The sequence below is a fragment of the Littorina saxatilis genome, linkage group LG9 (assembly GCF_037325665.1).
Source record: "Littorina saxatilis isolate snail1 linkage group LG9, US_GU_Lsax_2.0, whole genome shotgun sequence".
NCBI classification, from domain to species: Eukaryota; Metazoa; Mollusca; class Gastropoda; order Littorinimorpha; family Littorinidae; genus Littorina; species Littorina saxatilis.
Window position 1 is genome coordinate 47,671,408 of NC_090253.1, and position 65,903 is coordinate 47,737,310.

Below are 65,903 nucleotides of genomic sequence, written 5' to 3' on the forward strand. Positions count from 1 at the left end.
TATGTGTTCTAAAATATCTCAAGCGTTGAATTGCTTCTAGGGGTACTACAAGTGTTTCCTCAAGTCCACTAACGTGTTTTGGGGTGTTTTTGCATTTCATCATGAAGCCAACAGTTCAAAGGGTGGCATTCAAACTGAATACCCCTTCACCTATAATACACAATAGCATGAGTATTTCTCTGTTATGAATTTGTTGTTCCTTGTTTCAGCTGATGGACTTCAGCTGCAGCCCGTCTAAAAAAACAAGGTCTGTTGTCACACTGGATCACCCTTCACGAAATTATTGCAAATGGCATATTGCCAATGGATAATATTGCGCTCCTTCTCTTTCTAGATGTTGTGACTTTCTATTCTACAAAGGAAACATGTGCAAGTCAGACCAAAACGTTTTGGCAAACAGCTTACAAGCTTTTTGGTGGGAAGCTTCTCAGATTTATGGGTGGCCCAAAAGGATTAGGTCAAGTTGTTGAAGGGTCTGCTGAATCTTCAGGTAGATGCCTCTCATCTGAGGCAAAGGTAAATTTCATTGTACCGTCACTTAAATGCTTGGAAACACAGAATGTCGGAGAGGCAAACCCTGGGATTATGCAGCAGTGTATAGAAACCCTCTCACAAACAACCAGCACTGTGAAGATTTCGTTTGATTCCAAGAAGATCAATTCGTGTTTGAGCGACAGTCATGGAGACGAGGATCTCTTCGACAATGAACAAACGCCTACACTGAAAGAGACCAAGTTAAGATTGGACACTGAAAGCAAAACAGTGGACGAGCTGCAAGAGAAACTGGAAAACGGCAACCTATCACCTTCAGACCTTCACCATGCTGTAAATATCATAAGCTGCCGAATACGAGACTTGCGGCAGATGGCGGTACTCAAAACTGAAGGGCTCACAAAGTTCAAAGAACTTGGAAAGCCAGATTGGCGCGCTTCTAAATATGTGTATGTTATAAGCAGCATTCAATCTTCACTTTTCCAGATCAACGACACAGTCAACAACTGTCTTGAAATCAATGACAGGCTCTGCCAACACTCAGCAGCAATGCAAGGGTCTGTGTACAGGACAGGACAGTCTTTGCAGTTTGAGCAATTGGAATTGACAATGAAATCCACGCTATCGCAACCCTTGCCAAAAATGAACAAGGACGTTATCTTTTGTGCCTTGCTTGGCGAAAAAGACAAGGACGTTACCCATGAATACATAGGACAATGAATGGAGTGACTACTGACGTCTGAGCACGGAGCATGGACCTTCTGTTGATAAGAAAGGTGGGAAGAGCAGCTGACTTAATGCGTGAATGTGTTAGACTGTAAAATATGTATAGAAAACGGACGATAATGCTCCCGAAAGGTAAACATCAAGGACATTACCACATCAAATCTAAGAAGACCTGGGACGTTACCTCCCGATCGAAGATTTCATTGCAAGTTTGTGCCACAACGACAGCCTCAGACACCATACAACTTGGTGAGGTATTACCTGACATATGTCTACAACTGCATCGAAGGCTTACAGGGTGTAAAACAGAGTATACTTTGAGAAAAAAGCAGAAAACTTATCGCGTCGTGCCGCACCGGAAGTTTAGAAAAGGATCAAGGACCAGAACTCCAGTACCATAGCTAACAGGGTGTGTTTTATGAGAGCGCGGTTTCTGTTTCTGTTAAACAGTCTTGCTTTCAGTTGAATGTTCTTTGAGCAGTTTATGGCTAGATCGTATACATCGCCTGGATCAAATTCTTTGTCTGTTGCTGCCAGTTCTGCTGCAGTGGTTTCATCTGCTATCGGTGACGTCCCATCGCAACACACCTCTGACCTGACATTCTCGCGCGTGGCTGACCTTGTTGTGTCACAGTGGGCAGGCGTGTGCTGTGTTGGAGCGGCCAGGCTTCGTGTTTCACGTGTTTTTTCAACCCTGGAATGTTGTTTATCATAGTCTTTTCTTGGCGAGTAAAGAGGGTACGTGTGAAGATAAGCACTTGCCTGTGTTTGCTGCTCTTCTTCTTTTGATTTTGCGTAGACCGTAGCTCTCTCTGTGTCCCTTCGTATCTGACTCGGTGGCTTGCGACGATATCTCACTTCAGTGCTTGGTTGTGATGTTGGCGTTGTAATGGCGGCTGTCTCAAGGCTGGTCAGTCGCAAAACAACAACGGTCTTCCTTCCTTCTGCGGACACCTTCCACGAAGTGAGTTGGTTTTCGGTTAGCAGGGCCTCTAGTACGACTTTCACTGCAGACATGGTACTTGAATATTTGAAGATTTTGACTGAGCTGGTAAAATCGCAGCAGTCAAAAATCCGCCCTGTTCGGTCTCGTCGAGAGAGAGAGAGAGAGAGAGAAACGTAAGACGTTAGACGTAAGACATTTTATTGATTAAACACACAAGGTTCATTTCAACGGGGTGTGTGTGTGTGTGTGTGTGTGGGGGGGGGGGGTCAGTAATACATGCCGTGTGTTTGTATTTATGGACAATCAACCGGTTTTATCTCTTTCTCTCTAACATATACTCACACGAATGCACGCACGCTCTCACTCTCTCTCACTCACTCTTAAACCTAAAGACATATCCAGCGCATGAATTAACATACAGTGCTAACATACATTATCGGCTTTCAATCATTCTCTATCGTTCCACGGCACAAACGAGAGAGAGAGAAAGAGAGAGAGAGAGGGGGGGATGGATGGATGGATGGATGTTTTATTGTTCTAATCAATGAGTTGATTTTGACAATTTTCAGACAAATGAAATTGGTGCATAAAACGAAATTAATAAGGGTGTGATACATTGGGCTTTAAACATAGCCTACACATGCAAATAAGTGAGGCAAAATAAAGAAAGAGCCTGCCAAATGTTGAGACATAATCATGAAAACATAGCTTGGAAAGATGATATAACTTAAGCAAACATTGTCAAACGACACCAAGACACATACACAGATATACACGTACAGACACGGACACACACACACACACACACACACACACACACACACACACACACACACACACACACACACACACACACACACACACACACACCAATTAACGCACACATTTTCCGAGATGAAATGCATAATAAGAAGAGGTTGTAACATGCCAGGGAGTTCACGTTTACGGCACCTTCAAGTCAATCTCTTGTTACGGGGAATGCATCAATGATTCCAGAGCATGATATATGTTCGTACAGGGAACGCGAGAATCACGTGAGCGGTTCGTTTTCTGCAAGTCTTTTTTGTCGCATTCGTGAGGCCAAGAACAGGTACTTTGCAAAGGATACAAGCTGATCCTCCACCGTACAAGTGAGCAAATATCGTAAACAGTCTTCGTCTGAAAAATACTGTATTCTGTCAATATATCTCTGTCTGATGCCATCATACGTCGGGCAATAAAAAACAACATGGCTTTCGTCTTCAGCAGTATCCGGGCAGAAAGGACAGTCACGACTGGTGTCAGAGTGAGAGTAACGATGTCGATGGGCATTGAATGGGGAGACCCCCAGTCTAAATCTGGACAAAGCAACTTTATAAAGGCTCACATGAATCATATCCAGGTATTTTTCGTGCCCAATACAACTTTTGAAACTGTGGTAAAATTCAAGGCGTGTACTTTCTGACAGACGTATAAACCATTCCTGTGAAAACTGGTGCCTCATTGTCTCCTTCAGGGTTCGGACACCAAAAAGAGTCTGCACAAAGTTGACTCCGAGAAATAAATCTCTCGCCGAACGTGGGGATCGAACCCACCCTGATAGCGACCAACTGGCTACAAAGCCAGCGAGCTACCAACTGAGCTACGTCCCCGCCCTGTGTAAAATATGCCCTAAAACCCCCGAACTGGTAAGAGTTAGATATCAACGTTGAAACAGCTAGTCAGACATATCATTTGGAGGCTTTTTGTGTGTTGTAATTGTTGTTGTTTTGTGTGCGTTGAAAGTATGGCACATATCTGTGCTTTTGAAGTTGCAGGCAGAGTTGTTTGTAGAATATATTACTTTAGCAATGACAAAGGTTTTCCTTGTGGATGCTTACTGCTTCCATATGTCAGACGACTGTCGCCAGAAAAGCTCACGATTCATTTAATCTTGCCTGTAGAATTATTAGCAATCAAAATCCGAAGTCACCCCAATATTAAAGGATTTGCCTTACCAGATGTAGATTTTGCAGAACAAACATCGCGTATCCTGAAACTGGCTATGTACGCCGATGATATAACTGTTTTACTTCAAGATAAAAACGACATGGAAACGGTTTTGGAAATCATTGATGATTTCTCCAATATATCTCGCTTAAAATTAAATAAAAGTAAAACGGAAGCAATGTGGTTGGGATCGCGTAAAAACTGTCAAGAGAAATATTGCGATATTAAATGGAATTCACAGGTTAAAATCATGGGAATTATTTTTAAAAATGACATCCCGGCCTCTGAAATTATGGAAAATTGGTCCAAAAGACTTGAAAAAGTTGAACAAATCATTTGCAGATGGTCAAGAAGGAATTTAAGTATAAGCGGCAAATTGTGTATTATTAAGTCCTTCTTAGTTTCACAATTTGTTTACGCTATGCAGGCGCTTCTTGCCCCTGTTAAAGTTCTCGATAAGCTGAATACTATTTTGTTCAGATTTCTCTGGAAAAGGAAGTATTCAAATACAAAAGCCTTTGAAAAAGTTAAACGAAATGTATTGTGTAATGTGGTGGAAGAAGGTGGTATTAACATGATAAACGTCCACGATATGCAGACTTCTTTTTTACTCACATGGGCAGCAAAACTTCAACAACGAAAATATGAACCGTGGACAACGATTCCATTAAGTCTTTATCAGGTATTGGGAAGAAATTTACTTTGTTTTAAAGCCACAACACCACTAAAACTGTTTCAAGGTATTGAATGCATTCGATCAAACTTTTGGAAAGAAGTTCTCTTAAAATGGATCCATAATAAAGCATTGATTTATGAGAGAGAAGATCGCTTTGGTGATCAATGTTTATGGAACAATATAAATGTGATGTATACAAATAAAAGCTTATATTTTAAAAAATGGATAGAAGCACACTTAGATACGGTGAAAGATATTTGGGATAACGGAGATATGATTCCTTTTAACCAGCTGTGCACAAAGATAGGATACAGTCCCTCTAGATTTTTTGAGTACGGCGCAATGAAGACCGCTGTGCGAGCGCTTGCACTTCGCAAAAACACAGCCAGCCCGCGAGCAGGCGAACACAATAATGACCTTGACACGCGGAACCCTGTGATCACTAACCCTTCCGCGAGAAAGTTTCGCATACTGATAGTCCAGTCTAAAGCGAGCGAGCCTTGCGCTGTTACATTTTGGTTACATAAATATCAGGTTAAACTAGATCACAATTATTGGCTGTTAGCAAGCGAATGTACAAAAGAAGAAAGATTGAGATTGTTACAATGGAAAATTTTACATAATATTTATCCCACGAATATATTATTAAATAAAATGAAAATTAGAGAAACAAAATTATGTACATTTTGTAAACACATTGATTATGTTGAACACTTTTTTTGGCAGTGTGAGAAGTTGACGTGCTTTTGGGAAAATGTTGTCCATTATATTTTTAGAAATACAGGACTAAATGTGCACCTCTCAGAACACGATATCTTGTTTGGTTATCAACCTAATAATATATGCCAAAATAATAAGGTAATTAATCACATTATTTTGATTGCAAAAATGTGTATTAGTAAATATAAGTATGGTGATAGATACGATTTGAATAGTATATTGGAAAATGAAATGTACATTAGAAGATTGTGAGTACTGTATAAGTCGAGACGAGGTGAAGTTTGTTCATGGAACGTTTGATAATTTAAAGAAAAAAAAAAAAAAAAAAAAAAAAAAAAAAAAAAAAAAAAGAAAGTATGGCCCATATCTGTGCTTTTGAAGTTGCAGGCAGAGTTGTTTGTAGAATATATTACTTTAGCAATGACAAAGGTTTTCCTTGTGGATGCTTACTGCTTCCATATGTCAGACGACTGTCGCCAGAAAAGCTCACGATTCATTTAATCTTGCCTGTACTTCTCTGTGATATCCATAGATCAAAAAGCACATATTTAGTGTGTGTGTGTGTGTGTGTGTGTGTGTGTGTGTGTGTGTGTGTGTGTGTGTGTGTGTGTGTGTGTATGTGTGTGTGGGGGTGTGTGTACGTGTGTGTGTGTGTGTGTGTGCTTGAGTGTGTGTATGTGTGTGTATGTGTGTAAATATGTGTGTGTGTGTGTGTGTGTGTGTGTGTGTGTGTACGTGTGTATATGTGTGTGTGTACGTGTGTGTGTTTGTGTGTGTGTGTGTGTGTGTTTGTGTGTGTGTGTGTGTGTTGTCATCCCACCTCTCTCTCTCTCTCTCTCTCTGCGAGGGCGTGATTGAAGACTCGATCTATTCCCTCCAGCGTGTGTGAGTGGTGACTGCCACGTAATCCGTGTAATCTGCCCGCTTCGCCTGAACGGAGTTGTGTTTGTGTCAGGCTGACTGAGCTCGTTTGTTTAAAGTCGAGTGTTAGTGCAGAGGTCTGTGACGCTATTGTGAGACTTTACCATATTGTGTTGCAAGACTGCCAGCATAAATTTGTTGTTTGTGTTTATAGTTTGAACTGACTGTCGTGTTGCTTTTTTCGTGACGGTTGTTGTTTTGCTTTTTTCATAACAGTTTCTGTGTATGTGTTAGTTATCATTGTGTGTGTTTACTCCTTGTTTTATTATGCCCAGTGTTGGTCATTTAAATGTGTATCACCTCTATAATAAGGTCCATGATGTATGTGCCTTCCTTGAAAAAGCATCTCTGAATTATCATTTATTTGGTATTATTCTGAATCAAGATTAGATTCCAGGGTTTCCGATAATGATATCGCGATTGTTGATTATTGTGTTGAAAGGCGAGACCCAGAAATTCAAGGGCAGACCGGAATCGCGGTATATATTCATGACTCAATTAAACACATTACCCGTAGACGCATAGACCTGGAACCCAGCGCAGTAGAATGCATTTGGTTAGAACTCAAACCCAGAAAATCAATGGCCCCTCAATTCGTGTGTTTTCTTTACAGAAATCCTGCTGCAAATTTTGAGTGGTATGATCATTTTGTACAAATGTTAGACAATGTTTAGAATAAGAGCAAACACAATGCTGACGTTCTGTTGCTTGGCGATTTTAACATAGACATGTTAAAGTCCCATCCTAGCTGGGAATCAACTACTCAGTTATTTGGGCTTAAACAGCTTGTAAAGTCACCCACAAGGGTAACTTCAACGACGTCTACATTGCTGGATCATATTTACACGAATAATCCGGACACAGTCTTAGGTGCCTGTGTATCCGACCTAAGTGTAAGTGATCATAGTCCTGTAAGCTGTTCCAAATTGATGAAGTTACCCAAGGCAGAATCAAAAGGTCACACATATATTTCATACAGGTATTTTAAGCATTTTAATCAAGGTCTCTTCTTTAATGATTTGAATTGTACACCTTTTGCTTCTGTGCTTAATTTTACCGATCCTAACGAGGCACTTGAAGCCTGGTATTCCCTCTTTATCGATGTAGTAAATCGACCTGCACCTGTGAGGCGGAAACGAGTTAGACATCCTAAACTTCTTCCCTGGTTAACCATTGATATTGTCAAAGCAATGGCGTATCGCGACCAGTTAAAGACAAACACATTATTTGAAGATTATAAAAAAGCGCGTAACAGAGTAAAGCATCTTGTGAGAAACGCGAAGCGATCATATTTTAATAAACTTGTGGGTAACAGCAAAGACGTTTCAAAAGTCTGGCGCGCCCTGAACACGCTTTTAAAAGGCAACTCTTCAAAAAATAATTGTATTCCTCAGAATATAAAGGCCAACGATTTTAAGGCAGCAGATATTTCCGCCGCAAAGTGAAACTGATTCGAAAGAATACGTTATTCCTTTGATGAAACATATCCTGGATTGTTCAGCAAACACACACACACACACACACACACACACACACACACACACACACACACACACACACACACACACACACACACACACACACACACACACATATCACGGACAATTTGCAGTCACAGAATACCCAACACTGGTGCATTGCATGAAGACATTTTTTTTTATTATTTTCAAATGCTAAAACAGGTGTAATACTACCCTCAGCGAACTTCATGTCTGTTAGAATGATGCATCGACGTAGGTGGTACTGCCTGAAAGAGAAAGTATGATACGTATCTTGGTTAACATCATAAAAGGCGATACACTGGAAAACAGCAACATATCTGAACTTAGAGAAATAATCCTATGGAATAGTTGGCTACTGACGGATTTTTTTCAAGCCGTTCTTGTCATAACTGTGGCACACTCATAATAATTATCAAAAACAACCCAAATAAGCAAACACACGGAAATATAGTCAAAAACGATTATGACAAGGATGAGGAGGAAGAGGAACACAATGATACTGACGACGATGATGATTAATGATGATGACAAGATAGACAAAAACGATTATGACAAGGAGGAGAAAGAGGAACACAATGATAATGACGACGATGATGATAACTGATGATGACAAGATAGACAAAAACGATTATGACGAGGAGGAGAAAGAGGAACACAATGATAATGACGACGATGATGAATAATGATGATAAGATGATGATTATTGAAACTAACAAGATAGTCAAACACGAGTATGACGAGGAGGAGGAGGAAGAGGAGGAAGAGGAACACAATGATACTGACGACGACAATGATGATTAATGATGCTGACAAGCGCACCTGATACAGCGCGGCGTGGCTCTCACTCGGACGCTACCCACAGCAGAGCGATGGACATGAAGGTCTCCTTGCCCACGTAGCTCCCGAAGTCATTGACCATGAACAGCTTGTCGCCCTTGGTGAACTGGAAGACCCCGGCCTGGCCGCTCTTGGTGCGGTTTTTGTTGTACCAAGCGAACAGGTACGTCTTGTTGTTCTTGTAGAAAATTACCTTAATAACAATAATAATGATTAAGTAGAAGTGCAATGCCAAGGCACTGCATGCATACCCCCCGCGGAGGACAAATCGCCTCTCTCTCCCACACACTCACTCGCACATATCAGGCTTTTTGTGAAAGTTGAGGAGGTACTGTCACACCCCTATTTTTCAACCAAATTGATTGAAAGTTTGATAAAGCATTCTTCGACGAAGTCCGGACTATGGGATTGCATTTCAGCTTGAAAGCTTAACATTAGTTAACTAGTTTGCTCATTAAAGTTGTCGATTCCACCATCCGCCGCGTGCAGGACTGTGTCGACGACGTCAAGCGCTGGATGACCTGCAACAAACTAAAACTAAATGATGACAAAACGGAAGTCCTCCTCATCCACCCTAAAAACAAGCCTCTCCCTCCTTCTGTTCCTTCTTCTATCTCTGTGGGCAACTCTGACATCAAACTCTCATCCTCTGCTAGAAACCTTGGAGTGACCTTCACAGACACCCTCTCCATGGACAAGCACATCACGAACATCTGTAGATCTGCATACACTGAGATCAGAAAAATCAGCAGCATTAGACATCTTCTTTCCTTTGACGCCACCAAAACTCTTGTCTGCTCTCTCATTCTCTCCAAATTTGACTACTGCAACGCTCTACTCACAGGCATTCCCCAGCACCTCACAGACAAACTTCAGAAAGTCCAAAACACAGCAGCTAGACTCATCTTCAGGGCAAAGAAACACGACCACATACAACCACTTATGCAACAACTCCACTGGCTTCCTATATCTTCCCGCATCATACACAAAACCGCCAACATCTGCTTCAACTCTTTCACTGATCCTCACTTTCCTGTCTATCTTTCTGAACTCTTGCATCCTTACACTCCATCCAGACAGCTTCGCTCATCCACTGACAGCAGAATACTTTCCACCCCACGCACCAAAACCAAAACCACTGGCGACCGTTCTTTCTCCTTTTCCGCTCCCACTCTCTGGAATCAACTTCCCCACCCCATCCGTCACTGTAAATCCTCTTCCACTTTCAAAAAGTCCCTTAAAACCCACCTTTTCAAGTCTGCTTACAATACCTGAAGCACACGCCTGCCTCGTGATATGTTTTTATCTGCCAGCATTCCAATAAACTCACTAGTTAAATATTTTTATTGGGTAGTCTCACATTAGTAACACTATAATATGTACTACTGTTGTTTGTAAAATATGTTTTAAACGCTTACTTAATTCTTTTTATGTATTTAAATATTTGTTGAATTTATTGTGTGTGTGTGTGTGTGTGTGTGTGTGTGTGTGTGTGTGTGTGTGTGTGTGTGTGTGTGTGTGTGTGTGTAAGTGTGTATGTCTGCTTGTGTGAGGTTGGGTGTGTGTCAAAATGTGTTGTGCAATATGGCATGAAAATCTTTTTAGATTTGTTGTTAAAAATTACAGCTTTGTATACCATGTTTATTATCTTTTACGAAGTAATGATAGTTAAATAGTCTTTTATGTTTTTTATTTGATCGACCTTCTTAGGATTATGGAGTTTTATGCACTGCCTTTTATAGTTAACTAAATTTTTGTATTCGAAATAGTCCACTGTAGTCGGTGCAGGCCTTAAGCTTTTTTTTTAATCGTTTGTCCAGTATTTAATTTAATTCTCTATTTTTGTATGAACTCAAATGTTTAGTGTTCTTAGTATTGTCTTGTTAGCCTAAGTTCTATTTAATCAGAGTATGTTTGCGTGTGCTTATACCTAGTGATATTGTAAAGCGCATAGTGCTTTTAGTTATGCGCTATAGAAATCTCCTTAATAAATAAATAAATACATAAATTATAATCGAATTTTCAGAATAAGGTTAAAAAATAATCTTCTCCTGAATTAATAAAAATATAAATGTCATGTTTACCCTAAACATGTGCTCAGAATGAAAGATAACAGGGCATAAAAAATGTGATGTCTCAGTAACTTAAATAATGACAATAGAACATTTATATAGCGCTTCTCCACAGCTCAAAGCGCTTTACAATGGCTGGGTGCGGGAGGGGAGATATATATACAAATAAGCACACCGTGTAGTAATTGTCGCATCAAAATATGGAAAAATAGACATCAATGCAATAAGCGAATACACAAGCATACATTAAAAGTGCTGTTGCACTGCTGTATGCACCATGGACAAGATATGTACAACCAAAGCACACACACAGACACACACACACAGACACACACACACACAGACACACACACACACACAGACACAGACACACACACACATACGCACACACACACATACACACACGTACACACACACACACACACCTTCTCACACACACACATACACACATACACACATACACACACACACTTTGGCTATTATTTTGGCTCATACAAAGTCACCGCAACATTGAAGCACAAGACTCAAGAGGGGAACACCAATACATACACAAGAACACGGATTACAGAGGCGGAGCAGTTAAGCCAGAGGGGGGGGGGGGGGTACAACTGGGGTCCAGGGTCCCGTTGGGGAGTCTGGGGAGCAAAGCCCTCCTGAAGCTAAATAATTTTAGCTATTTTATAAACAATTTGAGGCTTATCCTTGATTTTCAACATAATCAACTGGTGTGTCAGCAGCCACTCATTATTTCTTTTAACGTTAGTATTAAATAATGGCAATTTATCTTCACTGATATCTGCTGCCGACATCATATAGTATGGTTAGAAGGAAGACATGTCGCATACTGTGACAATTAAACAATCAACTCTTCCCCCAGCTTTACAGACAGAAACACAAAATACAATTCACAGACACATTTTTTTTTTTTTGGGGGGGGGGGCTGGTCCGGAACCCCTGCAACACCCCCAACCCCCCCCCCCCACCCCTGGATTATATGTTGCTTACTGCAAATGAAACAATCAGCTTTGCTGATTTAACTACATCAGTTCTCTGTATTTTTTCAAACCTTTAACTTTAATTTCTGGAAAGTAAAACTCTTCCAATCTTGTGCTAATCTTGACAAGCCTTGGGAAACATGACTGGTAAAACATCAATAAAAAACCGTGTAGGGTGAGCCATTTTGCTTGGAAACCACGATTTGGAGGACGTTTTTCATTCTCTGGCTCAGCAGATTTCGATTCGCGGTGACTATCGTCTGCTATGTTGTCTGCTTCGATCGACTCGACAACACTACTACCACTCACACTGACACTGTCCACATTCGCAGTGTACCTGTCATTTTGTCCGGAATCAGTTACTTTGGTGAAGGGTAGCAAACCTTGGCCAATTAGTGGTTTTTTTTCTCTTTTTTGGTTGCGACATGATGTTCAAATCCAAATCAAAAGCACTGACTGACTGATAAACTATCGCGAACCGGCGAACGCAAACGCTGAGATTGTGGTCACTCTGGCATCTATATTTTTTGGCAATGTCTTCCGTTCAAAACATTGATGTTTCGTTTTTGGTATTCGCGAAGGAGATAAACGTCAGTCAGTTGACTAAGTGCATCGGCAGCATGTTTAGCAATCAAAGCCTGACCAATACAAAAACTGGACAAACTTTGGCTGACCAATACAATAAACTGGACAAACTTTGGCCGATTTAGGCGAATACTCTTCGGACATTTGGCCGATAGGGACATGCAGGTTTCGGCCAAAGTAAAACAAAAATATCGGCGATTGGCCGAAGGGCCGACCCAAACGACACTCCTGGTTAACCACAATCAATTGACACGCACAGAGTACACACGAGCTAGAGCACACACACACGCACACAGTACACACAGTTGCTCGTAGTCGGGACAATAGTATTTGGAACAAAACTAATCTTTCAGCTTTCACCTTCAGGGTGTTGCGACCAGCACCAGGGTCTCCTCGCATAGACACGATGTAGCTACCAGTCGTGGGGATGGTCCAAATACGCTGTGCATAGTTGTAGAGAGAACCGTAGTCGGTGGCCTTTGCTTTGTTGAAGCTGAGCCATTCAGTCACCAAATGTCCGCCAACGTTGTCCGTCCAGGCGGTAAAGGCTATGTGATTGGTATGTTTGATGTACTTTTGCTGGTTGCCATCTAGCATTACGTAGGAGAAGGAGGTGCCGCCTTGCAGGTAACTCCCGGACTTGAAGGTTACTATGAGCTGTGAAGTGCATGATTATCACAGGAATGGGTGAGTGAGCTCAGAAATGTGACCCTCCACCACGGAATGAGTCGAATGACACCTTTGCATGATGTTCATATTTTTACATTTTGCTAACGAGTTTTTTATGCTCTATCCAGTGGTGAAACCCGTTTTAGAAAAGAGCAAAAACTGTTTGAGTTATAAGCCTGTGACTAAGGTGACCCTCACATTGTTACCAGACACTCCCCGGACTTATATTAAGCCAAGCGCAGAACCGCGCGAGGTGACATGCGACTCATTTCGTGGTGGAGGGTCACAAAAGAAAGAATGCTGTTGGCCTACGTATGCTCAATTGTTGAAGGTTAAGCTGCTCGCTTACAAGCACAGTTCGGCTCACTAACTCAGATTTGGTCAAGTGGTAACATGAGGTAAACCCCCCCCCCCCCCCCCGCACAATTCAACCCCCCCCCCCCCCCCCCCTTCCCCGCTCTATCCCCTCTCGCTCCCCCTCCCCTTGAGTCACATGCCCACATCAGGTGACTTTTGCGATATTCATTTATTAAAAAGCAACAAAAACCAGAACAAGTCTCAGTGTGCACAGACATCAACGAGGTTGTTCGTTTTTGGGTATGTGACCAAGTGGAGGGATGACATCATTCCATGTAAAAACCTGGCCAGACTAGGGCGGGGAGATCAGTAGCGACACTGGCATAGAAACTAGTTGTTGCTATCGGCATAGGTGCGATCCCCAGGGTTGGCGAGGGATTTGATTCAAGATTCCACTTCATGCAGACTCTCGATTTAGAAACAATTTCATCTTATTCCTTGTCGGTTCCTGATTAAAAAAAAAAACACCATATAGATATGTAATGTTTGGATTAAAAACAAGCTGAGGTAGTTAACAAGAATAGAGATACAGAAAAGCGTGCTATCCTGCTCAGCGCAACCGGTACGGCGCTGTATTTGCTTGTCAGTTTTACTGCCTTTTCCTCGAGCCGGGGACTGATGATGCTATACGGTCTTGGTGAACAAATGCAGTGCGTTCAGTTTCATTCTGTGAGTTCGACAGCTTGACTAAATGTAGTAATTTCGCCTAACGCGACTTGTTGATTTATCCCAAAGGTTTTGAGTCGTGTATTGAAAATTGAACAGCTTTTCAACAATCCCAGATTCTATTTTTAGTACGGGATATCCCCAAGGAAAGGTCAAATGGAATGGCACCGCCCATCCTCTGAGTGTCCAATGCCGACCCGCTCACTTTAAATCTAAATTATCCCCGAGTACGCAGTACTAGGGTCCTGCAGACTTTAATTGTGTGTGTGTGTGTGTCTCTCTCGACTTAACAGCTTCTTGCTGGGAAACTACTGGGCGCAGTTCGTTCAAAAGTTGATACACTAACTTGATAATAGGTCCGATTGATCGTATTAAAACTTCATAATGTTACCTGGGACCTAAATGCCAAATAAATCACAAACACCACACTTAACGGTGGGAGTGTTTGCGGTGGGAGGCTGGTCGCTTTGCGAACAGCCTGAACTAAAGGGCAGACTTGGGCGGCGAACACGTCACGCAGTGACGAGAAAAGCATGATTTCAGTGCAAGCCAGACAACGGGTGGGGAAATGGTCTCGGCAAAGAAATTACAATGCAGGGTTTGGTCTCGGTGAAAGAGAGACAGAGAGCACGAGAGAGTCTATGGCCAAAGTGATCCGGGTTCGATTCATTTTGTGCACATGTGTTAGTGTTACTGTTTGTGTGTGTGTGTGTGTGTGTGTGTGTGTGTGTGTGTGTGTGTGTGTGTGTGTGTGTGTATGTGTTTGTGTTTGTGTGTGTGTGTGTGTGTTTGTGTGAGTATGTGTGGGCGTGTGTGTGTGTGTGTGTGTGAATGTCTGAAGAGTACTCGGGTCCAGCGCGAGCGTTGTTTTTTTATCAAAGTTTGGAAACATCAAGTGAAATTGCGTCACTCGCTTTGGGATAAATGTATCGTTACGTCATTTCCCATCCGTCTGGAGTCGGTTCTAAATCTGTCGCTCTGTGTTCGACAAGAAAAAGCGAAGCAAGCGAAACGCATGTTCAACATGGTTTATCTTGTAAGATTGTTGTGTGTCAAACGCATTTGACCTGTGAATATTCATCACGTCAGTTGTATTACTCTGCTTGGCTGACCTAGGTCACGAGAATTCTTTGACTGACAGGCATAATCAGGTAGGAGCGCTCAAGTTCCCATTGCGGCTGTTCTTGCCTTATTCGCGGGGTCGCTTCGAAATTTCTTTTGGTCGAATTAAACGGTAATTAAACAGACATGTTTCACAAACGATATCAGCATTCGCCTAAACGGCTCATGCTTGATATCTTTTTTCTCGACATGTCTGTTATCATTTGCTAACAGTCAGCATATTAGAAATAACTCATAATAATAATAATACTAATAATGACAGCTTATATAGCGCAAACCTAAGTAAAATATGCTCTCCGCGCAAAACATTTCAGCTATGAATAAAACCATACTATTTAACCCCTTCACTGCCACAGTGGTAGTAACTTATCCGAACGGTCTATGGGAAAGAACTGTGTTTAGAACCCCTACAAGTACTTAGACAGTGGTTATCTCCCATTTAGTTTTCAGAAATGTCCTGAAATGTTGTTGACACAAATCCCACGTATGAGATACGGTTATGGGCGTACGATAAACAGAAAATGACCACGTATTACATACGGGGTGGGCAGTGAAGGGGTACCAAATACAACACATTCTAACAAAATAACGTAACAATAATCTTACAGCAACACATTATCCAGTTATTCTCTTTCCAGCCTCCTCTTTCCTGGCGATAGGCTCATTTCACGACGCACTGACTTCCCTTGGCCACCTTATTCCCCTGATCGCAACCCACCCGACTACTTTCTGTGGGAGTACCCAGGACAGAATATACGGCAACAATTCCTAGACCCTGGCAGCTATGTAGGACGACATTAGAAGGGAAATCAGGCGCATGAAAGCTGACAGCTGACATGATTGGACCAGTCATGGACAATTTCAACGTTCGTGTTGCAGCAGTTCTTGTACGAAGAGGACCTTGGGTAGAGCAGATTACCAACTACTAAGGACAAACCAATTTCAACCAAATTTGCAAGACATCATTTGCCATGATTCTGCTAATGTTTTGCGGAGACATTTTCTAAATCTCTCTTCGCAGTGAAAAATTAGATCAACAAGAAAATAGGGCACTTTTAGTGGACCACCCTGTATATAGAAAATGTGAAAGAAACAATTGAAAGTCGAAGAGACTTTCTTCTAAGATTTGTTAAAATCTCTTAGCAAAGCAAAAGAGAGAGGAATTAACAAATGTGTCCCTTCACAGACAGCCCTATTAGGGAAATCAGACCCTCCTCGGATATATATATATATATATATATATATATATATATATATATATATATATATATATATATATATATATAGTATACTTACAGGGGGTATAAGTCCCCCATCGGGAGCCCGGACCCCCCCTTTTTATAACATTTTGAGCATACGTCTCCCGGAGATCGGGGGACCTAAGGTAAATACGAATTTGAAAGCGGGAGAAGGGAGAAGGGAGGTAATCATTGCGTTACTATAAGCAAGACATCATAAAGTGTACTGTCTCCCTTTACTAGGATTAAAAATATCTGCCGTTTGAGATTTAATCTAAATTGAAGTTTGTAGTCAATATGTACATTATGTAAAAAAGGGAATTTATGGATCCCACACCTTTTTATTCCAAATCTCAAAAACAATTGAGTCATATTTTAAAAAAAATCAGGGTTAAGCTTTTTAACCTACAATCTAAAGAACTAATCCAAAACAAATCTGTTTGAGTCCTCATTCGGTGCAAGATTAAAAATTTTGAAGATATATACGGCTTGATTTTGCTCTGACCCTGCAACCGGGAAAATGGCGTCCAACTCATTCAGACATGCGGTAAGTCATTTTTGCTTTCTTTGATTTGTTCTTTATCTAACTTATTTATCAAGTATTATTTCTTTCTTGTACTACTATTTGACTTGTTGTCAATTGTGTGCTTTGCTGGGAAGAATGGTAATAACATTACATAGGGTTACAAAGATTTACTTGAAGTTACAGCAAGTACTGAGTAGCGAACTTGCATGCGCACGTGTTTCCAGAAATCGGGAACTCGACTCGAAACTTTTGAACATATTAAACCATTTTTCTGACACTAGTGCATATATTTTGTTGACAAATAGTATCATTTAGTAATTCTACATCGAAACTTGTGCTTGGTATTTCGGATAACAGACTCGTCTGAGGTGTCAGCTTTTGAGTGGAGAAATTGAAACTAGCTCAGCTACGAGATCGCGAGCGCGAGCTCTTTCGTCGTTTCGAACTTTTCTTTTGCACTTTGTGGCTGGTTTTTCTGTGACATCATGTATGGACTTCGAGATTTTAATATCTATATATATTTATTAACAACAACAGAACGTTAAACAGCTTGTTAATTGTTACTTGTTAAATTTAAGGAAACGAAGAAGAAATACAAACGTAAATAAAACTTATATATTTATAAATTATAGTTATACTGTACTGTGAGTGTGACTGTCAGAAGCGAAACTGAAATCAACATCGGGTCATGTCCGAACACCCACGTGTGCACACATGCGCACGAAAAAGATCCCACGTTCACAGCGAAAGTCTCAGGGCTTGGAAGACACGCATGCATCATCTCTCGTCACTGATTATCATGATCGTATAATTCGATACTTTGACGAGACAAACCCAATGCTGTTGCGTCGAAGAAGACAGCCACAACGGGCTTGTTCGAGTCAAAGTATCACACCATAATTATCTTCAGCGTATTACCAATACCTGTCCCAATATAAGAGTTAAGACAGTTCTGGATACCAAATGTAGCTCTAGGCAATTAGAGCGACTCTGTGAGTATGCTGGTCCCCGCTTTTGTTCTGATTGACTATGAGTCTGATTTGGTGATTGACGCTGCTGAGTGAAAGAGCAATGGCTTGCATTACCGTCCTGTTCGTAGTCACCACTTTACTGGGTCATAGTCTACTAGTAGTTTCAGAGGCCACTCGCCTGGATAGTGTCAATAGCTTGCACCTTACTGGTTTTGCGAGGAAAATGGTCTTCCGAAGCACCAACACACGACTTAGCCTTGTGACCAATGCACTTGCCAGCTGCAGCTATGCTAGAAGATGTAGTATTTTTTTTAATCTTTTTGAAAGGAAAAGATCTGTGGAAGTGAAACTGTATCTGTTCATCCTGTTACTTTTGAACTCCTATGCACCAGAACCAGGCCCCGCTTTTGTCCTCGTCAGGTGACCCTTCTGATACGCACTAACCGTCACCGTGTGGGGACTGTGATGTCACAGTTACGTACTTGGGATGATAAGGGCGTATAATGTGAGACATGTGGCCACTGGTTCCACGCTAGGTATCCCCGATGACAGGTATGAAGAATTAGGTGACTCAAATATCCAATGGCACTGTGGTCTGTGTCGAAATCCTAACACTAACTGTAACAGCATCATAATTTTCAAACTGCATGTTAACGACTGGCCAACTTATTCAATATATATATGTATTTATCTTTCTGCCCGGATCACTCATCAACCAGAGCTAGCCAACAAAATAAATGGATGGGCCCAAGGGATTTTGTTTAAGGTTTACTGAAAATGGAACTTATTTAAGCGTTTTGTATTTGTGCAGATGGGGGAAAAAAATGACACGGGCAATGTGTACTTTCCACACTACACTTACGGACATCGCATGGTCATGGCGAGATGGGGGAAAAAAATGACACGGGCAATGTGTACTTTCCACACTACACTTACGGACATCGCATGGTCATGGCGTCCCTTTTCAGAAGACCTGAGCATGAGCCTACAGGTATCTAATTCTAAACATGAACGCCTTTTGCAATTGCTACCAGGTATAATTAACCTAACACGATAAAACCACAATGTGAGTCGTGACATGATTAGATATAATTAGACATGCATACCCCCAAAATCAAAAGTTGCTAGGACACAAAATATTTACCCAGTCGATTCGAGACATTTACTGATTTAGTGATTTACAGCCTTAAAATGTCATTTTCTAAACATGTTTTGCTTTCTCGGTTTCATTCTGTGTTTGAGTCTGCAGTTTGACAATATATAGGGGGGGATAAAAGAGATATTTTCTGTCATCAGTTAGACTGTTTCAGTGTCAACCAGTGTCAAGTGCTTTGTGTGGTTACTCCTATTGCAACTGTGACTCATTAATGTAAATTGGTTGATTTATTAGTGATTTTACACAGAGAGCTTGCATACAAAGTTTCGTACCCATGCAGTTAAAGGGGACCTTCAGTCAAAATTGTTGCCTAGTTCTTCTGCTTATCGGAATCCTCACCTTTCTAAATGTCTGTTACCAAATTTTTGCTGCACATACTGACATAGATACCGACTTTCGTTGGAGCGAATACAATGGCTTGAAAATCACATAAATTATGTTGAGAGGCTCACAAGTGGCTTCCGTGACATGGTATACCACACCACAGAGAGACGTGCGATGTCAATTTTAGCTGTCGTGTGAGTGCACCTGCACTTCAGTTGACGCCATTGGCGCTTGCTATAACAATATGATAATCAAATAATCACTGTTAATGGTAAAATGTATGTTCTTTGGTAAATAAATTGTATTTTAGGGTCGCCCAGAATTTTGCCAAAACATCATTTTTCAGATACATACCTTTGTTATGGCTCATTTTATTCAGACATTATTCATCTTTTATGTGCTGCAATTGTATTTTGCATAAACAAATCATTGTTTGAGATAATAGCCTTTTAGTTGGGTGGGTGTGGTGCTGACAACACCCAAAATGGCGACCCAAAACAGTAAAAAAATAACATTCAGTCACTCTCCTTCTGTACCTAATAACAAGGATTACTCCCTTGAAAACCTGAAACAATGGGCACCTCCCTATCTGCCATTCAAAATGGCCGACTGTTTACACGCGACATGCTGTGTTCATTTTACTTTCAAGATACATTGTGTGCAGCTGTGTTGAGTGTATTTTAGGGTATTGCAGTTTGTTTTGGTAAAGACTATGCCCGGGGATAAAAAGTATGGGCCTTCAAAGCCCAAGAAACGCAAATTTTGTGGAAATAAGCACACGAAGAAGCAGACGAATCAAAACAGCGAAAGTATAGCATCGAGTGACGAAACTGTAAGTGCTGAAAGTTCAAGTTTTGGTACAACTACAAGTGAATCAGCAGATTGTACCACTCGATCGGAACAAAAACTAGAGAACCCTGCCTTGTACAAACTGATCTTTGATTGTAGTAGTGAGGAGTCTGGTAATGAGGAAGAAGATAAATCAGACAGTGAGTGTGAAGAGAGTGAGGAAACTGATGATGCAAATTTGATTGTGGAATCTCCAGCAGGGAACAGAATAGTTGACATAAAAATTCTAGGTGACAACATTTCAGCAAATTTAGTGTGTATAGCTTTTGCTTTCATGCTGTGCAACTGTATAAAGTAGAAAGGGTCTAGCAAGCACCTTTGCTTTCCATTGTGTCAATCAACACTGTGATAGGCAGCAAACTTTCTCTTCTTCCCCCCAGGTTCCTGTTGGCAATTCTGTTGTCAACACCGTAAATCGAAGAGCGGCGTTTGCTATGAGATGTGTAGGAGCTGACGTATCTGAACTAGAAACATTCCAGTTACACCGCACACTGACCGTTTGGTATCTAGCTGAGTTTGTTCGAAGATAAGAGAGTACAAGCTGCTTCGGAATTTTTCTTGTTACTCGGGGTTTCTCCAACCACCACCCCCCCCCCCCCCCCACCACCCCCTTTCTGTGTTTTATTCTCACACAGTGTGTGTGCCATTCGTTCGTTCTCTCTCTCTCTCTCTCTCTCTCTCTCTCTCTCTCTCTCTCTCTCTCTCTTCCCCCCCCCCCCACCCCCCCCCCCCCCCCATTTGCATGCATGTGCCTTGTGTTCTATCCAAGTTTGTGTGCTATTGTGTTCGTCACTACTTTATATAAAACTCGAACACATTTCGTGTCGAAAAACTACTGCTTTCTGGCATAATTTTTGATTTTTCTTTCTGAAGTGACGAGCTCATTCTCCCCAAACATACTGAACGAGGCGGAGCTTGGCTCCTTTTATACCAGGAGTCGCCTCTTTAAAACATGAAACCTGGCGTTTTTCAGTGCAGTGGATTTTGGTGCAGTTAAGTAGAGTTATACGGAGGTGTAGCTAGAAAATTTGATGGTCGGACAAATCGTCCTGATCAACAAAACTTTTTCCGGTCATTTGACCGTTTCCATATATTTTAAGGACATTTAATCTTACAAAAACTCTCTCTCTTTCTCTCTCTTATCAAATGAGAAAGCACACAAACACAGCTAACCTTCAATCAGCTTCTGACTAGTAATGAACTGACAATAAAAATAAGAACAAACCAATATGGTGACACTACATAGTTGTTTTGGAGAAAACAAAATGTTAATTGAAGATTGTCCTACTTCCTGGGACTGTAGGTTGAGCTGTTGCATTGATAACTGAGGCAGACTAAGACAGACTGATGCTGTGTTCCGACTGAAGAACCTCTTTCGCTTGTTTTTTGGGTTGATTCTTCTCCCAAACCCGATACCGATGGTTGAGATTCTGACGCCAACAGATCGGTGGCCTCGTATTGCTCACTTCCCTGTTCATCTACCAAAACCCTACCCCTACTCCCAAAACATTCCAGAGTTCTTTGATGTTTCTTTTTTTAATCAGGGATTCAATGGAGGCCATGTTTACATAATCTCAATTGGACCATGAGGACGAATACGAGCGATCGTTTTCTATATATATATGTTAGCTTGTAAGTTTATTTGCCATCTTGTTTAATAAACGGTTTTAGGTCTGACCGATTTTATAGCAAACTGAGCGGTCATGGACCGGCTTATCATGTAAATGGACGGACATTTGACTGGATTACAATTTTTCGGACAATTAGGAAAAATTCCGGTCTAGGACCGATATCTGACACCAAACCACACCCCTGGTTATAGCTTCTTCTTCTTCTTCAGCGTTCCTAGATCAGGCCTCAGATTTTCAGTCTAATATGGGTTATGAAATTTGTGGTCAGCAATTTGGCGCACCATAAGGACAGAACAGAGGGATGTTCAGAAATATCAGGGATGGGAATTGACCCGCAAATCACCCTTAAGCGCCCCCCCCCCCCCCCCCCCCCCCAAAAAAAAGTTGTATGTTTCTGGTCACCCGACCCTACCTATTTTCCCTGCCGACTCGACTTTGTTTGCATTTAAAACAAAACAAGAAAAAAATGGTTTTTCGAAGGAAAAAAATCCTGTTTTTTGACAAAATAAGTTAAAAAGATATTTAAAAAAAAAAGATTCCCGACCTACCTACCCTATATTTTTTAGTCACGTTACCAGAAACATACACTTTGGGGGGGGGGGATCATAAAGGTGAATTTCCGCCTTTTTCACTTTTTCCAATTCCCATCCTAAATAATGTGTAAAATTTTCTTCTTTCCTTTTGCTCTACCAGGACAAACAGTCGAATGTGAACAAGACGGTAGTGATGCTGATGCTGAATCACCTTGTGAAGAAGACGAGGGTCCGCAGCCACCGATACAAACAAAGAAAGGCGAGTGATGTCATCTCGGCATATTGTTTGGAAACCAAGTGGATACCTGGTGTTTTTCAGTCGATTTTGCTGCACACCTTCTTTGCTATTTGACTTTGATCTGAAATATGATGTAGAATCACTGCTAGTCTCAGCCCATGAATCCACATGTTCTGTACATAGTTTTAACGATCAACATATATGGCCAAGAGTCTGATTTGGCGTCAAACCAAGTGGACAGGGGTCCTGTTTTGCCCACATCAGAGCTTCCTGTAGGATTCAAAACAAAGTCATGATGACCCCCTGTCCAAAAATCTGGAAGTCATTTTGGAATTTTAGGGAGTCACATTTTATCTAGGATTTTTCTCAAAGTTTAACGTGTGTAAACTAGCGACTGAAGGCAAGGAAAACTTGGCTTGCAAAGTTAGTTATTTCGCTACACAGTAGTAGTGAACGTCACGCGATTTTGCTAGCGTTGTATACTTGTGACTTTGCATTCGGAAACGCACCTCAGTGGTGACGTTCGGAAATAGTGTCTGCTGTGCACGGAAGCTTCTTCACAGGGGTCAAAACCTGCGCAGTTGACGCAGTGAGTGAAAATCTCGGCGTGATTTCAGTGCGTCAATTACGCAGAATCATGCGTTATCGGCAGTTGTAAAAAAACAAAAGTGGGTAAAGTACCGTATGTCTTGTGCACTTGTGTGTTAATTTGTATGATACTTGGGAATTGTTGCTATGCTGTTGGATGCAGGGGTGCTAGTTGTCTGATTCAAAACGGATTTCTGATTTGGGATGTTTGCTTAAAAATAATTTCCGATTTGATCAGGTCCGATTCAGGAATTAACTCTAAAGATTTTGATTTCTCATTACCGAGAAAGTATAGCTGGCGATGTCGTCTGCTAGACATCCCACGAAAGACGCGGCAAGCGTTACTCCACTCCACTGCCACTGAAATGTGGCGCTTTCAACAGCGTCATCACCCTGGGGCCACGAATCGGATCATAGATTGCACCCCCACCCACCCCGCTCATCAATTTTTTTTGGCGTCAATTTCCTATAGCTTTCTTGTGTGTTTTCATGCTTGACTATTTAGTCTTCCGATTTAGGTGCGCAAAAAAAATAATATCTTGTGGATTTCAGATTTGGAAGGTCTTAGTCACCAGCACCCCTGTGGATGAAATGCTGCTGCTAAAACAATTTGTTGATTTTTTTTCTCAGGATTTCCTACTGAGTGTGAATCTATCGAGTCTGACCAATCAAACCATTCAGCATCTGAGAGCAGTGTGAGTGTAGAAACTAAAATATATATGTCGTGCCCATATCACATTACCTGCTATTCAGACTTGGTCGTGTGACACGTTTTCTTCCACACGAGATTACGTTGATTGTCTAACGAAGCCGTCAGGCTGAGTTAGACATCAGCTAATCGAGTGTGGAAGAAAACTCTGTCACACGACCAAGTCGGAATAGCATTTATGTCACAGCTTCAACAGAGGAGAGAACAAACACGTTTTGCGTACTCAAGCTTGACAAACCTAAACACAGGAGCAGCCATTGTGGAGAGATCTACTTTTTGACGGAAGTGAACGAACAACTATGAATGACGTCTCGGTATATGTGAACGACGTCACAGTCATCGTCACAGTCTGTATCTTTTGAAGCATCGCATTCTTCGTGACGTCTTTCTGTGTCTGCATCCGCGAAATGTTGTTCTTTTCGGGGTCTTTGTCATCTATGTTCAGAACTCTGTCCTTCCAGTTTCAGACTAACAGGCCTCCTGAGCGAGCCACTTTCCAAGGGCAGCTAAATTCGCGTATGGAAACAGTACAGTATTCTCAGCGTTGAAGAATTTGTAAAGAGAAGAAACGATAACAGCAGGAGAAATAAAAGTTGTGTGTGCATTTTGGGGCTTTTGGGGGGACGATTTCGAGTTTGAATCCGTTCTTGCACATGCTCCAAAGCATGTAACAATCTTGCACACGTTTGCTTTAGTAGTGGCAGAGAAGGAAAGCGTGTGACACACTTGCCTATTACGCGTAATGGGATATGGTGTGATATGGGCACTACATAAACACTGATAAGATAATGCAATGGTCAATCCAAACGTTGGTTTTACTCAAAGCATCGCTTATTTGTGCATAGAATAAAATAGACAATACCCGCGCTGTGAGGGGAATGTGAAAATGGGTGCATCTGTGTGCGTGGAATCGTATGGGGTTGATTGTTTTGTTTTGATTTTTTCATTGGAATACGGAGAGGAGATCAATGGGGATTTGAAATCCGAACCTGAATATGTAGTTTTGTAACTGTTATATCCCCGAAATCAATAATATACAACTGTTGATTAAAGGGCCAGTCCAGAGCAATTTTTGCCATGTTTATTTTTAGCCGATCTGAATCCCAACCTTCCTTCCTAACTATATTCCACCCAAGTTTTAATCTCCAGGAAGCTAGCATTCCACCACTACTGCACTAGAAAGAAAACCCAGTATTCACGCCCATATGTACTAAATACGCCACTTCTTGGCCAAACAGCACATGTTCATAACTTGTGTAGTTCACAGAATGATCGTATAGTAACAGCGAACCCCCTACTGGCACTGAAACTGCATTGGTGAGCACTCTGTATGCTATGCAGTCGGGGAGACCATCACATATTTAGAAACTGGCGTTCTACCCCCAACTGTAGACCAAACAGCTTGTGCACAACCACACTATCAGCCCAAGAAAAATGCACACTTCTAAGTAAATAACTAAGCCTGTATTTCAAATTTTAGGCAATGGGTAGCTATCGTACAGATAATGAAAACGGTGTCATTCATACCCTCCGCGACAATCACAGCTCAACGCACACCACGTTGCATCGACCGGCCCATCAGTATTCTATAATAGCGACTGGCCCAGCACTGAGAGAGAGGCTCTCTCTGTATACCAAACCAATCCCCAAAGCTAACGCCTGCCTTGCCTGTGGTCGAGCCGACGGTCAGGCGAATTTCGATTTAAAAGTTTAAAGGTCACTTCCGACGTACACGATCGGAAGATTGTTGGATCGTATAGCGCTTATAAATACTTTTGAGACATAACAAAAATGGTCGCAGACATTTTCCAACGTGAGGATTCCAATAAGCCAATAAAAAGATGTACCTTTAGGTATAGATTTATCTGGCAGGATAAATATTGGTTTAGACATAAATGTTTATCATATTTTTCGTGCTAGCAATTATGGCATCATATTAGGATAATGCATATGTAAGTATTGAAAGAAACCAAAATTATAATACATTTGTGGGATTTTCATGCCGGTTTGTATTTAAATTGTTTGACAGGATGCCTCATACCGACCAGACACGGAAAACTCTGACGCAGACTCTGTATCTACGGTGTACTCAATTTTGCCACTTGTACAACCACTCCCTACAAAAGGAAAGGTGTCCTCTTCAAATGAAGGTATTTTTTTCAAAGACAAATAACATTGCCAGGTTTCACATGCATGGCAGGGCCAGACTACCGGGGGGGGGGGGGGTTATGGGGGGTGCGCAACTCCCCCCCCCCCCCCCCCCCAGCCTAATCATGTACCTCACTTATTTAAAACATTTTTTATTATTGTTTATTTTATGCCGTTTCATGCAAGGAGCGACCATTTTCCTATCTCAGAATATGACCTACCCATCAGCTTCAGGGGGCTTTGCCCCCTCACCCCCACAAGGGGCTCTGCCCCTTGACCCTGCCAAGGGGATGTTCCCCCTAGACCACCACTGGCAACCCCCCCTCCCCTCCCCCCCCTCCTCTTAGCCTAGTCCGGCCCTGCATGATACAGTATGACTTTTTGTGTATAAATAATCTGTTTGTACTGTGCCTGTGTTGAGCGGAAAATTGTTGCCCTGCTTTAGCTCATGTCAACAATTGGACTGACCAGAATTGATTTTGGATTACTGAATAGAAGTGATATCCGATCGGATATCCGACTGTGATATATTTCTTGTAGTACCAGTTCCAGGACCGAATACCAAGTGCATAAATAGCGTAATTTGCGTAAGTGACGGCTCGTGATTGCTATCAATTTTCTCAAAGATGGGGCTAGGCTATCCTATGTTATCCCACGGCAGTGGGGCGGGGATGTAGCTCAGTCGGTAGCGCGCTGGATTTGTATCCAGTTGGCCGCTGTCAGCGTGAGTTCGTCCCCACGTTCGGCGAGAGATTTATTTCTCAGAGTCAACTTTGTGTGCAGACTCTCCTCGGTGTCCGAACACCCCCGTGTGTACACGCAAGCACAAGACCATGTGCGCACGAAAAAGATCCTGTAATCCATGTCAGAGTTCGGTGGGTTATAGAAACACGAAAATACCCAGCATGCTTCCTCCGAAAGCGGCGTATGGCTGCCTAAATGGCGGGGTAAAAACGGTCATACACGTAAATAAAAAGCCGTGGGAGTTTCAGCCCAAGAACGAACAAACAAACAAACAAACATCCCACGGCAGTTTACTGATAGCTCAAACTGTCTGTATGTGTTTCTTATTTTCATTATTGACTTTTTAATTTTAAATGTTAGGGAATAAATGGAGAAAATCTATGCAGCAGGTGGTGGTATATTGCCCGCACACTCGGACAATGCTTGTTTTCTTCTTCTTCTAGTCAGTCAGATAGCCAGACAATCAGTTGCTCATTTATATGCACCCATCTTGAAAAGAAAACCATAACGGTTTTTAAAAAAGAATAACACACACTATGCATGAATAAATACCAACAGCCTTCAAAGTTCAACCGACAGCCTTATTCTGTGACAAAGTCAGCATAATTATGTTCATTGTTGCGGCAAATTGTCGTCTTGGCGACATTTTGCTGCTCTACATAGTACATGCCTGGCTGGGTTTGAGTCCACTGGTTAGCCAGGTGTCAGAATAATGTGACTGGGTGAGATGAAGCCTGTGCTGCGACATCTGTCTTGTGTGTGGCGCACATTAAATGTCAAAGCAGCACTGCCCTGAGATAACCAAAGGGTGGACTGGGCGGTGAGCAAACAAAGTTAAGTTAAGGGTTTGAGTCCCTTCGAAAGTAGGGTGGATGATGTTTCAGTCTATCCAGGGTCGACTTATGTAAGACTCTTCGTGCCTATTCTCGACGTGTGCATCATATATATATGCATGTGAAAAAGATCCTGCTTCACGGTACGATTAGACTGTGGTCAAAGCAGATACCCAGCATGCACATACATATTGGCATAATCTTTCGAAGGGACTCGGATCCCTTCTATATCTTTTTTTTACATCAATGTTGTGTTCTGTTCAACAGCCGGTGGGAAAGGAGCAACTTCTACTTGAACAGTCAGTGGGAAAGGAGCAACTTCTACTCCAACAGTCGATGGGAAAGGAGCAACTTCTACTTTAACAGTCGGTGAAAAAGGACCAACTTATACTTCAACAGTCGGTGGGAAAGGATCGAGCAACTTCTACTTCAACAGTCGGTGAAAAAGGAGCAACTTCAACAGTCGGTGAAAAAGGAGCAACTTCTACTTCAACAGCCGGTGAAAAAGGAGCAACTTCTACTTCAACAGTCAGTGAAAAAGGAGCAACTTCTACTTCAACAGTCAGTGAAAAAGGAGCAACTTCTACTTCAAAGTCAACTTCTTCAGGGAAATCTGTGTTTACTGTGGAGATTTTGACAGCCATCTGAGAAGACATTTACTACGTAAACATTCTGATGAAGAAGCAGTTGCTCCCATGGGGTCGCCTTCACGCGGCGGGAGTGTTTCCACTAAGCTACCCCACCCCTTTACTTCTCTTCTTTTGTCTTATTTCTGCCTTACCAGTCCTTTCATCTATATTTCCTTCCAAGAAAACTCTCCCTACTATTCCCTGCAGATTTCCGATTCCTTTCTTGTTGTCTTATTTCTACCTGACTGGATCCATCACCTTTATTTCACTTACCAAAAGTCTTCTTTTCCACATCCTTATTTCTCTGCACCCCGCATGTCGTATGAGGCGACTAACGGATTCTGTTTCTCCTTTAACCCTTGTTAAGTGGTTCTTGTATAGAATATAGTCAGTGTTTGTAAAGATTTTAGTCAAGCAGTATGTAAGAAATGTTTAGTCCTTTGTACTGGAAACTTGCATTCTCCCAGTAAGGTCATATATTGTACTATGTTGCAAGCCCCTGGAGCAATTTTTTGATTAGTGCTTTTGTGAACAAGAAACACTTAACAAGTGGCTCTATCCCATCTCCCCCCTTTCCCCTATCCCATCTCCCCCTTTCCCTCGTGGCGATATAACCTTCGTGGTTGAAAACGACGTTAAACACCAAATAAAGAAAGAAAGTCAGACTGGTGCTCAGGACTCTAGTCAGACTGGTGCTCAGCCCTCTTCTGCTCAGGACTCTAGTCAGACTGTTGCTCAGGACTCTAGTCAGACTGGTGCTCAGCCCTCTTCTGCTCAGGACTCTAGTCAGACTAGTGCTCAGCCCTCTTCTGCTCAGGGTTCATTGAAAAAGAAAAGAGACTATGTTGTTTGGACATCTGCTGACACTGAATCAGTTTCCTCTTATTTTCAAGTCTTTTTTTACTGCTAAATGGACAGGCACAAAGGGTAAATTGCCAGGTAAAGATTGTGTACTGAACTTTTTACAATTGCACACTATTTTTTCTGGAAGACATTTCTCCAAAGACAAATTGGTGAAGTTGGTTAAAACCAAAGTGTTCAATGAGCGAACAACACTCAGAAAAACCAGGGCTCAATGTTTGAAACCTTTTGAAGAATTTTCATTGGCCATATATCCAGAAGCTCGCATTCATTTCATGGATAAGTGAATGGGACAAACGTCCGGACCAATGCTCAAGTTTGTGAGGATATGATATTATGAGTATATAGTCACAAATGTGTACAAGTTTGTGTATAATTATATGTGTACCGTATTTGACGGATTACAAGACGCACCGTTTTATAAGCCGCACCCCCGACTTTTAACAAAAAATTGGGACGAGCCACGTATAGGCCACGTCACTATATTAGCCGCCGTCGAAAAAAAAATAATCAGATCGTGTCAATCAATCAAAACAACCAGGCAAACGAAAATTACAGTATTTGGCAAAATCGGCTCGGAGAATAAACAAGTGAAACAAAGAAGAAAAGTGAAAAGGTTTGAAGAAAAACATCACATACACACAATTTGTAACCAACACGCACATGTAGTCCCGCCCGGAATAAGCTTTTTTGGGATGATTTACAACTTTTGCGCACATTTCGAGCGGACGAAAACACAACATGGTGGCTCTCGCTCCTCCAACTATCGCAAGACACAAAAAAACGAAATCTCGCGCACGCGCGAGATCCTGATACATCCAATGTTTCTCTGTACGGTATCTTGTCACGACGACTTGTTGACAAACGAAGATTCGCGAAAGAAAGAGAAAAGGGCCGAGTCTTGAGTAGAGAGCTAATAAAGTACCGGTAATCGCTAATCGAGCGAAATGAAAATCCGCGGCGACTTCCATTAGGTGAATGCTATTCAAGTTTAGGTAACGTTTTAGCCGCATCTTTTTATAAGCCGCAATGCGATTTGTTTTGAAAAAAAGTCGCGTCTTGTAGTCCGTCAAATACGGTATATATGTACAGTCGCAAGAATGTACAAGTTTGTAAGGATATGACTATTACAGTATAGGTGTGTATGGGCACAAGTATTACATACAAGTTTGTAAGGATATATTACCGTAAAATCCCTAGCATAAGCCCACCATCTAGCAAACGCCCACCCCCCACTTTGGGCCAAAAGTTGTGCACAGGGGTAACTACCTAGCAAACGCCCACCCTGCTTTTTTCAAAGAGACTATAGGCTCACTTTCACTAGGATTTGTGCAGCCTGTTCTAAAAGTCATCTTTTTCCCCTTCTTTACCTTTTCGTGTTTCTTTCCTTTTTTTCTTATTCTTTGTCCCCTCTCCTCACTCCCACCCATCGTTCATGTTTTTTCGAGTTTCTCCTCTTTTTTTTCCTAAGTTTGTGGGTTTTTCTTTCTCAGAAAGATTGGGCCTTTTGAAGACAAAATCCAAGTTCAGTTAACGTTTCATTTCCAAAGACGATCGTGTAATTTCTTCCCTGTACAGAAAGAAAGGGCTTCATTGGTGTTGACATTTCGACATTTCATCAAGTTTCTTTTTCCCGGAATTGTGTTGTTATTGTTTGTCCTTGCAAAGGTCTGGTGATTTTCTTTTTACTTTATAAATTTATATGAATGACTATGCTTGGGTTGTTTTCAGAAGAGCCAGTCCTTTTTTCTCTCTCTCTCTGTCTCTCTCTTTCTCTCTCTTTCTCTCTCTCTCTCTCTCTCTCTCTCTCTCTCTCTCTCTCGGTTGGCCTTCTTTACCTCAAAGTCATTTTTCTTTCTTTTTTCCTTCACTTCTACTCACACGACCTAACTTACATGCTTTCGGGGTTTGTATTCACTCAATTACACGATTGAGCACAAAACTTACTTTGTGCAAAGGGGTCTATCCCTAGCAAACGCCCACCCCCCAATTTTGCCCTAAATCTGTGCACAGGGGGGGGGTGGGCCTATGCTAGGGATTTTACGGTATGTGTGTGTGTGTTAGACTGTGAAGGAGACATCACATTTTTCAGTGCGTGTGATATTCAGTTGTCCGTAGGCTTTGGTCGCAAGCACAACAGTCTGACTGCTACTGAATTTTCCTGGCTGGTTACCCCTAGTGTGTGTTGTTTACGGTATATGCAGTTCACGTCTCAGCTACTCAAAGTGAACATTGGTTTAAGTAATGGTTAAAATTACGCACACAGAGCCATTCTATGTTAAATCAAGTTATCAAATATCAACGAATCAAATCAGAGAGAGGTTGAGAGACTAAGTCAAAGAAAGGGACTGTGACTGTGAGACAGTAATTAGTCAAGGGGACAGAGTAAAGCGAGGGACCGGACGGTTCTCATGCTCGCAGACATTCACGAACAAGGATACAGAACATTTGCGATTGTATGCCTTTTAATTCTGTGAATATTTTCTGCAATTGCACATACCTGTCAAGTACTTTTGGCCTCTGACCATAGTAAATGGCATAAGAAACCATAGTTGGGGATCAAAAACCATAGTTAATGCGTGGATCAGGATGTGGTTAAACACACAAATTCAACTTCTCATGCATACACACTAAACCAATCAGATTGTTTTTCGCAAACTAAAAGTAAAACACATAAATTTCTTTCTGCACAAACTGCTCTTTATTTACCACTACATGTAATACATTTACACTGCACTCTTGTTCGTTCATTTTTTTTCTCACTTGTCACTTGTCACTTGTGTTCTTAGTTGTATTCATCTGTGCAAATGCTCCCATGGGGTCGCCTTCACGCGGCGGGAGTGTTTTTACCAAGCTACCCCACCCCTTTACTTCTCTTCTTTTGTCTTATTTCTGCCTTACCAGTCCTTTCACCTATATTTCCTTCCAAGAAAACTCTCCCTACTATTCCCTGCAGTTTTCCAATTCTTTTCTTGTTGTCTTATTTCTACCTGACTGGATCCATCACCTTTATTTCACTTACCAAAAGTCTTCTTTTCCACATCCTTATTTCTCTGCACCCCGCATGTCGTAAGAGGCGACTAACGGATTCTGTTCCTCCTTTTACCCTTAAGTGGTTCTTGTATAGAATATAGTCAATGTTTGTAAAGATTTTAGTCAAGCAGTATGTAAGAAATGTTTAGTCCTTTGTACTGGAAACTTGCATTCTCCCAGTGAGGTCATATATTGTACTACGTTGCAAGCCCCTGGAGCAATTTTTTTATTAGTGCTTTTGTGAACAAGAAACACTTAACAAGTGGCTCTATCCCATCTCCCCCCTTTCCCCGTCGCGATATAACCTTCGTGGTTGAAAACGACGTTAAACACCAAAGAAAGAAAGAAATCTGTGCAAATCTTTGCTTTGTCAATCATGCTGCCAGTCACCTTAAAATCATGGCAGCATGCATCAGAGTTAATTTTGACCTGCAAGAAGGCAGTCAGTGTGTCAGCTCCCAGACTGTGATCCAGCACTTAAAGGTGTTGCAGGGTTTCACTGCCAAATGGAAATTTATTCAACATTTTCCTCACACAGGCCACGTAGAACTGGCGCACATCATGCCAGAACTTCTGTTGTGTTGCTGGTGCAAGCTCCTCTTCAGAAATGAATGAACGGCAGTCCATGCCAGCAAAAAATAAATTAAAAAAATAAATAAATTTTTTTTTTTAAAAATCAATAAAAAAAAAAATGCTGAAAATGCGTATGGTTTGAGGTATACGACGTAGGACCCAAAAAACACCGAAAAACCGTAAGAATTACGCAGAATGCGTAGGACTTGACAGGTATGAATAGCATGCTTTTTTATGAATGTCAAAAACTACTATTTAGTATCTTGTTTAGATTTCCTCACAGTATTGATTTTATATGTCGTCTTTTATACGCCGTATGTCTTAATATTGCTTGCTTTTGTGTATATATGTATTTCTGTGCAAAATCGTTTGGGTTATTAACTTATTGTTCCTCACTTCGTTTATCAATTCATTTACTTACTTCTTAATTTGTATGTTTTTAATACCTGTATCAACAATGTGTATGCCAATTAATGTAATACGCTTGAGGCTTTCCGAAAGTACTTTATTATTATTATTTTTATTATTGTTATTGACGGGTGCAATAGCCTAGTGGTAAGACGCCGGCCTCCAAAGCGAGAGGTCATGGGTTTGAATCCCAGGCGCTGCCACCTGGTGGGTTAAGGGTGGAGATTTTTTCGATCTCCCAGGTCAACTTATGTGCAGACCTGCCAGTGTCTTATCCCCCTTCATGTGTTCACGCAAGCACAAGACCAAGTGCGCACGGAAAAGATCCTGTAATCCATGTCAGTGTTCGGTGGGTTATAGAAACACAAAAATACCCAGCCTGCTTCCTCCGAAAGCTCCCGCAGTGGGGCACTGCGGTTATGAAATTAAAGGCCCCTCCTGTTTTTGGAACCGCAGGAGCTTTCTAGTTTGCTGTTAGGTAGATTTTTGGTTCCTCTTTCCTGTCATGCTCTCTTTTTCTTCATGAATTCTTTTCTTTTTTCTGCCTTCTTGCTCATTCACCTGTATTTTTTCCAAAAATATCTTCTCTTGCCGCTTGTCTCGCGATTCATGTATAGTTTAATCTGTTAGTGTTCTGATGTAAGTCCAGCAGTAGATAGGTTAAGCCTATTTTAACATACTGGAAACTGGTAATCTTCCAGTAGGTATTAATTTAGTTTTACTAAAGCCTGCTGGGACACAAGTAATGGGTTAGTGCATTTGTAAACAGGAATCGCTTGACAAGTGGCCCCCTTCATCCCCCCCTTCCTCGTCCTGATATGGCTCTGCGTAGTCGGCTGGACGTTAAGCAACAAATAAACAAACAAACAAACAAACAATTCCTCCGAAAGCGGCGTATGGCTGCCTGAATGGCAGGGTAAAAACGGTCATACACTTAAAAATCCACTCGTGCAAAAAACACGAGTAAACGTGGGAGTTTCAGCCCATGAACGCAGAAGAAGAATTATCATTATTATTATTATTATTATTATTAAAGGGCTGTTTACCCTTGGTGGTCTAAACTTGTTTGTAAGCACATGAAAACACTTCGCTTGACTACAATGAAGCATTAGCATAAGGAAATCCAGGTTTAGAATTATTGCATTGCAAAGAAATGTAATTATTTTCAAAATTCTTCAATACATAACTGAAATAAATGTATGCATGAGTGTACGCAGTAACTTGAGTAAGTAACTTAGTAAGTGTGCCTACTCTTTATGCATGCATTTTTTATTTTAGAAATTAGTGACAACAGACAAGGCAAAACATGCGCATAAAATGACATTCCAAATTTTACCAAAGATGCATTACAAACGCTTACAGATGACTGGAAAAGCAACGTACGCAATGCATCCTCGGTAAAATATCGCTCAAATTTGGAATGTCGTTTGATGCTCATGTTTTGCCTTGGTACTAATTTCCAAAACAAGAAATGCATGCGGAAATTATTGAAGAATAGGCACACTTACTTACCGCGAACACTCATGCATTTATTGTTGTTGTGTATTGAATTTGAAGCATTTTGAAAATAATTGCATTTCTCTGCAATGCAATAATGATGACTGGTACATTTCCGCACGTTTGGAGGACCGGTACATCTTACCACATTAGGGTGTTGTGCTTGTCGTAAGAGTCGCGAGTAAAACATCACTTTCTCTTATCTTTTACTATTTCTCTTCACCTTTATTCTTTTCACCCTTCAAACTCTCCATACAATCTTACAATTGCATTTCTGGGGTATTGTCTGGGGCTGCACATGTGCTCGTTTCCTGTTGTGAACTGGTTTTGCCCACTTAAAATTGTCTGGGGCTGCAGATGTGTTTGTTTCCCGTTGTGGACCCGGGTTCGGTCCATCCAACGGGTTTTGTCCAGTTGGTTGGGCGGAATGTAGCTCATTCGTAGAGGAGCGTGGCGCCCCCTAATTGGCGTAGAGGCGCGTCCCCCGGGTGGTGGATGGGGGAGCCTTCTCTACTAATTTCTGAGAGAAGGTCGCATCACTCTCGATGCCGTGAACCTAATTAGGATCTTTTTCTTGTTTCTTCTCTATTTCTGCCTCCCCAAAGTCCTTTTACTTTCCTTTTCTCACCCATAAAATTCTTCACTTATTACCCTTGTTAAGTGGTTCTTGTATAGAATATAGTCAATGTTTGTAAAGATTTTAGTCAAGCAGTATCATGAGTATGTAAGAAATGTTTAGTCCTTTGTACTGGAAACTTGCATTCTCCCAGTAAGGTCATATATTGTACTACGTTGCAAGCCCCTGGAGCAATTTTTTGATTAGTGCTTTTGTGAACAAGAAACACTTAACAAGTGGCTCTATCCCATCCCCCCCCTTTCCCCTATCCCATCTCCCCCCTTTCCCTCGTTGCGATATAACCTTCGTGGTTGAAAACGACGTTAAACACCAAATAAAGAAAGTAGAGGAGCGTGGCACAGTTCCGTCAACTATGATTGCGAAAATCTTGTGATGCAGGTCACAGGATAAAATCCCAGTCCTTAGTCCTGAGAAGACCCATGGACTGGAATTAAAGCAATGTATAAATGAAATAGGATGACCGGTACATATCAGGACAACTGGTACATCTCCCATTTTAGGATGGCGACAACATGCCCCAAGTTAGGCTGACCAGTACATGTCCCACGTTAGGGTGACCAATACATCTATCACATTAATGACTGGTACATCCCGCGTTAAAACAACTGGGATATCCCACATTAGGATGACCGGTACACCCCACGTTAAAACAACCGGGATATCCCACATAAGGTTGTTCGACACATCCCACATTAGGACGACCAGAACATCCCATGTTAGGACAAGCGGGACATCCCATGTTATTCCTGTTTACCTTAAAGGTTACAAGTGAGTTCTTTAGATGGACATTGTAATGTTACCTTAGTTCCAATTTAGTGTTTTTAGTTATTGTTAATTTCTTTAAGATACAGTTACAATTGTTTGAGTTCTTTAAATGAACATTCTAAAGTTTCCTTGAGTGTCAATAAAATGATAAATATTTGTACAACTTTGTTGCATGTTTCTGACTGTGAACATAGATTGTGTTGCATGTTTCTGACTGTGAACATAGATTGTGTTGCATGTTTCTGACTGCGAACATAGATTGTGTTGCATGTTAGTTTTGTTACTGTAAATTTATTAATGCTTGACCAGCGCGGTTAGCCTAGTGGTAAGGCGTCCGCCCCGTGATCGGGAAGTCGTGGGTTCAAACCCCGGCCGGGTCATACCTAAGACTTTAAAATTGGCAATCTAGTGGCTGCTCCGCCTGGCGTCTGGCATTATGGGGTTAGTGCTAGGACTGGTTGGTCCGGTGTCAGAATAATGTGACTGGGTGAGACATGAAGCCTGTGCTGCGACTTCTGTCTTGTGTGTGGCGCACGTTATATGTCAAAGCAGCACCGCCCTGATATGGCCCTTCGTGGTCGGCTGGGCGTTAAGCAAACAAACAAACAATTAATGCTTGCATTTGAAATTCCAGTGACATTAACAGTGCTACCACACAAATGACAGAAAAATAAAACAACAACAATAATTACCATATTTTCTCAATACATGTAAATTGTAATAGGGTGTCTAAAGGTGATCCATGATAAGTTTCATCCCGTCGGGTTTAAACGTACTGAATATTATCCCGACAGGACCGAGTCATCCCTAGTTTGCGAGGTTGTGCTGTTCACATGGGCAGAGATTTTGATTTGACTTGCCGCCGACTAAAATCGCTTGAAAGTTGGTCACAAGTTGGTTGCAAGTCTTCCATGTGAACAGCACTTTATCGTGTATCTAAGTCATCCGATTGTTGCTTTAAAGCCCCCTTTTCCCTTTTATGACAATAGGCGACTTGCACTATCGGCCTGCACCGCCAAATCGCGCGATAAATCTGCCGTAACTTTCATGGCCTTGCGAGATCTGCCGCAAAATGGGGGCATGTCCGGATAGCTCAGTGAGAGTTTGCAGACACTTCGCCTTGACAATTCATAATTTTCATAAAATTGTGAATTTTCAATGTGAAAAGTGTGCTGCAGCAATGATAGCCGCGAGAATAATTCGAAAGTTCGTTCAAAGCACCCAAGCATAGCCCGTGCAAAAAGAAAAGGCAATCAAGTTTTTTTTTAAAACATTTATTTCACACAAGCCAGAAAACACCAGTGCTTGTGAGAGCAAAACGTTTGCCCGCAGCGAAGTGAACTTTCCTTCTCTTTCACACTCGAGAGCTATTGAAGCGGGGTATTGTGCAAGTCGGCTATTCTGTATTAGGTTGTCCAAAAACACATACTGTTGAGTTCAATCATAATTCTGTCAATGATGCGTTTCATAATCATATACCAGTCGGTTTTTGAGTCACTTGAGAAAAAGTGACTCTATGTAATCGGTCAGTGTTAGTCTGTCCGGCCGGCCGGCTGGCCTGCCGTCCGGCCGGCCGGCCGTCCGTAGACACCACCTTAACGTTGGACTTTTCTCGGAAACTATCAAAGCGATCCGGCTCATATTTTGTTTAGTCGTGACCTCCAATGACCTCTACACTTTAACGATGGTTTCGTTGACCTTTGACCTTTTTCAAGGTCACAGGTCAGCGTCAAAGGAAAAATTAGACATTTTATATCTTTGACAAAGTTCATCGGATGTGATTGAAACTTTGTAGGATTATTCTTTACATCAAAGTATTTACATCTGTAGCCTTTTACGAACGTTATCAGAAAAACAAGGGAGATAACTAGCCTTTTCTGTTCGGCAACACACAACTTAACGTTGGGCTTTTCTCGGAAACTATAAAAGTGACCGGGCTCAAATTTTATGTGAACGTGACTCCCAGTGACCTCTACACTTTGACGTCTGCTTTGGTGACCTTTGACCTTTTTCAAGGTCACAGGTATGTCTTGAAGGAAAAAAATTGAAATATCATATCTCTGAAACTATTCATCGGATTTGATTCAAACTTTATAGGATTATTCTTTACATCAAATTATTTACATCTGTATTGTGTTGTGAATAGCAATTTCTTCCTGTCCATCTGATGCCTCATATAATATTCAGAACTGCGAAAGTGACTCGATCGAGCGTTTGCTCTTCTTGTTTTTCTTGTCTGGAATAAAGACTTTTTTCAGCATTACCAGGCTATTGATGGTCTCATGGATCTGTTCCCGTTATAACACCCAAGTTAAGCAGCGAGGGGGCTAAGATGCGGATGGATGACCGTCTAAAAGGGCGTAGATTACTGCATATATATCTCTTCACCTATAACAAATGATTTCCTTCTTCACTTCGGCCTTGTTAAGATTTCATTGGTTTCAATTTGAAAGTTAAAGAAAATTTCATAAATTATGTTACAAATATGCAGTGTTAGGAATAAGAATACAAACATTATAGAGGAAGTTCTTTTGGGTGCAGTGAACAACAAATGTAAACTCTCTTGTTGGTATGTTTTAAAAATCTAAACGGTTCATACTTTCAATCTTGTAGGTAGGTTTATGTTCGCAAGTTCACATAAAATCATTTATGCAACAAATTCAGACTCACCTAATTTAGCCAAAACGATATATGACAAAATGTTGCATCAGTTGATTGATGTCAACGGAGGGACGATACTGCCTTCCGTGAAACATAATTATTTTTAGCCACCAAGCTCACCACTGAAAGCTAACATTATTTTAAACCTGGACAATTACCGGTAGCTCAGTTCGTAGAGCACTGGACTTGTGATCGGAAGGTCGCAGGTTCAAATTCGGGCCGGGATGGACACGGGTCAACTTTATGTGCAGACCCAGAGACGGAAGCCATGTCCCACCCCCGTGTCATCACAATGGCACGTAAAAGACCTTGATCATTCTGCCATAAGTGCAGGTGGCTGAATACACCTAAACACGCAGACACCTGGGTAGCGCGACTCCGTTGCTGCTAGCTTTCCACTGGGAGGAAGCGACCCGAATTTCCCAGCAATCACCACAAATACATACTTTCAAGGTTGATTATTTATTGACAGAAGACTTATTTACAAAAATAAAAAAACTGCAGATATATGATTTGTCATGGTGGCCCTAAGGTTTTTTGAACATATAAGGGGGTTTGGGGTGACCAACCTGGTATGTATTTGTGGTGATTTACTTACAATTTCATTGATAAATATCCAATAAAGTAATGAAAATGAAATGAAAAGTCTTCTGTCAATAAATAATCAACCTTGAAAGTATGTATTTGTGGTGATTTACTTACAATTTCATTGATAAATATCCAATAAAGTAATGAAAAAATGAAAATGAATTATTTGATATAGTTTCTGTTAGATCAAAGTGGGCCGATCTGTACCTTTAAAGGGGCATTCTAGAGCAATGTTTGCTAAGTTGTTTATTAGCTGCTCATACTTTCAATCTTGTAGGCAGGTTTTTCTCTGTAAAACCCCCTTTTCTAACTGATGATAAATGATAATTAATTTTAGCCACCAAACTCCCTACAGAAAGCTACAACATTCTTTTTAAGCCTGGACACATTTTTTATATATATCTGGTGACCTTAAATCCCCCTTTTCAAAAGGGTGACTTAAGGTTGGGTTAAGGTTAGTCACCCCAAACCCCCTTATATGTTCAAAAAACCTTAGGGCCACCATGACAAATCATATATCTGCAGTTTTTTTATTTTTGTAAATAAGTCTTCTGTCAATAAATAATCAACCTTGAAAGTATGTATTTGTGGTGATTTACTTACAATTTCATTGATAAATATCCAATATATTTACTGGGAACCTTAAAATCCCTTTTTGGAGCGGGAGACCTAAGTTCCCATTTATAGTTATATATATATATATATATATATATACATGTAAGTGCATTTAAGGGCATTCTCATAGAGTGCTTCTCAGTTCGAAACCGGTAGCAGTCTTGGCTAAACAAAAACGGACCTTTTCAGGTTCAGCACTCTATGAGAATGCCCTTAAATGCACTTACGGGGAATTCCCAATCCATTGAGGTTGTGGAACTCTCCTCGGGTTATTCTTGTTCAGTGAACATTGCAATCGGCTCCGAAAGGGTTTGATTCTCCAGTAGGCTGTCTGTGAAGAGTTCTTTCTAGATCTAATTCTTACCCCCACCCCCCACCTCTTCCATTACCTCTAGTGTGCTCCCTGCTTTCAAAATTCCACCAGTTGGAATGTAGACGGTGGAGACACACACAGAGTAAAGGATGATCTCCCTTGCTCATGTATAATTTATATGCATTCTCGCTCTTGACGTCATTCTATATATATATATAATTTCTTGGTTAAAACTTGTCTAAATTTCTAAATTCTTTCTTAATAAATATCAATTCTACACTTTGGCCTTAAATCAAAGTGTTTCCCTTCACAGATATCCTCTTGGGGTTGTCAGATGAGGGTAGTCTCCCATGCCAACAGAAGCTACCATTCAGAGAATGGTTTGCTTCTTAGTTGGATACCATGGGTTGACAACTCTCGCCATCAGTACCACCTGACCACTGATGAGACACAATAGTGTCGAAACACGTGTCTGGTCTAGGTACAAATGCAATGGTCCTCCTCAGGACTAGATTACCTTGCGATACGTAACAGAAGTAACAGAGACAAAGAAGGGAGGATATATCCCATGACCTCCCTTCTTTGTCTCTGTTACTTCAGTATGGGTATATATGTTGTATTTTTATAGCTCAATAAATACATCATGGACTCCAAAAAATATATGATAGTGCAGATTCCGATTTGGGCAAAGAACTACTTTCCTCCCGACCTTTGACCTCGCGCCGAACAATGTGACACATTTGTATGAAGTTCCAAAATCGTATTGCACGGCTCAGAAAACCATATCAGTTGCACGCAAAAATGAATCTCAGAACTGATCTGATGTATGAGATGCAATAAGCAAACGTTTCTTTCATTATGAAAGCAATGCAGGTCGAAAAAAACGAACATTCAACTTACAGGATAACCAGATGCTAGCGAACCAAAACAAAAACACGAGTACCCTCCCTTGCATCGTTAGCAGACGACTTTTGAGAATCTGTCAGTAGTGTGTTTTGGTGTGCGTCTTCAGTTTTTCTGGCAGTGTCGGTGTGGGAACTGACAGAAGCTAGGGAGCACAGATAATAGAAGCCCTGTCACATAGACTAATCACACAATCAATACACATTTGGCCCATGTTTTAAATGACAGTTTCGAGTTTGTTAGTCAAACTCAAAGCAACAACACTGTCACTGGTGACATGCGCAGCGAGACCGAGAAGCGTCCTTTACCTGGCACGGTTGGGCTTCGCTATCAAACATCGGCTGTTTCACGTGTTTTGCGAGCATGTCTACTCTTTTGCCTGGCTCTGAAGTAAGTCCACATTGGCGATGAAGGTATACAAGAACTTAACATGTGTGTATTTTTCCGTAATCCAGTCATATTCCTTCAAAATGCAATCAATCGGCGGTGACAGACGTGTCGGTCGCGTTTTCCTCACACCCATACCAGTTTAAGTTCATCCATGCAAACACACTCGCAAAACAGTTTATCACGTAGATACATTTCAAATAGGGAGCAAATGGTTAAATCTAAACCTACATATTAATTTGTTCCCTAAAATTTGCTTCTCTGTCAATAAGCCTAATTACACACGTTCGAGAAAAACAACGTGGAATCGATTCTGAATCGAGTAAGCCAAATGGGTCCCAAACCCGTTTCGCCCGTTCTGCCGACCTGAAACGCAAAACAAAAGAATTGTGCGCTTCAACTAAATTAATTTCTATACGACTTCATTACTTTCTTGCAACTTATGAACCTTTACTTAAAGCTTTTAAATGGTCTGAAAGTAGTGTTACCGCGTACTTATCGATGCACTCATTCGTTTTATTTTTTCAGCGACGGTCACTTAGTTTAAGGTTGCAAAAGGGCTAAGTCTCGCTGGCAACACTGTTTTACCCTGCACAGATCGCAACAGTGCCGCTAGTAGTCCACACTTTGTGTTTGATGGTAGAATGGGATATACAGATTACAACACTCGTGGTTTTTTATATGGCTTGTATTTCAGTCAAGACCCAGCGGGAATATCAATCGAGAGCCACTCGCCAGAGGCTCGTGTCTCCCGATGATATTCATCCGCTGGGTCTTGACTGAAATACAAGCCATATAAAAAACCACGAGTGTTGTAACCTATACAAATATGTATATTATATATATATATACCAAATACCGTAGCGGAGAGCTGAATTGTTTCCTTTAGCTTTAAGATAGCAATACGTGAATGAATGAATGAAAAACAAGGAATGGGATCGGGAGGAAAGGATTCCTATCTGAAAACATTTAGTCACTAAAAACTATGTAAGTGAATAAATAACGAAATAAATAAGCCACACTCAAAGTTGCTCCCTCCTCCCCTCCCCCTCCCCCCTCCCCCACCAACCCCCCCCCCCCCCCCCCCCCCCCGTCCTAACCCTTCTTTCCAACCAGCACACCCGTTCAAACTTACTTTTCTTCCAGCTTTCAAGTAGAATGCTCCAGATGCGGAGACGGCTTTGTCACCGTCACAGAAGGCGTCGAAGAGTCCGGGTCCAATGTCCAGAATGACAGTACCGTTGCCACAGTCGGGTCTTGCGGCCACCCAGTAAATCCCACTCGTTAGGATTTTTATATGTTCTGCAGTGAGGAAATAGGGAGTCCATTTCCAGGGTTTTGACTGGAAACGCCGGTCGAACTTTACGACGTTGCCAGAGGATTGCCCTGTGCAGCGCATCGTTATGAATCTCTGTAACAACACGTGGGGGAAGCGGACACTTAAAGTCGTTAATTGATCAAATTTAAGAAAGAAAACTTACTCTATTTTTGGGAGCTTTTAAAATCCTAAAATCCTAAAATACAAGCTCAGTGACCTAAATAAACTCGCTTCGTGAACAGTCCAGTAAGTAGTTATGTCCCTTGAAAATCAATGCAAGGTCAACGGAAGGAATCGACTTAAAACACAAAACTATCGCGCTTTTTGTTCCTCGTGTGTAGGCGCTGTAACTTAGAATACAAAGCATACATTGTTCGGGTTCAGTACTTCGTTGTAACAGCGGCGTGTGAGGGTCTTCAGAAAGAGTTGTAAGAAGACGACGCACTGCAGCCCGCTACACGTTGCATAAAAGGAAAACAGGCCAAGTACTCGTCATAATCCCTATCGCGGCATAAATGATAGGCCGTGCTTCGTCTGTGCCGCTGAAACTGCGCAGGTATATTCTGCCCATTACGCTGAACAATTCCCACGCGTCAAGACCAGCATGTTTGAGGTTACACTGTTTGTAGGCTCTGCACATATGCGTAAAGCCGCTAAGTATTCGTCAAGACCTATGCTCCCACATATTTTTTTTACACGTCTTGCTCTTTATCCTACATACGTGAGAGAGATATAATAATCGTTCAAATCACACGTGTGTATATCATGTAAATGAGGTCATGTCAAGCAAGTCTGGCAAGGACCTGTTTTTCCACTGCTTATGATGCCAAAGTCGAGACAAACGTCATTATAGAAAAACAAATTGCGCTCGCTCATTACCTTCGATGAATCTTTTGAACTAACACGTCACGCCACACTTTCAGAGTGACATTTCTTTGATTTGACGTAATAGATTGCACGAGGCTTTAGAAGAGATCGAGGTTCCAAAACAAGCGTCTTCAATTTAGCTGCCTCGACTGCAGGACAGTTTCAGTAAATTACACGTAAGTACAGTATGTAGGATAAACAGAATACTACATGGCTTGCTGTTTCGTACCAGATTTACACTCGTTGTTTTTTTCAAATAGTGAACAGCTCGCTTTCGCTCGCAGTTCAATATTAAAAATTAAAAAAAAACCTCGTGTAAATCTGGTGCGACACAGCAAGCCATGTAGTATTCTGTTTATCTATATATATATATATACGACTAGTGTCTGTGTGTCTGTGTGTGTGTCTGTCTGTGCGCGATGCACGGCCAAAGTTCTCGATGGATCTGCTTCAAATTTGGTGGGCTTATTCAGAGAGACCCCGGACACAACCTCATCGATGAGATATTTCAACACGTGCTCTCAGCGCGCAGCGCTGAACCGATTTTGGTTCCACCTCAGCTATTTTGGTTCCACCTCAGCTACCCGGGCCCCCATACCGACACACCATAGCCGCTACACCACATCACAACGCCAAAGTTCTCGGTGGATCTTTTTCAAATTTGGACACCGTATTCAGCTACACCCCGGACACAATATCATCGATGAGATATTTCAACACGTGCTCTCAGCGCGCAGCGCTGAACTGATTTGGGTTTTTGTGTTCATTTCACCATTATAAGTAACTCTTCCTTATCTTCTCCAGTGTTTGGCGTTTATCTCCCTTCCTTCGTGTGGCTTTCCCGTTTGTAACTTACTATTACTATTTTTAGAATGTCACTGCGCTGTCTACTGCGCTGTCCACAACGCTCCCCTTGCACCCGTAAGTTGTTCTTACTGTCAAAGTGAAAAGGTCGAATCAATTTATAGCCACGCGAAAAATACACTCTCACCTATCTCTATATATTTATAGATACAGATATGCATATATATATATACGGCTTCTCTGTGTGTGTGTGTGTGTTTGTGTGTGTGTGTGGGCAAAAACCTGTGGATTGTAGAGTTCTGTTTGTGATGGGGTCTAGCGGCTTTTGTCTGTCTGTATGTTCAGGCATTTGAGAAGCCACAACAGATAATAATTATAGGGCTAAGAAATATAAGCTCTAAAATTCTCAATCCCGTTTGAGAGGACTTCGCCTGCAGAGGTGATTGTGATGAACCGCCACGCTGTCTGTCTCTGTCTCGCGATTCACCCCGGCGAAGCCGGGTATTCCTCTAGTTCTCTATGTATCCACTAACACCAGACAATAGCAGCAGAAAGTTACCGACATGGCATTCTTTATTCCTGTGTCTCTCTTCTCTCGCCGAACCGACTGAAGCCGGGTTTTCACACGTCAGTTACGGGTTTTCAATCCCGAAGGCTATTTCCGAGTAGCTAACGTAAACGCAATTTCCGTTGTGTACGGATGCTTATCGATTAGAGTTGTCGTTCGTGTCTCGCGGCTAACCCAGTACACGGTAGCGCTGGAATGAGTGCAATCCGAGCGACGAACTTTGCCGAATGCAATCTAGTAGTCCAGGATAATTAGGTTTTGGGGTGGGACAAAATGAAATAGTTTTCATATTTTGCACATATACAGTAGAAGGGCTATTCTTTAGCCTGTGTAAGTTCCAAAAAAATCCAGTGTCAGTAACATGGTTATTTATGGCCTTCATTTTGGGCGTATCCGTCATAAAATTGTGAGTCCAATTTTTACACAGTATGAATAGGTCCTCAATTACTTTTCAATTTTTAATGACTACTTGTGCATGCTTTTACTCAAAATTGAAAATAAATACATTTTTCTGCATAATCATTGCCTTTGAAAACAGAAAAACAAGCAAATATGACGTCATACTTATTCTGAAATTAGCCTAAAACTGAGTTTTCCTCTAAAAACTAATTGGAACCAAACTGTAACCCAAAAATCTTGATCAGCCTTCCAAAATGTATCTGACACTGTAACGTCATTGTGCACTTAAAGTGCAATCCCTGGCGGAGAAAGTAATGCCTTTCTATGTTTGGCTGCATTCAAAAGTCGGCTTCATAGCCACACGCATTAGCGCAGCTTCTCACGAATCTGTCACTCTTTGATGTTAATCTTCAAAAAATGTATCCGGTTCCAATGCGTTATTGCATGCTAGCCCCATACACTTGCAGATGGGGAAACAGGGCATTTCTGCTCGTCGACAGCTGCAACCACGATTGCAGCCAGCCTTGCAGTTGCATGACACGGTGCGCAACAATTTATCTGGGGCTGAGGGCAGATCTGTTGGAAATGGCAGGAGAGATCCATTGGACAGAATCCATCCCCATTTGGTTGGATCAATGTCGTTTTCCAGCCACTGCTGCACTTGACAGTACGTCCTTAAAGAATGCTGACGTGCAGCCGCACTTGTCGGTGGTAGGCTTGCCATTTGGAATATAGAGATGATCGTCACTGCTGCAGGGTCAATGTGTGAATTGATACGATAGAGCGGAACGAATTGCACTCAACACTCGCTCAATCCATGCTGAGGCTTACAAACTCCCAGCCTGCAGAACTATCCAGTAAAACGGTGCTGTTGTTTTACTGCAGACAACCTGTTTACACTTTTTAGACCTCTTGTACACCAGAGTTCCCATTTAATTGCCAGAATCACATTCACAGATACTTCAATAATGTTGTTACTGGGCTCCGAGTGCCTTTTTAGTTTCTACAAAATAATAGCACTGTTCTTTCTTTCTTTATTTGGTGTTTAACGTTGTTTTCAACCATTCATTTCATTTTTCATTTTATTTTCATTACTTTATTGTCCCATCGCTGGGAAATTCGGGTCGCTTCCTCCCAGTGGAAAGCTAGCAGCAACGGAGTCGCGCTACCCAGGTGTCTGCGTGTTTAGGTGTATTCAGCCACCTGCACTTATGGCAGAATGACCAAGCTCTTTTACGTGCCATTGTGATGACACGGGGGTGGGACATGGCTTCCGTCTCTGGGTCTGCACATAAAGTTGACCCGTGTCCTTCGCGGCCCGAATTCGAACTTGCGACCTTCCGATCACAAGTCCAGTGCTCTACCAACTGAGCTACAAGGTTATATCGCGACGGAATAGCACTGTTGATCTAACGTGATCAAGTTCAGTTAGATCTAAGTTGTAACAGTGTACCAACAGTCAGAAGCACCAGCATCAGCGTGTGCCAGTACGCATGCGGTTTGTGGCTCCTATACGAGTGCACGCTTTTTAATTAGAGGGTGTATTTAAGTTTTACGACAAGAAAAATAAGTTCTTTCCTTCAAAACATCCAAAATATCCGTATTAGATGTTGTCGTTGAACATGTGCTGCACACAGCAAACATTTTGAAATCTCCGAAGTTGCTTGCATAAAGATGACGCAGAGATCTGTACAGTATCTCTGGATGACGCAAGGATAGTGTTCGACTCAGCTCTTTGACTTGGTTAACATCGAAACTTCCGATTACGTTCCGGTTCGTAGTTACTCGAAACCAACCTTCGGGATTGAAAGCCCGTAACTGACGTGTGAAAAACAATTTCGCAGCCGGGTGGCCATAAAACTCAATACAAAGTGAACTGCATCTTGTTCATCAGTGGAGCACACTACAAAACCACGCCCTCACTCGCCCGTGTCTCTGAACGTTCTCCTTTACCCTCTAGCATGAATAGACTCAATGAAACTTTATCTTGGAAAGCAGACAGCATTCATCCATTCAATCAAAATCTGACTGACCACAACATTCCGAACAGTTAACACATATATATTGGTTATAGGCAAGAGGAAGGGGGGGGGTGCGGGGTGGAAGGAGGCGAACACGTACCACTCCGGTTGGCAGCTGAGAGAGAAATTCAAGTTTTACGCCCTTACGGCAGGGCCATCAGGGGCATGTTCTCGGGTTTTAACCCGACTTTAAATGAGTTACACAAGCGTATGCGTGTTCAGGTGGTATCAGCCATCTGCACTTATGGCAGAAAGACCGAGGTCTTTTACGTGTCACTGTGGTGACACGGGGGTGGGAGATAGATACCGTCTCTGGGTCTGCACATAAAGTTAACCCGTGTCCGTCCCGGCCCGGATTCGAACCTGCGACCTTACGATCACCAATCATGTGCTCTACCACCCGAGCTACCCGGGCCCCCGGTTGGCAGCTTGACTGATTCTCCCTTATAAAAAGGAAATCACACATACTCGAAACTTCTCAGACTATCTAAGACACCCGAGTCAGGCAGGGGGCACATAGCTTAACGCCTTCTGCAGGCTACCCGGGCCTGACCATCGGACACAAGGGGACAGCCCATTTCAAAGAGACAGGCAACCTGCTTCACTAACTGTACAGGCAGTCAATTGATTGCAGCAGTTGTAAGATGCACAGGTGGAGTTCAGCACTTTCAGTTGAAAATTAAAGAATTGACACACAATACAAACCGATCGGCAACATGAACTACAAACTCTAGACCTGATAATGACAACATAATTGACACACAATACGAATCGATCGGCAACATGAACTACAAACTCTAGACCGGATAATGATAACATAATTGACACACAATACAAACCGATCGGCAACATGAACTACAAACTCTAGACCGGATAATGACAACATAATTGACACACAATACGAATCGATCGGCAACATGAACTACAAACTCTAGACCGGATAATGACAACATAATTGACACACAATACGAATCGATCGGGAACATGAACTACAAACTCTAAACCGGATAATGACAACATAATTGACACACAATACGAATCGATCGTCAACATGAACTACAAACTCTAGACCGGATAATGACAACATAATTGACACACAATACGAATCGATCGGCAACATGAACTACAAACTCTAGACCGGATAATGATAACATAATTGACACACAATACAAATCGATCGGCAACATGAACTACAGACTCTAGACCGGATAATGACAACATAATTGACACACAATACGAATCAATCATCAACATGAACTACAAACTCCAGACCGGATAATGATAACATAATTGACACACAATACAAATCGATCGGCAACATGAACTACAGACTCTAGACCGGATAATGATAACATAATTGACACACAATACAAATCGATCGGCAACATGAACTACAAACTCTAGACCGGATAATGATAACATAATTGACACACAATACAAATCGATCGGCAACATGAACTACAAACTCTAGACCTGATAATGACAACATAATTGACACACAATACAAATCGATCGGCAACATGAACTACAAACTCTAGACCGGATAATGATAACATAATTGACACACAATACAAATCGATCGGCAACATGAACTACAAACTCTAGACCGGATAATGATAACATATTGACACACAATACGAATCAATCGTCAACATGAACTACAAACTCCAGACCGGATAATGACAACATAATTGACACACAATACAAACCGATCGGCAACATGAACTACAAACTCCAGACCGGATAATGACAACATAATTGACACACAATACGAATCAATCATCAACATGAACTACAAACTCCAGACCGGATAATGACAACATAATTGACACACAATACAAACCGATCGGCAACATGAACTACAAACTCTAGACCGGATAATGACAACATAATTGACACACAATACAAATCGATCGGCAACATGAACTACAGACTCTAGACCGGATAATGATAACATAATTGACACACAATACAAATCGATCGGCAACATGAACTACAGACTCTAGACCGGATAATGATAACATAATTGACACACAATACAAATCGATCGGCAACATGAACTACAAACTCCAGACCTGATAATGACAACATAATTGACACACAATACGAATCGATCGTCAACATGAACTATAAACTCTAGACCGGATAATGACAACATAATTGAAACACAATACAAATCGATCGGCAACATGAACTATAAACTCTAGACCGGATAATGACAACATAATTGACACACAATACGAATCGATCGTCAACATGAACTACAAACTCCAGACCTGATAATGACAACATAATTGACACACAATACGAATCGATCGGCAACATGAACTACAAACTCTAAACCGGATAATGACAACATAATTGATGACACACAATACGAATCGATCGGCAACATGAACTACAAACTCCAGACCTGATAATGACAACATAATTGAAACACAATACAAATCGATCGGCAACATGAACTATAAACTCCAGACCGGATAATGACAACATAATTGACACACAATACAAATCGATCGGCAACATGAACTACAGACTCTAGACCGGATAATGATAACATAATTGACACACAATACAAATCGATCGGCAACATGAACTACAGACTCTAGACCGGATAATGATAACATATTGACACACAATACAAATCGATCGGCAACATGAACTACAAACTCTAGACCTGATAATGACAACATAATTGACACACAATACGAATCGATCGTCAACATGAACTACAAACTCCAGACCTGATAATGACAACATAATTGACACACAATACAAATCGATCGGCAACATGAACTATAAACTTCAGACCTGATAATGACAACATAATTGAAACACAATACGAATCGATCGTCAACATGAACTATAAACTCCAGACCGGATAATGACAACATAATTGACACACAATACGAATCGATCGGCAACATGAACTATAAACTCTAGACCGGATAATGATAACATATTGACACACAATACAAATCGATCGGCAACATGAACTACAAACTCTAGACCTGATAATGACAACATAATTGACACACAATACAAATCGATCGGCAACATGAACTACAGACTCTAGACCGGATAATGATAACATAATTGACACACAATACAAATCGATCGGCAACATGAACTACAAACTCTAGACCGGATAATGACAACATAATTGACTCACAATACGAATCGATCGGCAACATGAACTACAGACTCTAGACCGGATAATGATAACAGAGTGAGACTGCTTTACTCTTATTTACCGAAACGAAATGCAAATTAAGATTACCAGCTCTGTTCTACGTCTCTTCAACATACAACTTAACACCAGGACAGTTCACCTTTCTTTTTTTTCTACATGTATTATGCTTTTGCTTTTATTTCATTTTTCACATCGCAATTAATATTATCTCCAAACAATGATCATTCACACTCTATTAACCTTCGCCGGCACTCGTGGGTCCGTGCGGACCCAGAAGGGTGTTTGATTGCAAATATCTTTTAAACGAGTTGGAAATTTTTAATGAGCTTTTAGAAATGCCTCAGACACCTAACAAGCTATCATCTCCTAAAAGCTAATTAAATTTCAGTTATAATTAATTAATTAATTAATGGTCAAATTTAGACTACCCACGGAAGCATTCGTGGGGACGTGCGGACCCATACTTCTCAAAGAAGGAAAAGCGTGTATACCCTTCCGAGGCACTCGTGGGTCCATGCGGACCCATACTTCTCAAAGAAGGACAATTGTGCAAACCCTTCCGTGGCACTCGTGGGGCCATGCAGACCCATAATATTTTACCAAATACCGTGTGTAGTCTAAATTTGACCATTAATTAATTAATTAATTATCACTGAAATTTAATGAGCTTTTAGGAGATGATAGCTTTTTAGGTGTCTGAGGCATTTCTAAAAGCTCATTAAAAAACTCCAACTCGTTTAAGAGATATTTGCATCAAACACCCTTCTGTGTCCGCACGGACCCACGAGTGCCACGGAAGGATATGCATATGTTTCTTTCTTTGAGAAGCATGGGTCTGCACGGCCCCACGAGTGCCACGGAAGGATATGCACATTTTTCCTTCTTTGAGAAGCATGGGTCTGCACGGCCCCACGAATGCGTCCGTGTGTAGTCGATAACGAGTGCCGGCGAAGGTTAAGAAACACAAACAGTTGTGTAAGCAAACAGAAGTGACATGTATGATGGCAACAACAAAATGACGCTGACTGAAACAACCAACACAAACTGTTGTTTGTTTGTTTGCTTAACGCCCAGCTGACCACGAAGGGCCATATCAGGGCGGTGCTGCTTTGACATATAACGTGCGCCACACACAAGACAGAAGTCGCAGCACAGGCTTCATGTCTCACCCAGTCACATTATTCTGACACCGGACCAACCAGTCCTAGCACTAACCCCATAATGCCAGACGCCAGGCGGAGCAGCCACTAGATTGCCAATTTTAAAATCTTAGGTATGACCCGGCCGGGGTTCGAACCCACGACCTCCCGATCACGGGACGCCTTACTACTAGGCCAACCGTGCCGGTCCAACCCATAATGCTGGAAAGACACGATGATCATTAACACGACTAGTAAAATGATAAAGTACGACTTTAACATCAAGTAAAAAATGCTTGGTATATATTATATTCACCAAACTGAAAAAAATACAGAAATGTATGAGCTGTATGGTGTATCAAAACAATGACAACGTCTCTCTCAATATATTTTCAGAACAAATTAAGAACACATTTGAAAAGAAAAACAAGTCGCGTAAGGCGAAAATACAATATTTAGTCAAGTAGCTGTCGAACTCACAGAATGAAACTGAACGCAATGCCATTTTTCAGCAAGACCGTATCGATGGGCTAAAACCAGAACCAATTACCTCAAAATAACCTGTTTTGCAACTTTATAGTTATTTGACTTATGGTGACATGATTCTCACTTTCTGTAAAAGATTCTTGAAAATCTTGCATAATTGCGTATTTATAAGTCATAATTTGTTCTGGCTCCAAGCATTTCTCCTGCTCATCTTGGAAGCAGAACCCTCTAACTCCATCCAGGTTGGAAGCAGAACGCGCTAAGTTCAGCTTAGTCTGTTCTGCTACTGAGGCCTGTGGGGAAAGGGGAGTGTTTCACTGCGAGCCAGATGCAGCCATCGTCACCTGACCTCTTCTGCTTGCTGTGTCACAGTCATTTTTCCTGTTCACAGCGCAGCCAGATAAGCGCACATTAGCGGTAGTGGTATCTGGTCTTGACCCTTTCTGTGTGGTGTAGGATTTCCTCCAGCACACAGAATAGTGTAACTAGCGGTAGTAGAGTCTGCTGTCGACAGAAAAAGGAATTTGATAGACTGTGGGAACTAAAACAGGTCAGTGACACCTGTCAAGTGTCAGTATCCGATTTCCTGACTCCGGATGTACAGGGTTGAAGCACAATTAACTTTCCTGTGATAAAGAGTGAATGAAGAATGAATTGGAAAAGATGCAGTCCCTTGATATTGAGGGAGGAGGGTGGTAATAAGGGGGTTGGGGCCGGGGAGGGGGGTTGGTGGTAAAGTGGGTGCAAGGGGGTGGGGTGGGGTGGGGGGGGGGTGTCCTAAACTGACAAAAGGATGGTCCACTTTCTGAAAACACTGGAACAGAGAACAGATCTCTGCCATTTTTACATCTGCTGCACAGTCAAGTGAGTATCTTCAAGTATTATGTTTTTCCCCATTTGAACAGACCATATTAACCTTCAAGTATTATGTTTTTCCCCATTTGAACAGACCATATTAAAAAGCTGAAATTCAGATTCCTTTTTTAAATATATAGGGAATTAACCTTCTGATTCAGTCTAAATCCTGTATCTGCAAACTGATTCCTAGCTTTTTGTGTTTTGTTTTCCTAATTGTAAAACACAGGCAGGTAAATGTGTTTCAGCGTAAATGTTCTTGCGCGCGTGTGTGTTTGTTTGTGTCAGTGTGTGTTTGTGTGTGACGGTGTGTGCATGTGCTCATGCCTTAATGTTGTAGTGTATCCATGCAGCTCTTTAGTGTTTGTTAAAAAATTAAAAAAATGTAAGTGAGTGTTTACAGTATTTGTGTATGCTTGTAAAGATGGATAGATGAATGATTTGGTTGATGGATTTTGTCAGTTTAATTGACTCTAATATATTTTGTTATTCAGAGGTTATCACAATGTTAAACTGATGAGCATGAGTGGTCAGAGTGTAATCAAGTACTAATGTTTCATTTGTTTGTGTGAATAGAAACACGAAAACTATCCCAAGTTTTAACGCAGAAGCGATAATACGGATGCAATTACCTTTTTTATTATCTGTTAATAATTTTAAAATAGAAGTACATGTAGTAATTGCCTGTTCAAAGGAGATAACATTCATAGTATCCATGTCTTTTGCAGACACTGTTTGAAAAGATATGAATCATCAGGCCGTCCAGGCAAGTAAGAAGCACTATGCATTTCAGGAGACTGTCCTTCGGATTCACGGATTACGGTTGCATAATCTCCTTTCTGCCAATGCTAAAAGTGAAACCTGATGACTTTGATGCGTCTCCATTGGCAAAATCTACCCCAAAATATGACGATTGTGCTGTTTCTTCAATCGAAGATCCTTTTGAGAACATGGTGAATGGGGGTTATCCTCCTGTTCGAGTCATGCATCAACTCCAATACTTGCTGATTGTGATTCCACCCCTCAAAAATGAATCAAGCTACCCAACTCCTGTACATCTTTCTCCTGTGTGTGCTTCCACAGTTTCTGTTACCCTGTAGGTGTATTCACATCAGCTTGTAGTATATATGTCAGACACTGCTCCTTTAGGTGAAACTACCACAGCATCTCTTCCATCTGTTTATGGAACCCCAACAAAGAAAATTCTGTCATCGATGAAGGAAGCATCCTATGTGACACCTCATGAGAAGAAGTTCAGCCGAACTTAAAGACTCTGCAACCCGGGACTACGAGAAAAGGTGTGTTCGAAAAGCGAAGACACTCAGAGATGAATGTTACACAGGAATAACTGGTCAAACGGCTAAGACAAAAGCAGTACAGGAGGTCGACTGTTAAAGTGCAAAATGTGTATTATTTATTTCGACCTTTGTGCACAACATTTTTGTGAAGAGGAAAGTACAACAAAAGGTAAGAATGCCAATTTGTTTTCTTGATAATGAACAGAGTGGGAGCATGCAGTCAGGATCTAAAGCTCGTGATTTTGTTACCATTTGCATTGTGTGGTTAAAATGCGCCTTCAGCCTTGTGTTTATTTGTTTGTTTGCTTGCTTGTTTGCTGCTTTGTTCGTTTGGTTTGTTGTTAGTGTTATTGGGTGTGTAGTTTTGTGCGTAACGCAAAACGATATGAGCTGATACAACATACGATTACTGTTGGGATTTCTTCAAAAACACAATAAAAAAAAGTATAATGATTTCAGAGAGAGTTTTGTGTGTGTGTTGTTTTTGTTATGTGGGGTTTTTTTGCTATGAAAAGTACCGGCAATTTAATTTTTATTTACGTGTGTTGCGTTCATTAGGCCACACAATGAATGAATACATGAGTCCTTGATGATATTTTTGCAAGTGACTTGACATTTGTTTGTTTATGACGGTAATAAACTTTGAAAAACGATTTGAACTAATGTACAGTATAAGCTTTGCTTGGAAGCAGAACATGCTATGTGTGAGGAGGCTGCTTCTGACTGCTGTAGCACAGGCCACAGTGGGGTCTGTGTGGAAGTCAGAAGCAGCTATGGTGCACTGGGCTTTTCTAGCTCCAGAACTGAGAAAAGAGCAGGAGTGTATTCTGGAAGCAGAACAAATTATACCTTTTTTGCATATGAAAAAGTTGTTCAATTAAATTGATTACTAGTGTGCATGACCAGTGTTTCCTTTAAGTCAAGTGTGTAAAATATGAGGGCTACAATCCTGTGTTTACTATTTTTTATGAGGGGTTGAAATCTTCAAGTGGCCATTTCTCAAAATGGTGGAAATCCAGTTAGATGGTTCTGGTTTTTACCCATCGGTATACTCGTAGCATCGTCAGTCCACCGCTCATGGCAAAGGCAGTGAAATTGACAAGAAGAACGGGGTAGTAGTTGCGCTAAGAAGGATAGCACGCTTTTCTGTACCTGTCTTTGTTTAAACTTTCTGAGCGTGTTTTTAATCCAAACATATCATATCTATATGTTTTTGGAATCAGGAACCGACAAGGAATAAGATGAAAGTGTTTTTAAATTGATTTGGACAATTTAATTTTGATAATAATTTTTATATATTTAATTTTCAGAGCTTGTTTTTAATCCGAATATAACATATTTATATGTTTTTGGAATCAGCAAATAATGGAAAATAAGATAAACGTAAATTTGGATCGTTTTATAAATTTTTATGTTTTTTTACAATTTTCAGATTTTTAATGACCAAAGTCATTAATTAATTTTTAAGCCACCAAGCTGAAATGCAATACAGAAGTCCGGGCTTTGTCGAAGATTACATGACCAAAATTTCAACCAATTTGGTTGAAAAATGAGGGCATGACAGTGCCGCCTCAACTTTCACAAAAAGCCGGATATGACGTCATCAAAGACATTTATCAAAAAAATGAAAAAAAACATTCGGGGATATCAATCCCAGGAACTCTCATGTCAAATTTCATAAAGATCGGCCCAGTAGTTTAGTCTGAATCGCTCTACACACACACACACACACACGCACACACGCACACACGCACATACACCACGACCCTCGTTTCGATTCCCCCTCGATGTTAAAATATTTAGTCAAAACTTGACTAAATATAAAAACCACCTGACCATTTCACCCTTTTTGATATGGGGAAAATTAGATTCTACGTGATTCATATCAATTTTGACATTCCTTATTCAATACTGAATCTTATAATTGTTTTCACAATGCTCGGACGAAGGGGGACAAGATGAACTATGATGACGAACGGAATCCGGCTCCCGACACAGAAGAGCTTGCATGGCGAAGCAATCCACTCGCTGATTTATTATTCGTTTATTTTCTTGGCATAGTTTTGGAGCAGTTTTCAGCAAATCATTGCTAGAGGAGATTAGGTTAAGAAACAAAATAGAAGAACCTCAATGGTATGACTTGTTTATTTTTATTACATTTTTTCTCTCGATACGTTATTAAGTTATAAACCTGGTTGTTAATTTAAAACTGTAAGAATTTGATTGATAGAAAAAAATACCTATGAAGGAAGATGCTCCCCGCCTGTAAACAAAAGGCAGAAAAAGAAGGGTGATAGCAGCCTGCATGCAACTGAGGTACCACCCCCCCCCAAAAAAAATAAAAAAAAAAATATATATATATAATATATATAATAATTATATTGACTCACAATTCCGTGGGACACAAAGCCCACACCCAATGAGGTGGTGCCTTGGGTATTTCCAGTGTACCTGGCGCTTACTCTGGTTCCAGCATTGAGGTGTACTGCCACAACCAGACCTGCAACAGCATCACCTTGACCGTAGGCCACGAAGCCAGCATCGCGTCCGTTGAGCTGCAGGAACATGTCCGTTCTGCCGTCGGGGTCAGCAACCATGGTGATGAGGTACACGCCGGTTTCAGGCACGTTCACGCTTTGCATGCTCACCAGTCGGATCTGGCCGAGGCTGATGCATATCAGCAGCAGCATGCGGAGTGTTGCTGTCGTTGTTGTCATCTTTACCGTGAACGTGCTTGCAGTGGTTACAACGGTGGGCCTTTGTTGTTTTATTTTTGGTGATGGTGTTGGCGTTGTTGTTGTAATTGCAACAACTATTGTTAGAGTCAGTGCACGAAGAAAAGTGGACCACCTTGTCAGAGGAAAACGGATGAAGTCACTTCGGCGGCGAGACCTATACTAATCTTTCACCTCTGGAGACGACGTGAGAAAGACGCAAATGACGACTGTTGGCTTTGCTTTGTAGCCAGCAGAAAACTTGAGACTCGGTCGAAGAAGTCATCTTCGGTTTATACGCTTAAACCCCACACATTGCGTGACAAGTTCACTCTTAGTTTACAGCTTAAACGTCAGGTATAGTGAGAAGATGTCTCACGCAGTGTACCGCTTAAATCCCAGGCATTACACGAAGAGGTCACTCTCAGTTTACAGCTTAAATCCCAGGTATTACATGAAGATGTCTCACTCAGTGCACAGTTTAAACCTCGGGTATTACATGAAGAGGTCACTCTCAGTTTACAACCTAAATCCCAGGTATTGCATGAAGAGGTCACTCTCAGTCTACAGCCTAAATCCCAGGTATTACATGAAGAGGTCACTCAGTTTACAGCTTAAATCCCGGGTATTACATGAAGAGGTCACTCTCAGTTTACAGCTTAAATCCCGGGTATTACACGAAGAGGTCACTCTGAGTTTACAGCTTAAATCCCGGGTATTACATGAAGAGGTCACTCTCAGTTTACAGCTTAAATCCCGGGTATTACATGAAGAGGTCACTCTCAGTTTACAGCCTAAATCCCGGGTATTACATGAAGAGGTCACTCTCAGTTTACAGCTTAAATCCCGGGTATTACCAGGGGTGTTGCTAGACATTTTGATGTTGGGACATTTGGCCGAAACTGTCAGAAAGCTTTAGGATATCTTGGAACATTTTTGGCTATTATTTTGGCTCATACAAAGTCACCGCAATATTGAAGCACAAGACTCAATAGGGGAACACCAATACATACAATCATTGTCTTAGGAACACAGATTACAGGGACGGAGCAGTTAAGCCAGAGGGGTGGGGGGTACAACCTGGGGTCCAGGGTCCCGTTTGAAGCTGAAGAATGTTAGCTATTTAATAAACAATTTGTGGCTTATCTTTGAGTTTAAACATGATCAACTGGTGTCAGCAGCCACTCATTATTTCTGTTAATGTTAGTATTAAATAATGGCAACTTATCTTCACTGATATCTGCTGCCGACATCATATAGTATGGTTAGAAGGCATGGCTTCTATAATCTGTTCCGTCAACCATGGGGGAAGAGATGGATATTTGACTCTGTGGTGACGTAGTGGGGCATGCTTATCCACTATAGGATAACATGTATCTAAAAGGGCGCCCAACGCTTCGTCAGCAACAACATGATTAAACACAGAGGAAAATGGTGCTAAACTGAGGTCAAAGAAGAAATTGGTTTCATCAAACGTTTTAAAGCTTCTATATTCAATAGTTGTATGGCCCTTGTGCACCGGCTTAGGTAACTTGAACGACCAAGAACAAAATATTGAACAATGGTCACTGATGCTTGAAGGTACATTTTTCACGTTTGACACCATGGAGGTATTATTAGTGTAAATGTGGTCAATTAACGTTGATGTTGTATCAGTCAATCTGGCTGAGGTGTTCACAAGTTGATGGAATCCAAAGAGAAATGTAACTGAGCGCCAGGCTGTCTGGGTTTTATGCAAGTCTATGTTAAAATCACCAAGTAACAAAACATTGCGATTATTACATTTGATGTTATCCATCAAATCAATAAAATCGTCAGACCAACCTGAATTGGATGCGGGATTTCTATATACAAAACCGAGGAGAAAAGAATTCGAATTCCTATAAGAAATTTCAAGCCAAAGCCATTCAATACTTTTCACTTCCAGATTAGCCCTGCGCTTAACAAACTTTGCAATGGAATCATGGACATAAACAGCAAGACCAGTATGTTGTACTTCCATACTGTCGCGTCGGATAACAGAATAGTGAGGTATCCGCAACATATCATCACAGATGCGTGAGTCCAGCCTAGTCTCTGAAATCCCAAACAAATGGGTTATGGGAGAATGTTGATTTAATAACACGCAGAGATCAGGAATTTTGTTCAAGAGATAATAAAATGTTTAAGTGTCCGATATTCAGTCCTGCGGCTGGAGCTAGTGCTGACATGGGTGGCCGAGTGGTAACGCACTTGCGCTCGGAAGCGAGAGGTTGCGTGTTCAGGCCTGGGTCAGGCCGCAATTTTCTCCCCCCTTTCCTAACCTAGGTGGTGGGTTCAAGTGCTAGTCTTTCGGATGAGACGAAAAACCGAGGTCCCTTCGTGTACACTACATTGGGGTGTGCACGTTAAAGATCCCACGATTGACAAAAGGGTCTTTCCTGGCAAAATTGTATAGGCATAGATAAAAATGTCCATCAAATACCCGTGGGACTTGGAATAAAGTTAAAAAAAATTCCATCTCACACGGCATTAAGTCTCAGGAAACATGAATACACGCATGCAGGAAAAAAAAATATGGGTAGCGCCGTATGTATGGCAGCTCGCTTTCCCCGGGGAGAAAGCAGCCCGAATTTCCATGAGGGTAACCTCACTGGACTGTAAATCTTATCCAATCCAATCCAATCCAATCCAATCCAAATGTTAGGAGTACACGCAGAAGCAGACACAATCCGCACACACTGGACGTTGAAGAGTGAAAGTTCAAGATTTGCCAGAAAAGGCAAAGTCCTTGTCGTCTACGAATTACACAATAGACTTCTAAACAATGTGCTACGACGGGTCGATCAGACGATATGGAGAAGTGCTAGAACCGAAGGAAAAGAAACACACTCTTTCCTCAGTGTCCACGTCACGTCACACAGATAGGCAGTCCGAGTACAACGCAAGGCACAACTAAAAACACAGGTATAGTCACTGCACAAGGTGCAAAAACGCTTCGAACTTTATCGTAAGGTTTTAAGCGTAACACAAGCTCTAGGTTGTATACTATAACACTACAAGAAAATTGAACCAAATAATGTTTGTCCAAGGCGACCCGGCGATCGCGCTCACACACACACACACACACACACACACACACACACACACACACACACACACACATACACACACACACACACACATACACATACACATACACTCACGCATAGACACACGTACATACACACACACACACACACACACACACACACACACACACACACACACACTAGTTGCTGCATTTGATGCTGTTTGTGACTATGCACGGAGCAGATACAACGCTCAATACTGTTAAAAAAACTGAAATATTCCGTCCAGTCCGAAGGTCACCTAACTTACACAACCTTCAGTTTTAAGCTTTTAACACATCAGCTGAGTTGAAATTAAATTCAGCAGCTGAACTGCATTTGCGCTGAGCTGTGACGACAGTACAGGTGCGGCAGTTGGACACGGTCAGCACAGACAGGCTGTAGACAGGTGGGGGTCCGGGGGGAGGGACCGCAAACTGCTGGTGACTGGTTGGGCGAATTTGCGGACAGGGGCGAATGGGCGGCGCAATAGACCCTATCGGTATTCCAAGCTCTCGTAATCTCTCGCAAACTTCAGGGCCCGTATGCATGAACTAGAAGTAAGAAACACTGGAAGTAGAGGCCATTTTCGAAGTGGGAACTCCCGAAGTCAACTTTCTAACTGTTCACTATGCATGAACTGACTTGAACGCCAAAGTAGTGACATCGAGAGTATTAAGGTCAAGGTCGGGGAAATTGGGGGAATCCCTACTAATACGCATGCGCACGTTTCTATCAACATGGCAGTCAACGAAAATGGCAAGGCACGTGTGCCGCTCAAAAAAAAAGTTGACACGGAGGGGCGTTCTGCAACTTTTTCAGATAATGAAATTGCTGTCCTCTTCACAGAAGTGTTTTACGAAAGAACGGTTATTCTGTCCAAATTTCAGAACAGTCTAACTGTTAAACATAAAGACGCTGTCTGGTCAAAAATTGTCAAAGAAGTGTCGGTCTCTCTCTCTCAGTCTCTCTCTATCTCTCTCTCTCTTTCTCTCTCTGTCTCTCTGTCTCTCTGTCTCTCTCTCTCTCTCTCTCTCTCTCTCTCTCTCTCTCTCTCTCTCTCTCTCTCTCTCTCTCTCTAGCGACATCAACAACCTTCGTCCTATCTCTGTTCTATCGGTGCTCTCTAAGCCTCTTGAGATGCATATCCATAAACATGTAATCCATCACATGGAAAGCCACGATCTTTTTTACCAATTCCAATCTGGTTTTCGTAAGTTTCATTCTTGTTCCACGGCTCTTGTCCGTCTCTGTGACACCTGGCTGTCGGCTTCTTCTTCTTGTCGTTCGCTGTTAGATCGTCAGTCCGGACTGCAGGGCGAAACGTGCTGTCCTCTCCAAGTCCTCTCTGGGGTCGTATAGCTTCTTTTGTAGCGCTGTCTCCTCTGGCCAGGTGGTGTCCCTCAGAGCACTGTGGTATGGACAAGCCTGCAGGATGTGCTCTGCTGTCTGATTCTTGCCACACAGACATAGGGGCGAGGGAACTAGCTTCAGCTTTGTGGCCATATGATGGTTTAGTCTGTTATGTCCAGTGCGGAGTCTGAGTAGGACGACTTGTTCTTCACGTTGGAGCAGGTGGTAGTCATCTTTCTCCGCTCTGGTTTTCCTCTTGTTTTTGATGATTGTCTTTTTTTCCTTGTACTGCAGCTGGGACGTGAACTGTTCCTTTGAGGCACCTTCCTTGGCAAGTTTGTCTGCAGCCTCGTTTCCTGCTATGTCACAATGAGCTGGCACCCACTGAAGCACGGCCCTTCGGTTCTGAGCAACCTGTTGGAGGGCGTTGTTGAGCTCAGTTTCTTTGTTGGCAGACAGAGCTTGGAGTGCTGACATTGCGTCTGTCAGAAAGACGACCTGAGGACATTCATGGTCTGATCCGTCAACTATTGTGGCTGCTGTCCTCAAGGCCTGTACTTCTGCACTATAGTTGGTGCAGTGCAAACCTGTGGGAATGCTCGCTGTTTGTGCCTCTCCCTCTGGGTACCGAACTAGAACGCCGGCTCCTCCATCTCTCACAGCATCAGTGGCTGACCCATCAGTGTAGGCGTGGATCCACGCTTCTTCAGGGTAGTGGTCTGCAATCATGGCCAGGGTAAGCGCCTTCTTACTGGTGTCACTCATGTCCCGTGATGTCACGCCTTTCACAGTTGTGTTGATCTCGAGGACCCTCTGGTTGGCTTCCCAAGGTGTTGGGCATGTTCCTGTGGCATCGAGCGGCAGAGTGCTTTCCGGCAGGTGGGGTAGGTACTGTCGCTTGAGGCTTCTGCTTTGGTGCACAAAGCTTGAGCGTTTCAGCCTGTTCCTGATAGGTTTTTCCATTCTGCTGTTCATTGGGTGCTTTGGTAGTCTTTTGTATTTCTCTGCTTGGATGAGTGTCTTTGTGTCTCTTCGAGTGATCAACGGTTGGACTCCTGTCAGGGACTCCATGGTCTTGATTGGAGTTGACCTCATTGCTCCTGTCAGGATACGGAGTGCTTGATTCTGGACTTTGTCCAGGGCTTGCAGGTTGGATTTGCGAGCGCTTGACCAGGCTGGGGCTCCGTATTCAAGTTATGAAGATTTGTGGCTGTCGGCTATCAACGATTCCAAATTAGTTGGTGCAGTTTTCCTCGATCTGAGGAAAGCGTTTGAAACAGTCGATCACAATATTCTCATAACTAAACTAAAGTTTTATATAAACAACAGTGATACAGTTAAGTTGCTTGCATCGTTCATCACGAACAGATCCCAGCGGGTATATCTAAATGGTCAATATTCACAAGATGGTGTTCTAAATTGCGGAGTTCCTCAGGGGTCCATTCTTGGCCCACTTTTATTTAGTATCTTCATAAACGACCTACCTTTGCATATTACGAATAAAAATGTATCTTGTGAGCTTTTTGCTGATGATAGCTCTCTTCACTCATCGTCCAAAAAAATAGTTCAAGTGGAGGCTGACCTTCAGCAGGGAATCAACGACGTTGAACAGTGGTGTAGTAACAACAAAATGACCCTGCATCCCAAAAAATCCAGCAGTATGGTAGTCACATCTAGACAGAAACATCAGAGAGCGCCCCTTCTCCTCAACTTAAAACTGCACTCAGATCCTATAGAACAGGTTTCATCACACAGAGTACTAGGAATTGAAGTTGACCAGGAGCTTAGGTGGAACATACACGTTAAGAATATCTGTAAAAAGCTGTCAAGCAATCTCCATCTCCTATCTAAACTAAAACCCTTTGTAGACAAGGAGGGACTGAAAATGTTTTACGTGGCACACTGTCTATCATATATTAATTATGCCTCCACGGTATGGTGTGGTGCCAGTGAAAATATAATGAAAAAACTAAACTCCTTGCACAGAAGAGGTGCTAAGCTTATTGTAACCAATCCTTATCTGTACACGTCACAAAAGTTGAAGGTAGCCAATATTCTTCCACTTCAACAGCAGTTTGATTACAACATCTTAATTCTAATGTACAAGGCGCTCAATGAGCTGGCCCCACCATACCTAAATGCATTCTTGACTAAAGCTTCCGAGCGTTATGTGTCAAACAAATCTATATATATATTACCAAGGACTCGCATAGATCTATACAAAACTAGCTTTGCTTTTGTGGGACCTTCACTGTGGAACTCTCTTCCTTCGAATGTACAAACGTGCCGTTCATTGAACGCATTCAAAACCTCCCTCAGGAAACACATACTGAGGTCTTCATAAGTTACGCTGCCGGTATTGTAGCTAGCTTTGTTAATTATAATTATTTTATTACTCTGAAATATTGACTGCTGCATGCCTACATAATGCTAAATCTACCTGTCTTGGTAGGCTCACTGTGTGCTTGTTGAATGGCACTTAGTTGTGTGTATATTATTATTAGTATTATATGTGTTCCTCCTTGTGCGTCTGCGTGTGAGTGCGCAAATGTGATTGCGTAATTAATGTTCCATTCTGTAATTGCTTTATTGATGTTCCATTCATGTATTTTCTACTACTTTTCTCATTTATTATTACTGTATGCTTGATGTTTCTATGATTCTAGTCGGGCGCACGTGTGAATATGTGTTTGTGTGAATGTAAAGGGCACATTGTAAGATTAAGCCTATGGCCTAAAATGTCTACCCTTTATGTGAATAAAATGTTCTAAGTCTAAGTCTAAGTCTCTCTCTCTCTCTCTCTCTCTCTCTCTCTCTCTCTCTCTCTCTCTCTCTCTCTCTCTCTCTCTCTCTCTTACGACACACGCACACACAGACAAACGTACACTCATACACATACTGACACTATGACACAAGTGACACTGACCGGCACACATAAACACGCACAGACCACACACTGCACACACACACACACACACGCGCGCGCACACATATACACACACACACGCACCCATACACGCACGCACACAGTCACAAACAAATAACCACACACTCACTCTCTCTCACTTTCTCTCATTCTCTTTCAAACTACACTCATACACACACTGAAACTATGATGAGACAAATGACACATGGCACACACACTGACACACATACACACACACACACACACACACACACACACACACACACACACACACACACACACACACTCACCGTAGTGACACACGCATACACACGCGCGTACAGTTGAAAGTCAAGACATGATATGATTTTTTCAAAGCATAGGAAGGTTTCTTTTGCAAATAAATAAAATCAACACAGAGGCAAAACCCGGTTTTTGCAGCCGGAATGCAATTGCCGGAGGCTTAAAAAGAAAAAGATTAATAAAAATAATTTTAAAAAAATATAGCTCCCGGCAGAACTTGAACCCGGGGTGAATGAACGAGAGTCCGGAACCGTTACCGCTGCACTATGTTACTCGTGTATACTAGAGGCATGATGAAAAAAAGGCATTCTGAGTTATTCAGTCGTGCTGGTTTGAAAGCTCGCCACCTTCGCCGAATGACTCGAGCACGTTTTTTTCGGTCAGTAACTGATCGAACTGTCGGTTTTGAGTCACTCTGTTTAAAGCATTTCACCTAAATTAAACAAGAATGTCACAGTCTGTGTCTATGGTGCAAGGTAGAAGAACGTCTCACGATTGTAGCCAAGTTACCACAGTTGATCGATTGACGCATTTCACGTCTTCGATGTTGTGTCTGAGATCATTTCCAATGAGCTGCCTTTGAAAACGGAATGTCCTGCAATTGTAGTATGCGCTGGAGGTTTCTTTTGGATGGGTAAGGACCCTTGAGATGCGATATCGTCGTATAATTATGTCAAGCGAGAGGCCTAACATTGGAAGTGGGAACTTCGAAAGCAAAGTTGCCAGCTACTCGGTATGCACGAGCTAAATTGAACGCCGAAGTAGTGGCTTCGAGAGTTCTGAGGTCAAGGTCGAGAAAATTGGGGGAATCCCAATTAGTGCGCATGTGTTTGTAAACGGTAGGCTTGGTGACCAGAAGAAACAAATCTCATCGCGAGTTCGTAAATGGGCAAACGTTGATCGCGCTGTAGCTTTTACTATAATTGTTGTTTTTGACTGGTTGAACGAAAGGTCGGTTCAAAGCTGTGATGATTGT

The 65,903-nt window shown here is 41.7% G+C and overlaps 2 protein-coding genes across 3 annotated transcripts; one reads left to right on the plus strand and one right to left on the minus strand.

Moving 5' to 3' along the window:
• Nucleotides 1-8,086: 8,086 nt before the first annotated feature.
• Nucleotides 8,087-57,537, minus strand: LOC138976290 (uncharacterized). The gene is made up of 5 exons (XM_070349134.1): nucleotides 56,954-57,537; nucleotides 42,748-43,023; nucleotides 12,801-13,097; nucleotides 8,771-8,981; nucleotides 8,087-8,196 (listed from the first exon to the last, which is right to left on the minus strand). The coding sequence occupies exons 1-4, from the start codon at nucleotides 57,278-57,280 to the stop codon at nucleotides 8,793-8,795; spliced, it is 1,089 nt and encodes a 362-aa protein (XP_070205235.1). The 5' UTR covers nucleotides 57,281-57,537; the 3' UTR covers nucleotides 8,087-8,196; nucleotides 8,771-8,792.
• Nucleotides 16,530-37,409, plus strand: LOC138976289 (uncharacterized). Of its 2 annotated transcripts, XM_070349132.1 has the most exons (5): nucleotides 16,530-17,039; nucleotides 18,801-18,980; nucleotides 22,643-22,741; nucleotides 26,047-26,167; nucleotides 28,010-37,409. In XM_070349132.1, exons 1-5 carry the CDS (start codon nucleotides 17,013-17,015, stop codon nucleotides 28,036-28,038), a joined length of 456 nt encoding a protein of 151 aa, XP_070205233.1. In that variant the 5' UTR covers nucleotides 16,530-17,012; the 3' UTR covers nucleotides 28,039-37,409. The 2 variants fall into 2 exon arrangements, with proteins under 2 accessions (XP_070205233.1, XP_070205234.1); XM_070349133.1 differs by lacking the exons at nucleotides 16,530-17,039; nucleotides 18,801-18,980 and adding an exon at nucleotides 18,991-20,301.
• Nucleotides 57,538-65,903: the final 8,366 nt, after the last annotated feature.

Excerpts from the sequence above, each read along its gene's own strand:
- LOC138976289 (XM_070349132.1), top strand. The coding sequence starts at position 17,013 with ATGGCGTCCAACTCATTCAGACATGCG. Across the intron at positions 17,040-18,800 it reads CCAACTCATTCAGACATGCG|ATGGGGGAAAAAAATGACAC; the intron begins GTAAGTCATTTT and ends GTATTTGTGCAG. Across the intron at positions 26,168-28,009 it reads GGTGTCCTCTTCAAATGAAG|CCGGTGGGAAAGGAGCAACT; the intron begins GTATTTTTTTCA and ends TCTGTTCAACAG.
- LOC138976290 (XM_070349134.1), bottom strand. The coding sequence starts at position 57,280 with ATGACAACAACGACAGCAACACTCCGCATGCTGCTGCTGATATGCATC. Across the intron at positions 43,024-56,953 it reads GCTTTGTGTCCCACGGAATT|AGATTCATAACGATGCGCTG; the intron begins GTGAGTCAATAT and ends GTGTTGTTACAG. Across the intron at positions 13,098-42,747 it reads ACTTGAAAGCTGGAAGAAAA|CTCATAGTAACCTTCAAGTC; the intron begins GTAAGTTTGAAC and ends TGCACTTCACAG.